General features: G+C 38.3%; 3 protein-coding genes across 5 annotated transcripts in view; 2 read left to right on the top strand and 1 right to left on the bottom strand.

Moving 5' to 3' along the window:
- LOC104916114 (interleukin-5 receptor subunit alpha-like) overlaps window positions 1–14758 on the bottom strand; it is a 26097-nt gene extending 11339 nt beyond the window's left edge. The window contains exons 1-8 of the mRNA XM_019622648.3: window positions 14628–14758; window positions 9757–9998; window positions 9274–9428; window positions 8993–9140; window positions 8344–8452; window positions 8024–8211; window positions 5046–5182; window positions 1503–1647 (exon numbers count right to left, since the gene is read on the bottom strand). Of these exons, the coding sequence (XP_019478193.2) occupies window positions 1503–1647; window positions 5046–5182; window positions 8024–8211; window positions 8344–8452; window positions 8993–9140; window positions 9274–9428; window positions 9757–9859 (985 nt within the window). The 5' untranslated portion in view covers window positions 9860–9998; window positions 14628–14758. The remainder of the gene's footprint in view (window positions 1–1502; window positions 1648–5045; window positions 5183–8023; window positions 8212–8343; window positions 8453–8992; window positions 9141–9273; window positions 9429–9756; window positions 9999–14627) is intronic.
- An 18859-nt stretch (window positions 14759–33617) lies between these two features.
- Window positions 33618–49832, top strand: LOC104916138 (granulocyte-macrophage colony-stimulating factor receptor subunit alpha-like). Of its 2 annotated transcripts, XM_085213212.1 has the most exons (10): window positions 33618–33748; window positions 37502–37726; window positions 38148–38277; window positions 38368–38546; window positions 39250–39389; window positions 42271–42309; window positions 42878–43016; window positions 43546–43633; window positions 44219–44300; window positions 45194–49832. In XM_085213212.1, exons 3-10 carry the CDS (start codon window positions 38150–38152, stop codon window positions 45257–45259), a joined length of 861 nt encoding a protein of 286 aa, XP_085069338.1. In that variant the 5' UTR covers window positions 33618–33748; window positions 37502–37726; window positions 38148–38149; the 3' UTR covers window positions 45260–49832. The 2 variants fall into 2 exon arrangements, with proteins under 2 accessions (XP_085069338.1, XP_085069343.1); XM_085213217.1 differs by lacking the exon at window positions 37502–37726 and having other exon boundaries at window positions 33637–33748; window positions 45194–48666.
- Window positions 49695–65801, top strand: LOC104916413 (granulocyte-macrophage colony-stimulating factor receptor subunit alpha-like). 2 transcript variants are annotated; one of them, XM_085213136.1, is made up of 13 exons: window positions 50248–50307; window positions 50422–50497; window positions 50594–50687; window positions 50852–50985; window positions 52984–53110; window positions 54144–54273; window positions 54393–54562; window positions 56743–56882; window positions 59983–60021; window positions 61050–61179; window positions 61625–61718; window positions 64002–64083; window positions 64917–65801. In XM_085213136.1, the coding sequence occupies exons 3-13, from the start codon at window positions 50603–50605 to the stop codon at window positions 64986–64988; spliced, it is 1203 nt and encodes a 400-aa protein (XP_085069262.1). In that variant the 5' UTR covers window positions 50248–50307; window positions 50422–50497; window positions 50594–50602; the 3' UTR covers window positions 64989–65801. The 2 variants fall into 2 exon arrangements, with proteins under 2 accessions (XP_010725758.2, XP_085069262.1); XM_010727456.4 differs by lacking the exons at window positions 50248–50307; window positions 50422–50497 and adding an exon at window positions 49695–49828.
- The last annotated feature ends 6288 nt before the right edge of the window (window positions 65802–72089 follow it).

Raw genomic sequence — 72089 nt, 5'->3', positions numbered from 1 at the left:
AGATGGTAGCTGAGAGGTGCCAACAGAACAGTGGGATGTGGTGAGGTATCTGACGGAGTAGGCAGGCAATATTCTATAAACTCTATTACTGAATTTACATTCAATCCATTGCAAAAATAGCAATGCCTGCCATTACATTTCCTGTCTCTTCAGATAAGCACATACCTGAATCTTAATGGATCAGAAAGGCATATTCCAAAATGCATAGTCTGTTGCATTAAATATTTATATTGTATTGTTTTATTAGCAATAGCATTGAACATTTTTGCGTGCTGTTGTTCAGGGACAAGTCTGTGCACCACTTTTTCTACCTAAATATTGAGTGTTATCCATCCAACTCTACTGCTTCCCTTTTACCCTACCTGACATCATGAAGCAACTGTACGTGGAGGCATTATTTTAACCATGGAAAGTACCAGTTTCCCTTGTTAGCATACAAATTAAAATCTAGTCATAGGAGGTGAAGGAAAAAACATGGCTATTGTTTAATTTATACTAAAGCAAACGGTGGGAGTCAGAGCACATGTACTTGAATTAGAGCTTAACCACTTCTTATCTCTGTCAGATGAGAAATTAGTCACAGAATCACAGAATGTCAGGAAATGGACAGAACCTTGAAAGATCATCTGGTCCAATCCCCCTGCCAGAGCAGGAACACCTAGATCAGGTCACACAAGAAAGCATCCAGGGGGGTTTTGGATGGTTCCAGAGAAGGAGGCCCCACAACCTCTCTGGGCAGCCCATTCCAGTGTTCTGTTATCCTCACCATGAAGAAGTTTTTTCTCATATTTATATGGAACCTTCTGTTTTCCAGCTTGCACCCATTGCCCCTTAGCCTACCACTGGATGTCACTGAGAAAAGCCTGGCTCCATCCTCCTGACATCCCCATCCTTTACATATTTTTATAAACATTAATGAGGTCACCCCTTAGTCTCCTCCAAGCTAAAGAGACCCAGCTCCCTCAGCCTTTCTTCGTAAGGGAGATGATCCACTCCTTTAATCATCTTTGCGGCTCTGTGCTGGACTCTCTCCTGCAGTTTCCTGTCTTTGAACTGAGAGGCCCAGAACTGGACACAGTATTCCAGATTATATTCACTTGATACAGTAATAAAAATGTTAGATTTAGTTCCTAAGGACTGTGATTTAATGAATATTATGACATTCATGAGTTTCCTGGCTTACAAACTCCAGCTGAAATCATTTGTAAAGATGTCCATTGCAGAAAAGGCAGGAAGGTGTTGTGTGCCATTTTTGCCTTCTAGAGGTACCTTAAGAGATCTGCCCTGTGCTAAACTAAGGACCAAGGAAATACAACCCGTTAATTCAAGGACTCTGTTTCCCCACAGCATGTAGAGCTGCAAGACCTGGTGCATGGCATGGATCTCTTTGTACTGCTACAGTACAGTGATGCAGCAAAGAGGAGAACAGAAATTATATATGCTGAGTGATACTAACATATATGGTGACAGAAGTTACAAATGGTAAATATAGGATAACTTACCACCATAAATAATCACTGGTTCACTCCAATCACTCCAAATTTTGTTTGTTATGCATACCTCTTTCTTGGCCCTCACTTGTGCGGTACATTTTTTTGCCGGTCTAAGAAGCAGATACTCATATTTCTCTTCAGTGACATCTACAATCTATGAAGATAGTTTTCAGGGGTTACTTTTTGTGATTTCATTTTGCAGTTAAAACAGATACGAGTCTAGGAATGTCAAATACTATTATTTATATCTCAAATCGAGTGGAAAAAGATTTTCAGAAAAAATGTTTATACTCAGGCACAATCTGTCTTTTTGATAGCATGTATTAAAACTTAGAAAATCAAGAAGAGGCTGGAACTGATAAGATGGAAGAATGTATCAGCTTTGGTCAAATGGTAAGTATCTGAAATCACTGATTCTCCTTTAATTTTTTTCTTGCTCCAAGTGTAGGGTGAATACAATAACAATGAAACTATAAGTTCTAAGGTTTTTGTGGGGGTAGTATGTTGCTTTTGGTTTTCTGGTAGAAAAAAACAGTTTTCAGATGTCTAATGCTAAAGATTGTCTATTACTTTAGTGACTATCTTGAAACATCTTTAACTGTGCCTACAAATCAAAGTATGCCACTTCAAAAGATAAAAAATACTCAAGATGTGTTCATAACAGTTCAGACCATCTACAAAACCCTACAAAAACTGGAGTCAAACTTAGTATCTAAAAGAATGAGTCACAATCTACGTCTTACATATGACATGCCTGTCATATGCACTTTAACAGCTTTTGACCTTTATGTAACAACATGGAATTATTGACTCAGTTTGTGGCTCACTGTAATCCACAGACCTTTTTTCTTCTGCATTTCTGCTTACGCATCAATTCCTCATTTGGATTTTGCATACTTGACCTTTACTTCCTAACAATAGTATTTTCCTTATTGCTGAATTTTGACTTGTTGATTTCAGATTTCATCATTTCAAATTCAAATCTTGTTTTCTGTACTACTTGCATATATCTGTAGACTTTACTCCCTAATTTTAAGCTTTGTCTCTTTGTATTACAGTATTATTAATATAAGTATTCACAGTAACTTCCTTTGGTATTCATAATAAATACAGACTTGTATATTTTGATCATCCTCTTAAGTGTCTGTCAACAAATATCCATAACCCTGCTTGTAGAAACCCTAATAACAATTAACACAGAACCTCAATCATGCTCCATTCCCCTCCCTCCTATTCCGCCTGTAACAACACTGTTTTTTTCCTTACCTTTGTCTTCTCATTTTGTACCCCTTGGCTACATAACTGCTCTTTTAATTGTTACTAGCTTTGATGCTGATTCTCCTCAAACATACCTTAAGCCCAGGCATGTTAGCAAAGATACAGGTGTTTCGAGGAAAACACAGCTCACAAGAGAGCTTGAACAAAAACACCAAAGGCTCCAAAAATTCACATTCAAATACACATCTGAACTTCTCAGTGTCATATGTTCAGTTAAGTGCTTTCTACTCTTTGTGAGTGTAAATAAGAAGCTGTGTGAAAACATTTCAACTCTTACTGCTCTATAATTTTAAACTGCCAGCTGGTACTGCCACCATACTTGTACCATGCTCCATAAGCTAAGCTACAACACTGTTCTATTTTTTACTGTTAAAAGAAGCTGCTGATACACGATTAAATATATATAATATATGCAAATAACAGGAATGATTATTTTAGTTCTGTATGTAGATATAACAATATTGACATGTAAATTGTAACCACAATCCTGCAAGGATTCACATGCATTTCACATGAATTATTCACTGAATAAGGCATGAATTAAGTATGAGAGGAAATCTTTGCAAGGCTAAAGCCTGATTGCAAATTTCAGGAACAAATTAATATTGCAATCTAAATTAGCAAATATATTTTAGTTTTGAGGAGTACATTGAGAGATGACATAGTTCTATTTCTATGGTAGAAAATCACATGCTTTAATCAATACTGTCTTTCTACAATTTATTAATTTCCTGCTAAAATGCAGGGTTATGCAGCTACATTTCAAATCAAGCTTTTTTAAAGTTTCTGTCTAAAAAAGAGAATGCTTTAATATATCTACAAGCATTTTTCTAACAAGCTGCTTTTACATGTTATCTCAAAATTCATGTGGGACATCAAGAAGGAAGAGATGCTATTCAGACAAAAATAGATTCAAAATGTTCTGTGTACTATAGAATCATATTCACATTCAGCTGAAAAAAAAAAAAAAAAAAAAAGTAATTTCAAAGAGTCTCAGGATGGCTGAGGCAGGCAGGGCCCTGTGGGTCCTTCAGGCCCAGCCCCTGCTCCACCATGGCCACCCAGAGCAGGGTGCCCTGAACCATGTCCAGGCGGCTGCTGGAGCTCCCCAAGGAGGAGACCCCACAGCCTCTGGGCAACCTGTGCTGCTGCTCCGTCACCTGCACAGCACAGGAGAGCTCCTGACATTCAGAGGGAGCTCCTGTGTGCCAGTTTGTGCCCAACGCCTCTTGTCCTGGCACTAGGCATCACAGAGAACAGCCTGGATGTGTCCTCTTTGCACCATCCCTTCAGGTATTTATGTACCCTGATGAGACCTCCCTCAGCCTCCTCATCTCCAGGAGGAAAAGTTCCAGCTCTCTGAGCTGTACCTCATAAGTTAGGTGCTCCAATCCATCCCTAATCACCATCTTTAATTCATGTAAATATTTTTACTTTTAATGTCTTTTGGTTTCAATCAGTACATGCTTTAGATTTAATTTTTTTTGTTTCATAGAATCATCTCAGGAAACACTTAGCAAAAGAAATATCTTCTTTAGTTGGAATAATGCTCTTCATCAAACAAATACTGCAGGTATAATAACATTTTAAAATCTTTAACTTCCTTCTGAACAACTCTGAAAAGATCTGAGCATATTTATATAAGGAAAAGTGTAAATAAATCTCTATATTATTTCTGGAGAGAATAAGATAACTTCAATTCCAGATCAAACATGGTAAGCTGGAATCTGCCCAGTATGTATTGGCCAGCATCTTTCTGGCAAAACACATAGTATCTTTACAGTCCAACAGTAATGATCCATTTTTTTCCTGAAGGGGAAAAAAAAAATTAAACATTAAAGTCCTATCTTTGGACAGAAAAGATACAGAAAAAATGAACTTGAACACTTTTTAATATTCTTCAGGTTGAACATTACCTCTCTTAAAAAAAAAAAGATTTCTACCATTACTTTTATTTCTCAGTATTCACAAGTTAGCATGTTTTATTAATAATAAAAGGTCAGAAATCTAAGTGATGTTAATGTAACAGTCAAATTAATGAAAAACAAAGCAAACAAAAAAGCTCACTTGAATGCAAGCATAAATCTGAAAAAGTCATAAAATATGTTGTTTTTCTCTTTTGTTGAGAAAGACAAAAAATTTTGGATTATTTATGAAAGACCTTGGGATTTCTTCAAAGTTTGTTTGAATTTTAATTTCTTTAAACACAAGGGATGCCTATTTTTATAGAAATTATGCTATGTGGAGTAAGTGTATTACCAAAAATATGATTACCTTACTGTCTGTTATTTTCACTTGATACTTAAAGCACTTTTTTTCTCCTGAACCAATGGTAGGCGGGGGTTTCCAGTGAAGTTTAACACTTCTGTTTTCAAGGGAAACGGAGACGTTGATCGGTGGGTTCAGTTTCTCTGAAAATGAGTACAGAGAGGTTTGTGCACTTTGTGTTGTTTCTCATATTTAGGTGCATCAGCCCTTGAAACACACAATTGACTATTATGGAGTTACCACTTGCAAAGAAAATACTCAGTGGATGAGACATTTTCTTTAAAAGTGTCACTCACTGAACAGCATTCATTTCTGCCTCAAAATAAAGGGAAAGATTTTTTTCTTCTCAGTATTTCCACTGTGTCTCGTGGGATACCCCAAGTCTGTCTATGAGCCCAGTGATATAATGTTGAAAATTATTATAAAATTATAATGGAGTTAGAGCTCTCATTGATGGGACACTGAAGGGATGGCAACTAGTGGCAGGTCTTATTCACATTGTCAGGTTTGTTACACATGCCTATAATATCTATTTCTTCTTGCAAATGAGCAGAAGAAAACTTGCTATAGAGGAATGTTTTCCCTTTGGAGCAATGCAAGCTTAGGAGATGAAAAAGGGACATGACCTCTTGGAATGTATCCAGAGGAGTACCACAAAAATGATCCAAGGAATGGAACACTTCCCTTATGAGGACAGGCTATGAGAGTGGAGGCTGTTCAGCCTAGAGAAAAGGAGGGTATGGGGACACCTGAGAATGGCCTTTCAATATCTAAAGGGGGGCTGTAAGAAAAAGGGACAGACTCTTTAGCAGGCTGTGTTGTGACAGGACAAAGAGAATGGTTTCAAACTAAAAGAGGAGAAAATGGTACTAAATATAAGGAAGAAGTTTTTATAATAAGTGTGGTGAGGCACTAGCACAGGTTGCCAGGAGAGGTGGTAGATGCCCCATCCCTGGGGTCATTCAAGATTAGGCTGGATAGGGCTTTGAGCACCCTGATACAGCTGTTTCCCTGTTCATTACAGGAGGGTCGGACTAGGTGACATATAAGAGTCCCTTCCAACTCAAACAATTCCACCACCACCTCCGTGTCCCCATCACAAAGTGCAAGCTGTACAGTAGCCATGTGTTTTTTTTGGAGAGGGAAGGTGAACTGGTTTAGAAGCAAGAGACATTTTTGCATTTTTAGGTTCTAGCATTTGTTGTAGATAAGCAAGTCCACAGCCACTTTCTATCATGGAGTCCACTGAGGCACTGATCTGGGTACAGGTGTGTGCAGGGTGTTCAGGCAGCAGGAACCCCTCTCAGCTGATGTTGCATTGCCACAAAGGGACAAACCACAGTTGCAGTTCTCTAATCAGCCCTACCAGCAGAGATGTGTTCACCACAAAGCTGTGGGACTGGGCTAGTTGCACGGCTGCAGTGTGGTGCTGAGTTTTCCTGCAGCTGTGGCTACATTGCCCTGTCTTGCTCTACAGGAAGGTATGTCATGCTGAGGTTCCCTTTTTGGCTTTTATTTTGCTTTTCCCATCTACAGGAGTCTTATTTTGGAGCAATGAGAGTTCTCCATAAAGTCAACAAAAGCATTTATACCAACTTGTATAGTCTTGTAAAGTTGTTCTGTTCTGCCTGCCCCCAAATCTGACCCTACTGGCAGTGACCAGAATTCACCTTAGGGATCAAGGTGCACCACAAGCCATGAAAGGTGAGGAAGGTAAGCAACATCATCTCTGTGTTCAACCTCCAAAGTGATAAAGACATATTTTTCACCTCTGAGATATTTTTCCCAGAGGATATCATCCTGTTGTGAGTGCACAAAGGTTTGGACAAGATGATCTGAGAGGTCTTTTCCAACCTTAAACACTCTATGATTCAGACATTTAGACAGCTAGGACCAAGTTGCCCTGTAAGCTGAGGGTAAGTTTGCTGCAGGCCATGAAACTTTTGCAATGTATTTTAGAAGTAAGATGGGTTCCTGCTTGGCACTGGGACTGCTGCTGGCTTAACCAGGTAGGCTATGAAACATAGCAGTCCTCCCGCAGATTTGTTCTTCCCTCCTCAATTTTTTTTTTTTTTCCCTGAAAAAAAGATTTTCATGAAGATATTTTAATTTGCTAAAACACAACATACTGCTTTTAACTACTTTTGACTGCAGTGTAAATACTAAGGTAAAGCCAGTAATTCTAATGTATAAAAACACAGTAAATCAAATCTAGCTCAGAAGACATTTTGATAAATTTGACTGAGTTTTTGCTTTCACCTGAGTTATCCTGATTCCTGTTTTACAAGTCTGGAATATGATCAATACATTCATAATTTGAAACATATTTGATTCTGCAATCTGTGCTAAAGCTCAGGAGAATTTCTTACTAACGAGATTAATTCAAGCATCACAGAGAAGTTAGGAAAAATAAATGCATATAATCATTCTGCTGTCAGTAGTTAAAAATCACTGTCAAAATATTTTTAACTGAAAATGGCTTCATAAATAAATAGAGATGTTTTTAATGTTTCATAACACATTCTCAAACACATTCTCAAACACATATTCTCAAATACAGTTATTAATGATGGATGTGTGTTTAGACTCCACGTTAACTTGTTTTCCTCAGGACAATAAGAGAAAGAAATGATAGCAAAAGGAAAAACTGGAGGAAAGAATTGTATAATGCTTTTCAAATTACATGGAATTAAATCTTTAAAACATTTTCTCACAATATCCTGTTATTTTCTAAAGGGCAATTATAGATAAACAATGATATTACTTCAAAGAATAAATCTAAAGGCATTTGAGTCACAATCTCTCTTTTTTTTTTTTTTAGTCTTTGTGTAAAATTCCCAGGGATATAAATGTATAGCAAGTTGGAAATAATATTCTAATTTTGTCACACTTCTCTCTTTCTCTCTTTTGTTTCCTTGATTCCAGATCAGTGAAATAACCAATAAACAAGTTTTTCATAATAGGCAGTAATAGACAATACTTACCTATTTTCTGAGGTGTAAAACCTTTATAATAAGACAGTCTTCTTGAATTATTTCTCAGATCTACTACAGATATGTTTAAAATTATTTTCCTTAGTGGTTGGAAAGATACATCTTTCATGTGGCATCCAATATTTTTATTCCTTGCATTTTTTATATATTGCTGGCATTCAAAATATTCTTCTGTCTGTCTGTGGGAAGGAAATATGAGTCTTTTAGATCAAGATATAATAGATTTTAGACAAGGTATGACAGATTTAGTGTTCTAAAAGAAACAAACAATAGTTTCATACTAATTTACTAATTTTGCACAAGATCCTTACCTGTATGAAAAAAAATACTGGACATCTGCAGGATCTTCTGCTTTAATATGCCAGGTGCAATTGAAAAAAGAAATATTATATATGATGCATGAAAGATTCTGAATATATACTGCAACAAAGAAAGGAGAAAAAAGAAAGTGTGCCGTTTCTGTTACTTAGATTTTCTGGAACACAATGGATGCCTTTAAAACCTGTCTTGTATCCTTATCTTTAGAGGGGCGGATAAGTACTGGGTGAAGCAAATGGACTTTTAGGGCAATAATAACTGAGAAGCACTTCTGACACTACAACCAAAAGCCTTACTAATACAGTTGAAGAGAAAAAAAATGTCTGGAATGCTAGCTGAAGAATTCTTCTACTTTTCTAATATTTCCTGGAACCAGATAATACAAAAGGCAATCTTCAACAGAGTTAGCAGTTAGGGAAGATGGAGACTTGGAATAACATTCTGATATCTCACTCAGCTGAGGTGAACCTGAACATGTCTTAAATAATTACTGGTATTCTAAGATGCTATATGTTGTTCTCTTAAATGGATATTTTAAAAATATGGTATAAGATAATAATTAGCTTTTAGAAACTATCCAAATAAGACAGAACATTACAAGGAATGCTTATATGTCTTAATGACATGCAGGAAATAGCTGACCTGGAGGAGACCTGTATGTACATTCTGTCCACCCGCTCTCCTTAATTAGGTCTTCTGTTTCTTTCACAAAAACTTGTGTTTTAACTTTAGCTTTAAAACCAGTATGTAGCTCAAGACGTATCCTTTTTTTATTTTCCTGTAGTCTTTCCTAAAAAGAGGAAGAAGGAATTACATTAAGACAGACAGTAGCAATGACTGAAAGGCAAATTATGCAAATTTATCTACCAAATGAAGTAATGTGTGATTTCTCTGAAACTACATGTAACCATTGAACAACTTACTTTCCTTTCCTGAAATGTATCAAAGAATGTGTAACTCAGAATATACTTCACACTGTACTTCTCTGTCTCTTCTTTTGTCAGGTTGTTGTTCCAGCACAGAATAACTTGTGACTCTTTCTTGATAACCTGCAGCTCATTATGTAGCCGAAGTTCATCTGCAATTAGAATGACATTACTGAGAGGAAAAGTGATCCCTTGCTGCATACACAAAGAATTTGTCTCCCAGTAAGGCCTGCACACTCATCAGCTCCCCCTGGGAGCTCTGTTCTCACATAGAATAGGTGGCCACATTCAATAATATGAGTGACTTTAATAGTGAGATTCATGTTTACCCATCTACATCTCCCAAAATGTTAGGTAATTCACTCTTACCTGCCTTGGACAATTTTCCTATTGGTTGTAGAAAGAAACTTGACAAGAAGATCTGATCAGATAACTGGGATTGCTAGCATGGGATGAAACATTACCTAATTTTTTACTTACCCACTACATCTGGTTGTCTTCTTGCCAAACCAGTGGAAAACAGTGTCTTATGTTGGAAAAAGCTTAGCATCAACACAACAGGTACATATATAACACGTGTCATATTAAGTGCTTAGGGTCACAGACTTGTAGAAACGGAGAATTTAGTTCCAAGTTTGGCTCACTTAGAACACGATGTTTTCATTTTTCATCTGTGAAATAATATGACACCGTCACTTAGCCACTGAAGTGATGTCAGAAGTCTAGGAAATAAGCATGAAATGAAACATAGTTAATGAGTCTTGTTGGTCACTGCCTACTATTGATAGTGCCTGATAGTTTGAGTGGGAATCACCTGACATAACTTTGGATAGGTACAAAACCAGAAGCTCTATTTGTGTGTGACCTAGCCTCTAATAGCAACAAGCCAACTGTCACTTCTGGGTTGTAATTCATGCTACCTGTTCCAAGCAACTGCAACTATCTGAGGAGAGGAGAGATTAATCATTACATTCTTAAAAGTGAATATTGGGAAGATTGTTTTTGCTAAGTTTGGGATACAGTAAGCAGATTGTGCATTGGTGAAAGTTGATTTTAGAAAGATATATAAATTGCTCAGACAGCTAAATATTTATTGAAAGGCTTGATGTAAGATGACTTTGCAGACAGTTCTCTACAGAATGAACAAGTCTCTATGATCAGAGTCTTTCATTCACCAACTAACTCATTTATCTTGAGTTTTATGTTTTTCAGTACTAAAAACATACAGCGGAAGGCCTTCTAGCAACTGTCTATCACAGTGTTCTTGATAAATTGACTAAAAGGAGGTAAGGCTGTGTAGAGGAAAATGTGTGAATGTTTAGCACACTCCAAAAAAGTTTATATGTTCACACAGTGAAGTTACCTGGAAATGTATACATACACATATACACATACATATGCACATATAGGTACATTTATAATGCTATTTTGGTACAATGTGGTAAACAACAAGTAATTCAATGAATCGTATTGTTCTCAGGTTCTCACTTTTGTTTACAACCAAACTCACACTAAAGCAATCAAAAGTATTCCTAGGAACATTTATGTACTTTAGTCAGTAGAAAGAGGAAAATGGGGTGAAAAACACTAAAAAGTTACATCTGAAATATTTGTAGCTGTGAGTATCATGACAGTTGTGGAAAATATAAGTGAAAAGACTTAAAATAGGAAAAGGAACAAAATAAATCTTAAATAAGGAAATGTTGTCAGTGTTAGGAACAAAAATAGAAATAATCTGTGAGGCAATATAACTGACTGAACTCAGAGAGATAGAGGAAACAGTGGCAGAGAAGGAAGGTTTCTAAGCCTGAATGATTATTTAAAAGGCAACTATCAGTTTGAGTCAAAAAAGGGCATTTCAGGAAAAAGCACTGCTGTTTCCCAGAGATCAACTTGCTCCTAGGAGTTCCTTTTGTACAACATTGAAGGCACTGAAGGCAATCCTCTGCTCAGAGCACAGTGAACTCTGGCAATCTGCTGCCACGGGAGGTGTAATGGAAGACAGTATCAGAAGGCTGAGAACAAGGCAAAGTAAACTCGTGGAGTGCAGGTCTGTGGAAAGGGACTAAAAAGCTTGATAGGAAGAAATGCTATAACATCTCTAATACAGCAACTGTAGATGCAGGAGTTGGCCAAAGTTGTGGATTATATGACCCCACAGGTCATGTCTTATGTTTATGCACAATCAAAGTATCATAGCATGGCTTAGGTTTGAGGGGACCTTAAAGATCATCAAGCTCCAACCCCCTGCCATTGACAGGGTTGCCAACCAGCAGATCAAGTTGCCCAGGATCTCAACCAGTTTGGCTTGAATGCCTCCAGAGATGAGGCATCCACTACCTCTCTGGACAACCTGTTCCAGTGCCTCACTACCCTCTGAGCAAAAAATTTCTTCCAAACATCCAATCTGAATTTCCCCTCTCTTAGTTTAAAACCATTCCTCCTTGTTCCATCACTATCAGACTGTGTAAGAAGTTGGTCCCCCTGGCTTGTAAGCTATCTTCATGTACCAGAAGGCCACAATGAGGTCTCATGGGAGCCTTCTCCAGGCTAAATAAGCCCTGTTCCCTAAACCTTGCTTCATATAAGAGGTGCTCCAGCCCTTTGATCATCTCTTCATGGCCCTCATCTGGACCTCCTTCAACAGCTCTACATCCTTCCTGTACTTGCGGCTCCCAGGTTTGGACACATTATTCCAGATAGGGCCTCACAAGGACAGAATAGAGGGGAAAAATCCCCTCCCTCTCCCTGTTGGCTGATCTTCTTTTGATGCAGCCCAGGATACTGTTGGTCTTTCAGGCTGCAAGCACGCAATGCTGGCTCACGTCCAGCTTTTTGTCCCCTTTTTGACCAAGATTCCCAAGTCCTTCTCCACAGAGCTGCTTTCAATGAGTTCTTTCCCGAGTCTGTACTCACATCTGGAACTTTCTCAACCCAAGTGCAACACCTTACAATTGTCCTTGTTAAACCTCCTTATGTTCTTTTGTGCCCACTTCATGAGTATGTCCAGGTCCCTCTGGACAGTATTACTCCCTTCTATATCTGTCAATTGCACCACTCAGTTTGCTGTGATTAGTAAACTTGCTGAGGTTGCACTCAATCCCACCATCTATGCTGTTGATAAAAATGTTGAAGAGCACTGGTCCCAAGACGAATCCCTGGGGAATACCACTTGTGACCAGCCCCCACTTGGACATAGTGCCATTGACCAAAATCTTCTAGCTGTGACCATCCAATCAATTCTTTGTCTAGTAGTCCAGCCTTCAAATTCATATGTCTCTAATTTAGATATATGGATGAGGTGCACAAATCCAGGTAGATAATGTCCTTTGTCCACCGATACCATCATTCCATCATTGAAGGCTATCAGATAGATCTGGCACGATCTACCCTTGGTAAAGCCATATTAGCTGTTTCAGATCACCTCACACATGCCTTAACATCTCTTCCAGAAGAATCGGCTCCATGATCTTCCCAGGCACAGAGGTGAGGCTCACAGGCCTGAGTTTCTTCCTCAGGTTTTCCTTTCTCCCTTCTTTGAATATGAGATTAGTATTTCCTTTTTTTCCGGTCACCAGGAACTTTGCCTGACAGCCACAATTTTTCAAATACAATGGAGAGCAGCTTGGCAGCCAGGTCAGCCAGCTCCTTCACGATCCTGAGATGCATGCTGTATGGCTCCATAGACGTATATGCACTCATTTTCATGAAATAGTCAATGAATTGGTCCCCAGAATACAGCAGAGGGAAAACACTACAGGTGATCAAAATGGAATTAAAAGGCATCCAAAGATAAAAGGCTTTTAGATCCACTACTTGTCAAAGCAAGCATGTTTTCATTAATGTCCATTCAGATGAGCAGGATCACAGAATATTTTTTCTCAAACATAAACAGAGAAAACAGTGTCCTTCTAGTGTTGTTTTAATTACAAACAGCTTTATGTCAGCATATGGTGCCAAAATTCAGTCCAGGAGATGCAAAATAAAATTCACAGCCTGACTTTTTGTATTTTAAAGGCTCACTCTGGAGAAATAGATACTAGGCAAATATAATAACACAGTTCAGCTGTTTTAATAGGATAGAAACTACGTGAGTAATGTAAATTATATAAAAAATAACCAAAAATCAACAAAGTCAGATTGTTTTCTAAATAGTTATCTGTCAAAAAATCCCACAACAAACCTCTTTTATTATCACAGAATCATAGAATGATAGAATCACAAGGTTGGAAAGGACCTACAAGATCATCTAGTCCAACCATCCTCCCATTGCCATTACTACCACAAGCTACTAAACCATATCTCGCAGCTCCTCATCCAGACGCCTCTTGAACACTGCCAGGGACAGCGACTCCACCACCTCCCTGGCAGGCCATTCCAGTGCCTGACCACTCTCTGACAGAAAAAGTTTTTCTTATGTCTAATCTAAATCTCCTCTCCTGCAACTTTGACTGTTTCCTCGGTCCTGTTTGTTGCCTGGGAGATGAAAGTATCCTTAATAATTAAAAAAAAATACTACTCTTATAACTAGCACCTTTTGTTGTTACTCTCTTTTGCTTAACTACTTTTTTTTGTTTTGTTGGATTCCAGGTATCACCAACGCCAGATGGTTACTGCCAAGCAATGTCTTTGTTCTACAATAGTGGGTTACTAGAGTTATGTACAGGGGAAGTAACGCATGGCAATCTACCTGCCACACACCAGAACAGCTGCAGAGACTGTAGAAAATGTGCAAAACACATTTGGTGAATCTGGAAAGTAGACAGGACAAGAAAATGGAAGTAGCAAAACCCATCTGAGCAAAACTTAGCCTACAGATGTATGGAAAAATAGATAATTTTAAAAGTTCAAGAGAATGGAGAATTTCCTGAAGTATAGAGGTTTGCTCTGGCTATGCATTTGAAGAAATAAATTTTTGAAACACTTGTGGGTCTGATTATTTGACTACTTCTAAAATAAAAATAAGATCTAAGTAAGAACTTTTTTTTTATATTTTCTTTGAAAAAAAATGTTAAATCAACCAAAAAGGCAATCTCGGGTATTCCTGAAATATACATTGTGCAGAATTTAGAGGACAAATTCAATCATTAAGAAATAAAATGTTCATTTTTAAGCTGAAATTCAAATTAAAAAGCATCACAAGAACTAGTTGAATCATGAAGAAATATCTGACAGTTACACATAGTTTAAGGCTACAGATTCATATTTTCTGAAGTCCCCATATGTGATAGTACATAATGTTGGCATTGACTAAGGAACAATGAAATAAAAAAACATAGGTCAAATAAATACATTTTAAATGTATACAGTTAAAATAGCAGACTATTCATCTTTGTTTTTTCAAATCTTACCTTCCCTTTAATGCATGTTAATTGCATGCAGCATCATTTGGGCTGAGAAGCTGTAGAGATAAGCACAGGAGAATGTCTCAAAGACTATAGCAAGAAATTATTCAGGAGACTTCCCTTTTTCTCAAGATACCATCTCAGGAAAGCCCACTGCTGCTGTCACTTCCTCCTGCGGGAGGAAAACACACCATGAACATCAGCTGGAACATTTGTCAAATTCTTCAGAACACCTTGAAAAGGGACACACCTTAATGACTGACCCAGTGGACATCATGTTAATATTTTCTCTCTTTTCATATGGAGAAGAAAGATTTCCAGACATTTTACATGCTGCAATGAGTTTTTACCTTTCAAGAAAAAGTCATATTTCAGAATAAATTAAACTATGTAGTGCAAGTGACAGATATGAAATTAAAATCCAAGAAAGATCATGAATGCATGTTAGCAATTGCAGCACATTTCCTCCTACATTAATGAAATACTGCCATTGCTGACTTCAGAGAAAATCCATTCATTACCTAGTAGTATGTTATCTGGAATTTTCTTATAATTTCAAGTAATTAAAGATGAAATGGAAGAAAATTACATTGCGGGGATTTTCCTTTTTTTAATACTCACACACATTTTTAACCCTATTCAGAAAAGTACGAATGACAGGAGTTCAGCACTTCTTTCCATTAGTAGTAGACTCTTACACCAAGCTAAGCGGAGGTTCTTCATTGCAACTGCATGTGGACTCGGGTTGATGAAAACAGCATGTTTTATAATTAAAAATATCCATTAAAGCAATGCACTTAGCATTACTTCACCCAGAGTTTATCTGCCTGTGAAAGGGAACTACTGATAACTTTCCAGAAATCCAGTGACCTATGCAAAATTCAGAACTTAGCAATCTTTTTTTTTTTGGTTGTCATCTAAGCACTGTGCTAAAATAGCTAAAATACAGTTCCAGTGAAGACTCATGCATGTGGCTACATAACATGGATTTTCCCTTTTCTCATTCCCCTGAATTGTTTTGTGTTGAGTTAGAGCAACTAGTGCTTGTAACCATGTGCTGGTGGCATTTGGCTTGCTCTTTAATTCCACTTCTGTTTACGTCAACAGAGGAAGAAATGAAGATCTCATTTTCTGCTCTGCAGTGAAGTAAAGATGGTATTTCAAAGATACTGGCCATCCCCACTGCAGAGGAACAGTGAGGCAAAATGAAAAGACATCAGTAAGGTAAAGGGAGTGACCTGAAATCATATGTTCTTGTTAGCAGAAAGGAATTCTGGCATCACAGTTTTCTACTTCAGTGACTAATCTACTACCATTTGGGTCTTTTAATTCTGTTTTGAAGCTGAACTTAACATTTTTGTTTCACATTAATAGTGATGGTAGCTGCCTACATGTCCTTCTACTCTGAATCTACAGTCTCAAAACGTAACATTTATTTTGTTATGGATAACTTTGCTAGTGTTTTTCAAACTGGATAGATGCACATGTATGTATAGCAAAACAAGGTTAGCCAGAGAAAGTCATTTCTTGGAGAGATGCTTTTTGTTGTTCTTTTCTTTCCGAAAATTGTCAACTACAGCAAATAGCCATCAGTTGACCATACAAGTTAACTTTGGAATGCTTTTGTTTCTCTGTTTTTCTAAACCTGCAAAATTACACTCAAAACCTACTTGTAAAGGTTCATCAAAGACCAGTGTGCAAGTTTGAGGAACAATCTAGGATAAAGTGACTGCATTGAGGTGGGAAAGAGCCCTATAAAACACTGCAATATTCTATAGACATGCCTGTTCTTAGCTAACTACAAAGAATCAATGGAAGATTTGAATTAGAAGACAACGCTGATAGTACTGACAGTATTGTCATTATAGATGCATTAGAATAAACTGGACCCACTTTGTACCTACAATAGAATATTCACAACTTAGCACGGGGACAGATAAGGGAGAGAAAAATGGAAAAAAACAGAGCTCCAATCTTTTCTGAGTGAGGATTGAGGCTTTTTTCCCTTTCAGATTTGGCTGCATAACAGACACTGACATTCTTGTCCTCAGAGATTATCACCTGCACACACACACTGTCTATGTTAGCTGACCAAAGAGAGCCACAGGTTAGCACCAGCTTACTCCTTATTGAAAACTGGTTTCTGAGTTGAAGCAATTAGTTGAAGGACACAGGAGTCTTCACTTTATAAAATCTTCAGGAATCCAAATAGGAAGCAGTTTGAAACAACAATCTGTAAATCAACTGAAGCTCTGCAGGAGACCATCTGAAATATTAAAACTTGAAGTCTAAAGATATTATAAGAACAAAGATTGTTTCTGAGCATCTGAAGCATTTTCTGCAGGTTGACTGGGGAGGAAAATAGAATGAACCATTGCAAAGAACATTCTTAAACTTAACGTGTAAAGAAGCATGGAGAAATATTAAGAGTGCTCCATTAAAGGAATGAAACAAAATGTTCTTTATGTAGAATCTTTTTTTTCTCAATCTGACAGTTTTTAAAAGGTTTTTCTCTATGGGAGGGGGAGGGAAGGGGCGGGAGTGACTGTGTAGTAACTGCAGGGGTTTGAAATTCAATCATAATGAGCAGTGATCTGGTCAAATAAAAGTATGATTCATGTGATAGACTGCATGAGTTGACCTTAAGGTGAGATGAATCTCTATCTTATTTGATTTCACAAGTTTATAGCTGTTAAAGTAAATATAGTATATAAGATGTTAATATATACATATACAGTGTATATATAGTACAATTTCTGTTGTCAGTGCTTGAATATCTGTTCAGGAATTGTAATAGCAATTAGTAATCACTTGCCAATTATAAGGAATATGTAATATACTCTCAAGAATCTAAGGATTTTCTCCGATTTCCTTGAAAGCCGAATAACAGTAATGAAAAATAGCTTATCTCAGCAGTCTTTCTTCCTAGAAATATTCAAGATGTATATCTGCTGTTTTCACACTGAAGGATATCTATTTCAAGCCTTAGTCTCACATGCTGCTAGTCACCACTGTGATTCATCACTGACCTGATCACCATCCCAGGGAGAAATTGTATGTGTGATAAGACATCAGACTCTGATCAATACTTTGAAATTTTCTATGCAGTCCAGAACATTTAAAAGGGAATTATTATTTTTGGAAGGTCTTTCTCATCCTCATGGCACTCCTTCTCCACCAAACCCTACCTGCCCAAGATCAAAATAGTAGCTACAGAAGAATAACTTTTTTCACTTACTTGAAAGAAAACTGACTTGTTGCCAAGAAAGCTGATGATATGAAATTCACCAACCCACCAATCGCAAGCAAATAAATTATTTCTTGGTGAAACAGACTTGATAATTGCATTTCCAAAATAGTCAACTTCTTTGCAACTGTACAGACTGATAAAATCATCAGCATTGACTTCACCTAGGCAGATTTTTAAAAACTAATTCTGTATTATAGAAAGATAGGTTCCTAGATCACCTGTCCATACTCTTATGTACTGTTCAATATTGATGTTCTGCTTCTTTAAACTCTTATCTCTTTATTAATCGCCTGGAGCTCATAAACAAAAAAATATTCCTCTAAATTCTTGTGGACTTTCAATCTCCTTTGAGTGAGAATATGAGAAGCAGAGAAATCACACTGAAAGTCAGCAAGCTGTATTCATCAGTCATAATACTTCAGATGCTTTGAAGCAACCAAGCATAGGTTTGGATGAACTATTCTATGTGCTCTTTGAAGCAATTCTATTCTCAATCAAAAGATTGACCTATGGGCACTGATATTTGCCACAAGTTTATATATATATATATATATATATATATATATATATTCCTGATAAAACTTAATATGTTAGACTTTCAGCAAAACAGATTAATTCTAAATTTTTGAAGAATATGGAAGAAGAGCCTTCTAAAATCTACACATTTGCTTTGAAAACAATCATGATTTGTTTAGATGTTTATTTCCTTGTAGGGATTTGTTTTGAGTCAGGGGGAGAAAAGTTTGCAGTTTCCCAGTGGATGATACTTGTATACTTTATTTCTCAGATTAAATATTAAAGTTTTTTACTCAAGTATCATTGGATAAAAAATAAATTAATTAATAAATAAATAAGGTTGCAAGGAAAAGTTACGTTGGAGGAAGGCTGCTCTAGCACAGTTCTGACTTCCTCAGCAGAGGAGAAGAGAGCTTTGGCTTCAAGGAAGAATTTGAAAGAGAAGAATGATCCTTGCCTGAAGTTTTGAAAAGTAATGTTAGCCCTTCCCTTTCGCAGACCTTCGCAGCTGTTGCAGTCCACGCACGATTCACTCCTTCAGTCTTAAAATGAGGACACACAAGCTTCTTATAGAGAAGACAAAATGTATGCCTTTCTATAATGCTGTTTACAAGCTTTGGTAATTCCCCATATAGCGTGTTGGAGATTCCCAATGAGACATGTTTAAGTTTCTGCTTCTACATATTTGGTAAAGCTGTAGCTTCCACTGTCATAGAATCATAGAATCATAAAGCCCATGGCTTGGGCTGGAAGGGACTACCACTGCCTGTACATGTCTCTCTTGTCCCTCAGTTAGAAGAGCATGTCCTTGCTCAGTCAGTTTCCTACCTCCGCTGCTTGATTTCTTCTGCTGGGGGATGGGATCTCTTGTGCTCTCAGAAAGGTGTCCTTAAGAACTGACAGCTCTGCTCCGTTCCTATGTCTCTAAGGACATTTTCCCAGGGAGAGCTCATCCAGTATTTCATTATTTCCAAACCCTTTCCTGCACTCAGTCCAGTGTTACTTTCCCTCTCACTACAGATCAGTTAGTTTACTTCTCTTTGTGCGACCAAATAAGTTATCTCTTAAAAAAGAATCAAATCCCTGAACTGGACACTATTTCCTTTTTCAACTCTTTCTATTGCACTTGATCACGCAAGCAGTATCAATTCTCTTGACTCAAGAAAACCCAGATGAGTCAGGGATGTCTTCACTCTTAAGCAACTCCCTGCTTTCAGATGAGTCATATTCATCAGCTATTTCCATTTTCTTTATCCGACAGAAGTACATGGCTAAGCATTTTTTCTTCCTTTTAAGCAGCTGTTCATTATTTTGACAGAAGTTCCAATATCTGAAAATAAATACATAAATAAATAAGTAAATAGAGAAGATATAGAAAACACTGTGCAAATAAAATTGAATTAGATAATACTTGTAGAAGGTAACCTCACCACTGAAACCACCAGACTTGTCTCAGATGAGGAGACATTTGTGGCATTGTGCAGAGATCTCCACATGAGGATGAGAAATTAACCATTATTTAGGTGTCTATCTAAGATTCCAAAGTCTGAGCTAGTAAGCAGGGAGAGGAGAGGTGTTGTTCTAATGTTTGCCTTTTTCTTCTCACAACCCAGAAGTATTTTAATTCGCTATAAGTTAATTTTCCCAAAGTTTGGTCTCTTTTGTCCAAAATGTTAACTAGGAACTTTCAGCTCTGTTGTACAAGTATTATAGTCAGATACAACTTCTGTAGTGACCCTTTTCCAATAGAGGTCAGAATGGCTAGACTTGACAAAGACAGTCCAGGCTTTTTCAGTTTGTCTTTGAATGTGATTTAAACTAAATGACTTTTATCACCACAGCACATCTGTATGGTAAGAGCATTGTCAGAGCTGGAAGCACAGGAGAGTCAAAGCAATTACCTCCTGAGAAGCCATAGAGGTTCCCAGGCGCTACCAGCTATAGCATCATCAACATATCAACATGTATCATCTCAGAGATGATTACATATTACGCTACAAAAAGAGGTCTCAACAGCTCTCCAAGTTGAAGTTCCATAGAAACAAATAAGATCTCTTTCAAATACTCACTCTTTGCACTATACCCATTTCTGCCTTATTGAAATAGCATGTCACTGCTGATACAGTAAAGTGCATATAAGAGGGACTGTGGCACTCTCACATCTCACGGATAAACAGATCAGCGTGTGATTGTCAACAGTTTACAGGCTGGTTCAGCCCAGTTCTGTGACTAGTGGGGCAGGGGGACCCACAGATCCATGCCCAGGAAAAGGGAAAAAGGGGAAAGGGTAGGGAGATGGGCCTAAAAACAAAACAGCAGCAGAGAACTAAGGGGAAATAAATTAATTTACTAAATAAGATATCAGAATGCAATAAAACACGCTATAATACACTATAGTACAATATAATTAGAATCGAAGATAATAAATCAAATAAAATGAGAGAGAGCATCTGAAAACAGAAGGTCTTACTGTAATGTGGAAGCAAGTGAGACATCTAGCTGGGCTGAGCAGAAGAGTAAAGTGGGGAGAACAGCTTGTGAGATGAGAAAAATTTTATGTTTCCCTCTGTGAAGAAACGGTAACAGAACACTGAGCAGATCTCTAGGGGATGTATATATAGTTCTCTTCTGGGACAGGTACCTGGAACTGGAGCATTAACTCTCAGCGCAGTACATGATGTTATGATGTGGAATACCAATAACAGAAAATCATAAAACCATGACAGTGGTGCTTTACAGGCAAGAACAGAATTGCTGAGAGACTACCTCTGCATAGGTGGAAAGGGTCCTAATGAGTATTTGATATTTAGGGATTAAAAAGTGCTGCATCTTTTCTGAATATTGCTGGCAAAAACTGAACCGTGTTGAAAATGAGAGTAAGTAGTGGTTAAAAAGTCTTGACGAAAGAAAAGCAGGACTGGTTTGCATAGTAGATGTCATGAACTTTAGCAACAGAACAACAAATGAACGAATGAAAAATTCTGCTGTAATGAGAACCTCAGTAGAAAGTATTGATCAGAACACGATAAGCCCAAGTTTACTAAGAAACTCAGAAAGGCAGAGGAAGAAAGTTATCAATTTACTTCCTCAATATTTTAAGTATTTTAAGTATTCAGAAACTGGAGATGACCAAGGAACCTAACCACAGCTGGCAGTACACAGGATATAAATGAAAATCCTTACACTACTACTGTGTTACCACAACAACAGACTGGTGTTTATAGCCTTACTGGTAATATTCATGATTGTCATTGCAACATCAAAGACAAATTAATTTTTAAATGACGAGGTTTTTTTGCAAATCATGTCCTGTTATCGTCATTGCCAATGAAAAAACTACTCTGGCAAGAGAACTTTCCCCTCACCTAGTTCATTTTCATCCTGAAATTATCCAAAAGTGTAACTAAGATGTGGATGGCAACAATATGTAGCTTTAATCTATAATTCAGAAATTAATCCCTTTTCTATTGCACTTTATAACTTCCACTGTACGAATGAAGTGCAAAATGACTGTAATCAAAAGCATGGTTTTCTCTTGTCAGTCAGCCTGCCTGCAAATGCAGCATTATGCAGCATTAGTCTGCTCATCAGCAGTATACAAAATCTGCTAGAAGAACTTTTCTTTTGATTTATTTTTGTCTAAAACCTCTAATTTTGCTTAAAATAAAATTGTATAACATACAAAGTGAATAATGTAAAATAAATAACATCTAGTAACAGGAGTCAACAATGTCTGTAGCTAATAATCTTCATCTAAAATATATCCAATTTTCCACTTTTTAAGCAATTTGGTGTATATGGGTAAAAAGACATAAGGTAAATTAACCACATTAAACATTTAATTTGGGTTATTTCCTGAACAAGAGATTCAGCAAAGGGTCCTGGATAATTCTGCAATAAATATATTGAGAATATATATATTTTAAATAATAATTGCACTGTAACATGGAGAAGCATTAGTGCAGTAAAACAGTTTTTATTTGATACAAGGTTCTGGTCCAAAATATAGGCTTGCACTGCACTAGAAGAACTCTGTTCCTCTTTATAACAGCAGCAAAGCAGCACCATTAGGTGTTTCCGTTGCTTTGCTTTGATTTACAGCCTGAAATAATAGGTCAGATGCCTGAACTTTGGAGCATTCTGGCTAGATTTCAGACCTACGGGCACATTTACATGGGGATGAAGCTCTGAGCATGATGTGCATGAGCAGAAACAATCAACACAAATGAACCTAATGTTTCAGAGTTTAGTGGCTAGAGTGGCCCATAGCTGCTGTTCACAGGAAAAATTGCATCTTTGTCTTCCAAAATGAAGGTATGACCTGTTAGTGTTTCGTGAGGGGAGAATTAGAGCAGAACAAAACATACACGAACCAACATGCAGAGTGGCTAAGAAATAATGGATTGAAATTAAGAAGCAAAATTAAGCCCTCTGAAAGCCGCCTGCAGACTCAATCTGGCACACAGGCAGCGCCTAGATGTTTTGCAGGCTGAGTAATCAGCCTTCGTTTATGTTACTCGGGAAGATTCTCAAAATGGCCACATGATGGTAGCCTAGCATCAGAGACATGCAGGCATCAACCACTGCTGTCACATAGGGAAAGGAAAGAGGGTGAATAATTTCTTCGATTAAACAGAAATCAAAGGAAACCTTGGAACCTGTCACTGCCACATGGGCGTCTAAGCTCAGTTTTGTCTTCCAAGGAGTATAATTTCCACGATAGGGCTCTAGTGTACCTAGTGGTTAGCCTTACATCTAGATAACTGTACTATTACAGACAAATTCATACCCAGTCCTTACACTTCCCTTACACGTGAGATCAGCATACCACCAGCTGCAGCCAACTGCAGTTTCCTCTTTGAAAGTACAAAACAGGACTAAAAAAGTTTAAACAAGCTCCTTGCTGTGCTCTCAGTGTCTTGCTCACTTTAGAAAAATCTTTAGCTGTATATATGACATGAAGGAAAAAGAGGATTTTTTTGACAGAATCCCCTTTGCAGACTGGAGAGACCTAACAGCATCTGCATATTTGAACTGAATTCAGATAATAACATTTTTTAAAAGATATGGACTTCTAAGCTTTTAAGATTTCTAGCTTAGGTAGTTTGTGTAAAAAGATGAAGTCAGTTTGTACTCAACAGCAATTTTCAGTGGCCCTGAAGTCAGATTGGGGATTGGGCAATTCTTTTGCACAGACATCTATATTTGTTTATGAAACTGAGTGATAATAATAATTAGGAAGTAAAAAAAAATTAAGCTCGAGTTCTAAACCGTACCCAAAGGTGTTGTGTTGTCCCAGGTATATATATAGACGAGGGGAAGATATCCTTGAAAGCAGCCCTGCAGAGAAGAACTTGGGGGTCCTGGTGGACGAGAAGCTGGACATGAGCCAGCAGTGTGCGCTTGCAGCCCAAAAGGCCAACTGTGTTCTGGGTTGCATTAAAAAAGGGGTGGCCAGCAGGGAGAGGGAGGTGATTGTCCCCCTCTGCTCACCTGTTGTGAGGCCCCATCTGGAGTACTGTGTCCAGGCCTGGGGCTCCCAGCACAAGAAAGACGTGGATCTCTTGGGATGGGTCCAGAAGAGGGCCATTATGATGATGATCAGAGGGCTGGAGCACCTCTCCCATGAAGAAAGGTTGAGGAAACTGGGCTTATTTAGCTTGGAGAGGAGAAGGCAATGAGGAAACCTCATTGCATCCTTCCAGTACTTGAAGGGAGCATATAAACAGGAGGGGGTTTACATGGGTGGACAGTGATAGGACAAGGGTGAATGGTTTTAAACTAAGACAGGGGAGATTCAGGTTAGATATTAGGAGGAAGTTTTTCACTCAGAGGGTGGTGACACACTGGAACAGGTTGCCCAAGGAGGTTGTGGATGCCCCATCCCTGAAGGCATTCAAGGCCAGACTGGATGTGGCTCTGGGCAGCCTGGTCTGGTGGTTGGTGACTCTGCACATAGCAGGGGGGTTGAAACTAGATGATCACTGTGGTCCTTTTCAACCCAGGCCATTCTATGATTCCAATATTGTTTTCTTTCCATTTCTTGGTCCTCCAATTTAAGGTGGAAAATTTAAAATACATTCAGAAAAAAAAAAAAAAAAACAGAAAAATTGTTTTTTGATTATCAACATCTTCCAGACAATAGCAGCAATACTCTTTCTTATACATGTAATTCTTTAAATTAAATTTTTATGCTTTAAATTAAAGTCATGTGAAGCCACTGCAATGGTTCTGATTTTTAGAATACATACTGACCCCAGTGAGTCTTTGGTATAACCTACAGGACTAGTAAGGTATGCTTATACACTATTCTGCCATGCAGCTCCCCTCCCTTCCATAAACAAATCAAATAATTCTCCAGGCTGACACAGCAGCTAAGGGGAAGTCCATTTTTAAGTTAACTGATTGAACAAAAACATCCATGTCTAGCTCAAGCACTGACTATGAGGCTGCCAATGACAAAACTGGGTTTCAAACACTCTGCAGAGTTGACTTTGTGCATTTTGTGTCTTTCTGTCAAGTTACACTTTCCAAATATCTATTTTAAATACCCATATTGACATTGATAGAGCATTGCTAACTCTAATTAATGAGGGTTTAAACTTTCCTAATCTTTAATCACTTTTTTCACAATTAAAGATGTTGACATGACAATAAATTAAGGCTTTTGTACCAGCCCAATATCTTGTATCCTAATTTGCTGTAACTGCTAAATTACATCACAACTTTCCCAGTGCAGGAACTTGACCTTGTTTCTGACAGTCTGCAGGGCTTGGTTTCAAGAATTACAGAAGCTGAGTAGACACAAGAGTCACAGGACAGTCTTTACCCTATAGTAGGAGTCTTTCGGTTCCTCTACAGAGCAGCAATCAGAAGAACTCAGTTCTGAACACATCAGTTACAGTTAGTTTTTTTCCTCTCTCATTTCCTTTTTTATAAGAGCAGTAGTACCAAATAAATGTGTTGGCCCATAATTCACAAGAACTCCCAACCTTACATACATTTATACAGCGAAATTTTTTAAAACAAACTTCTGGAATAATTGTAGCCTTATACCTAGCATATATCTATGGACATGCCTGATGCAAATATTCATGTGAGAACTGTAAGTATCTGCACAAGGTAGCCCCTCTCAGTTCAGCACCACTCACTGTTCTCCACTCTGGCAGGTGTGTGCTTCTGTCCCTCACTTCTTCAGGAATATGTTTCCCTTGTTGAGAAGACTTCAGCACTAAGTATGATCAGGTTGGGAAGAATAAGCAAATTCGGTGTGTTTTTGCTGGCAATTCTTGGCTTCCTTATCCATGACGTGCCTAGTTTGCTCACACCAGGTTCTAAGAATCTTTTGATTTCTCTGTGAAACCACAAAAGGAAAAGTATTAAAATATAAGTCAATTATGTAATTGCTCTGTGACTGCATTACAATAGCCACTGATTATACAATTTACTCCATATCCTTATATTCCACTTTCTATTCTAAATTTTGTGATCTGATTAGTCAACCAAGTAGTTTCTATGAGCTTCTATACAGTGCAACTTTATAATGAATTTTCATCTTTATACTATTCATTATTGCAGTGAAAGTACTCCATCAAGAGCAAATTTACAATCAATGGACAACAGAAAAGTATGTTTTAGAATATTTTCACTCCTTGGAAGTGTGCCAAGGAAAGAATTCCAATAATTGCAAACCTAGATGGAGCTTGAAAACTGGTTCTTTTCTGAGGTAAGCAAATAGCCTTTACAGAATCACAGAATGTCAGGGATTGAAAGGGACCTCAATCCCCCTGCCAGAGCAGGAACACCTAGATCAGGTCACACAAGAAAGCATCCAGGGGGGTTTTGGATGGTTCCAGAGAAGGAGGCCCCACAACATCTCTGGGCATTCCAGTGTTCTGTTACCCATGAAGAAGTTTTTTCTCATATTTATATGGAACCTCCTGTGTCCCATCTTGCACCTATTGTCCATTATCCTACCACTGGATGTCACTGAGAAGAACCTGGCTCCATCCTTCAGACACTCACGCTTTACATATTTTTATAAACATTAATGAGGTCACCCCTCAGTTTCCTCCAAGCTAAAGAGACCCAGCTCCCTCAGCCTTTCTTCGTAAGGGAGATGATCCACTCCTTTAATCATCTTTGCGGCTCTGTGCTGGACTCTCTCCAGCAGTTCCCTGCCCTTCTTGATCTGAGAGGCCCAGAACTGGACACAGTATTCCAGCTGCTGTCTCACCAAGGCAGAGTAGAGGGGAAGCAGAGCCTCTCTCAACCTACTAATCACATCCCTTCTAACACACCCCAGGCTGCCATTGGCATTCTTGGCCACAAGGGCACAGAGCTGGCTCATGGTCATCTTGCTGTCCACCAGCACCCCCAGTTCTTTTCCCCTACGTTTCTCTCCAACAGGTCAGTCCCCTACCTATACTGGTACCCAGGCTTTTTATTGCCCAGATGCAAGACTCTACACTTGCCCTTGTTATATTTCATTAAATTTCTCCCCACTGGATTCTTTAGCCTGTCTAGGTCTCTCTGAATGTCAGCACAGCCTTCTGGCATATCAGAAACTGTTCCATCACCTTTCCAGGGATGGAGGCGAGGCTTCTTCCCCTTTTTTTTTAAAGACTGGAATGACATTTGCTTTCCTCCAGCCCTCAGGCACCTCTCCCATTCCCCACAACCTACCAAAGATAATGGAGAGAGGCATAGCAATGACTTCTACCAGCTCCTTCAGCACCTCTGGGTGCATTCCATCAGGACCCGTGGATTTATGGATGTCCACATTTCTTAATTGGTCCTTAACCCAGTCCTCACGAACTGAAGCAAACTCCTCCTTTATCCTGACTTCCTCTGGGGCCTCAGGGGTATGGGGCTCCAGAGGACAGCCCCCAGCAGTATAGACAGAAGAAAAGAAGGCATTTAGTAACTCCACCTTCTCTGTATCTTCTGTCACCAGGGCACCACCTCATTCATCAGTGGGCCTACATTGCCTCTAGTGCTAGTTCTATCTACAGTGTATTTGAAGAAGCCCTTTCTGTTGTCCTTGACCTCCCTTGCAAGGTTTAATTCTCACCTGGTTGTCTCCCTGCATCCTTTGACAACAGTCTTATATTCCTCCCATATGGCCAGCCAAACGGCTCCTCCTTCCCTGATCCATACACTCTCCTCTTCCACTTAAGTTTGCCCAGCAGTTCCCTGTTTAACCATGCAGGCCTTCTGTCTCCTTTTCTTGACTTCCTATCTGTTGGGAAGCTCCTGATGTTGAACTTGGAAGAAGTGGTTCTTGAGCCAGCAATGTGCACTTGCAGCCCAGAAGGCAAACTGTATCCTGGATTGCATCAAGAGAAGTGTGACCAGCAGGTCGAGGGAGGTGATTCTGCCCCTCTGCTCTGCTATTGTGAGACCCCACCTGGAGTGCTGCATCCAGTTCTGGGATCCTCAACACAAGGAGGACATTGAATGTTGGAGCAGGTCCAGAGGAGGGCCACAAAGATGATCAGAGGGCTGAAGCACCTCCCCAACGAGGGCAGACTGAGAGAACTGGGGCTCTTCAGTCTGAAGAAGAGAAGGCTCCAAGGAGGCCTTATAGTAGCCTTCCAGTACCTGAAGAGGAACTACAGGAAAGCTGGTGTGGAACTTTTTATAAGAGCAGGTAGTGACAGGATGAGGGGAAGTGGTTTTAAACTGGATGAGGGCCAAATTCTTTCCTGTGAAAGTGGTGAGACACTGGAATGGGTTGCCCAGTGAGGCTGTGGATGTCCCCTCCTTGGAAGCACTCAAGGCCAGGCTGAATAGGGCTGTGAGCAACCTGGTCTAGAGGGAGGTGTCCCTGCCTGTAGCAGGGGATTGGAACTAGATGATCTTAAAGGTCCATTCCAACCCAAAGCATTCTGTGATTCTATAAATAGAGAAATACTTGAAATCCAATCTGATGTAATCTCAATCAGAAGAAATAATAAAATGAAAAAAAGAAAAATCCATTTCTGGGCTAAATTTATGCAGTTCTCAACCAACTATAGTTCTCAAACAACTATACAACTTTTGAAATTGATCTGATTGAAAACTTTCAGGCACATAATTTGTTCAGCATAAAATACTGTTTTGGACCAAAACAGACCATCATACTAAATGAATTCATCAATTCCAGTCAAATCTGATAAATTGTTTGCATTTTTAAAGGGAGAGTGAAACGGAGAATTTAAAAATAAAGATATTTTATTATTTTGTATATGTCATGCATGCTTTTATTGATCATTACATTTTAATTTCAGTTTTCCACAATAAAAAATAATATTCATAGAGGGTCAGAAAAAAATTGAAGGCCTGAAAAAAAGGACAACTTTCATCCAATTCTGAGCACTCTTCAGTATTAATGGAGGAGTAGGTAGCCTCTGACAGCCTATGACTAGGCTGGTATGTGCAGACTGGCTGGTGCTGAATTAGGACATGAAATCACCCTGCTAGGCAAACTTTAACTCTTGCACAATGAGTTCCTTTCTTTCACAGGCATTGCAAAGTAAAGGTTTGATTTTAAGTCTTAACACTGAAAATACACTCTGGACAGGAAAGACTAGACCTATGAAATAAATGAGAAACAAATATTTTTAAAAATGCTGTTGAGCTTTGATAACTTGTTTTTAGATTATATCTTACAAGTTTGTGGAGCTCCTGTTGTATTTTTACTTCTTGTCTACTCCTTTCATTGACTGTGCATTACAATCAGAGACACAAAAACTAGGACTTCATGATAGGCACATTTTCCTGTGCCTGACAAACTACTCAAATGTTCAAGTACTTGAGGTGGACTAAGGAGCTCTCATTTGCCTACTCCTTTATTTTGCATTTGTGTGAAATCAGTAAATCCTGGAAAAAGCAGCTTTCACATTCAAAAAGATTTGCACTCATAGTGTGGGCAGCTCTAGTGGCTGAGACTAGTTTAATTTCATCAGATCTTGCTGCATATATAAGTCCCAAATCCTTGAAATTTTCATAGGATGCCAAATGTCAGAAGTCCCAAATGTCCAGCCATGAATCTTTCTAACATCTACCTGAAAATATACCTGAATCACTGCAAGGAGATTTATGATGAGTAAACTCCTTACATTTATGCGAATAAATTACTCAGCATTATCTTAACGAAGAAAATCTAAGCGATCCAGTGTCATCCCAAACGATTATATGATGTGGAAGCATCATGTACATGAGCAAGCATGTCCGTATCTCAAAAGTTACATAAATCTTCCCTTTAAAAACTCACACATGCATTTATGAACTAAAGAATTGCAGTAGTTTACCATATCACAAAATAAATTGTCCATTAACCATGTGACAGCATAGAAGAACCATAAATATTTTAGAAAACACAACTTAAATAAAGGGAAGTATAGGAAGATTATCCATCCTCATTTACATTTGTTTATACAACCCTATTTCTTTTAGAATGTGTGCCTATGTGTTGTGATACAGTTTTCAATTACATTAATTACATCCATTCAACAGAAGTCCTGTTTCATGCTGCAAAATTTGCAGATGAATATGAAAGTCAATTGTTTAATTTCCAGCCTTCCCAGCACTATTATCACCTATCTGGAAGAGTTATACATACTCTACTGAAAATGAAATTTCAGGCTTGCTGATAAAAATTGATCCTGAAACCACACACACTCAAGTTTTAAAATGTGTGTACAAGAGAAAGTGAGAAAGAGAACAGAAGGTCTTACTTCTGCAGCTCCTGAAATGAAGTGCAGGCAACAGCCCATTGTCTGCTCTCTGATCTATGAACAAAATTGGGGAATTGAAACCTCAGGAAGATGAAACATCTTCTCAAGTAACTCCCAATTCCTCCTCTGATCAGGAGAAAAAAAGGGGAAAAAAAAACAACAACAAAAGAGGCTGATAGGAGAGAAGTGTTCAGTATACAAGAAAACAGTCAGGACAAATCTGAAATTATTTGCAATCTCTTCAGAGAAATGTAACAGATATGTGTAGCAAGACTGGTACACTCACAGAACATTGTAAGTCATGAGTGCTGTTTAAAAACTTTATGTACAAGTAATTAAATGATAAGAAAGGTAGAGAGATCTGTAAACATACAGTCATAAAATCATGAAATAATAGAATGGTTTGGGTTGGAAGGGACCTTAAAGCCCATGCAATTCCGAGCCCCCCACTAGCTGAGGCAGCCTAGGACCCCATCCAACCTGGCCTTGAGCACCTCCAGGGATGGGGCACCACAGCTGGGCAGCCTCTTTCTGTGCATCACCACCCTCATAGTAAATAATCTCTTTCTAATATCTAATCTAAATCTACTCTAATTCAGTTTAAAGATATTACTTTTTGTCCCATATCACGCCCTGCTAAAGAGTCTCTCTCTGTCTTTCCTTTTAGCTCTCTTTAGATTCTGGAAAGCTGCTATAATATCTTCTCAGAAAGAAACTTCTCTTTTCTAAACTAAACAACTCCAACACTTGACCTCTCTTCTTAGGATAGGTGCTCCAACCCAACTTATTTACTTTGTGGCCATCCTGTGGACCTGCTCTAACAAATCCTTTTCTTTCTTGAGCAGAGCTGAATGCATTTTTCCAGGTGGGGTCTCAAAAGAGCAGAGTAGAGAGGAGAACTGCCTCCCTCATCCTGCTGTCCACTATACTGTACTTTTCAAGCAGCCCAGGACACAATTGGCTTTCAGGGCTGCAAGTCACAGAATCACAAGGGTTGGAAGGGACCTCAAGAGATCACTGAGTCCAACCCTCCTGCCAAAGCAGGTTCCCTACAATAGGTCACACAGGTAGGCATCCAGATGGGTCTTGAATGTCTCCATAGAAGGAGACTCCATAGAAGGAAACTCCACAGCCATTCCGGGCAGCCCATTCTCGTGCTCCATCACCTTTACCATAAAGAAATTCTTCTGCACATTATTACAGAACCTCCTCTGTTCAAGTTTTAGGTCATTACTCCTTGTACTTATGCACATTGTCATCCTATATTCAGTTTTTCATCCAATACATACCTCTAAGTCCATCTCTACAGAGATGTTCTCAGTCCACTCATCATCCAGTCTATATTCGTGTTTGAGATTGCCACAACTGAGGTGCGGGTCCTTGTACCTGGTCTTGTTGAAATCCATGTTGTTCACAAAGGCCACCTCTAAAACCTGCCGAAGTTCCTCTAGCACATGTCAGTCACATCACTCAGCTTGATGTAGTCCACAGACTTGCTGAGGGTGCATTCAGTTCCACTGTCCATATAATTGACAAAGATGTTAAAAAGTATCAGCCCCAGTACAAACTTCTGAAGGACACAACCACTGCTAGTATCCACCTGGATACTGAGCAATTTACTGCAACATTTTCAGTGCATCCATCCTACCAATTCCTTATCCACCATTAGTGGTCCATCTACCAAATCCAGATCTCTCCAATTTTGAGATAAAGTTGTTGAGTGGGACAGCATCAAATGCTCTATACAAGTCCTGGTAGATAATGTCAGTTGTTCTTCACCTATTCACGAACACTGCAACCACATTGCAAAATTCCATCAAATTTGTCAGGCACAATTTGCCTTTAGAGAATACATGATTGTTGTCATCACCTCTCAGTTTTCCATGTGTCCTACCATAGTTTCCAGGAAGATCTGTTCAGTGATCTTGTCAGGCACAGATGGGAGACTAACTGGCTTGTAGTTCTCCAGACCTCTTTTTTTCTCTTTTTAATGTAGTCTTTTTCCTTTAAAAGCAGAGGTTGTGTTTCCCTGTTTCCAGCCACAGGGAAATTCACGAGGCTGACAGACATCCATATATGATGGATCTCAATATGGTCCCATGGATTTGTGCACATTCAGATTCCTCAAATAGTCTCAAATGTGATCTTCTCTGGCAGTGGGAAGTTCTTCATTCTCCCAGTCCTTTGCATTCTGTGAATTGGACAGTGTGACTAGAATATTTTCATTTCACTCATCAGGGACAGTACCACTTCTTTTATCTTTCTTTGTTGTTCTAGGTGTTTTAATAAGTCCTTCTTGTTATTTTTTTTAATCTCTAGCAAACCTCAGGCCTAGCTTTGCCTTGAATTTCACGATTTCCTAGACCACATTCCTCAATTCCCAGAATTTGTATTCCTGCCTCCACTGCCTATGCATTTTGGTTTTGTACCTTACTTTGGTTAAGAGGTCTTGACTTAGCCAACCTCATTCCCTGGTTCATTTGACTGGCCTTTTGCATGTCAGGTTTGAGAGCTCTTATTCCCAAATAAAAAAGTCTTTACATATCTCTCATCTCTCATTTGTTCTTGTACCTCTGAGGGCATTTTCACAAGAAATCCAAAGCATTAGTGCCCTAAGCAGTCAAAAATGTGCCTTTCAGGTACTATGAAGTACATGGAAAGGCAGATGCTATGTTTCTCAGTTTACAGAAAGCTGCTTTGCTGGGTAAGTGTCTTCTTGAATCCAGGCACATTCTTTGGTCTCAGAATCAGTCAAGATGGCAAAAGGCCTTATGCTACTCACTTCAGGGCCCATTAATCTGGGCAGTTCCTTGTCTCCACTCGTGGGCAGTGTTTGATAGCTCATGTGTGTGCTCACATGAGCACACACTGTATGCATTTAGAATGAGGACACTGAAGTTCATGCCAGTGGTGCTGCACAGGTGCCATAGTGTTGCTTTGGTACCCTCAGGGCTTTTACATGCCAAAAGAAAATTTACCTTGACTATCCATTGAATGTACCCAGAAAAAAAGTGTGTACACAAGAAGGACATTACCCTTGTCAAGTGGAAGATTGGCAAAGGAGAAGTTATGGGAGCTGGAAACATTGGTTTGCTACTCTTCTATAGGAACTGCATTTGAGGTTGAATAGTGCAGAGCTGGAAACTGCTGTTACAAAGTCCACAGCATCAGGCATATTGCAGAGGTGACCCTCAGCAATAAGCAGAAAATAGTGGTGTGGTTTGAAACAATGGTGCTGACCTATATCTAACCCAGAAATTTATCTCACAGCTACATCTGCCACTGAGGCTGTGCTCTATACAGAAGCCCGTATGAAGCTCATGTAACAGGATAAAGAAGAAAATTATGTGAATGAAGTGGTGAAGAAGCTGTCACACCATTTTTATTTTTGCCTCCCTATATAGCAATACAGTGGCTGCTTTTGCCCGTTGCCTTACGGAAGCGCGGTGTAAGGGAAATGAGTAAGACATAGGCGTAGGCGGGATTTTTACACCCTCCTATATGAGGTTTAGAAAAACTTAATAATGAAATAACACTGTCAAGGCACACAAAAATATGCCACTGAGTTGTATTCACGGCTTCCGCTTTTTCTGTGCCCGACTGCTATAACTGCCACAGGGAAACAGGTTTGAAAGGAGAAGGTATGTTTGCTTTTGACTTTATCTGTTGTACAGTTTTACCACAAAGAAGGTAGGCAAAGAAATACTGCATTTATGTCACTTGTGTTAATTTAAATGTTCTTAAAATAATTCTTTGAGGGATGGATAGATACTATCTCCAAAATGCATGCTTTTGTCTCCAAAGACAGATATAGCCAAAATTTTGATGGCATATTAGTATATTTTTTCTATAGTTTATTTATTATATAAAATTATTTTAAAATGAAGACTGACCATATTCCCAGTATTACTGGGCTCTTCCAAGTATGCTCTTGAAGAAAGCCAGGTCTGACTGGAAATGTTCAGATTTTTGCATTCATAGAGTAAAATCACTGTAACAGTGAGTTCCTTTTAGGAGTACTGCATTTAGGCACCAGTTAAATGAAACTATTTAAGTGTCTTTTCTCTTATTCCAGTGTTAATACTGAAGTAGAATATTCCACATATGCAGAGTTCTCTGAAAATGACAAAAGAACAGAGGCATAAATTGAATATGCCTAAAAGTCATAGTAAGGCATAAAGTTAAATAAATAAATAAATAAATAAATAATTTTTTTTTTTTTTTTCCCAATAACATCTTCCTTTCCTTTGTTTATAAAAGTCATTGTAGTATCTGACATGATATAAGCTCTGATAAGCTAAAATAATCTACAGGGTCAGATATTGCTTATAACCAGGATGTTATTAGGCAGTTCTTTCTCATCTAATAAGAATTAATCAGTCTGAAGAATAGATAATGTAGCAGGATTTCAACATAGCTGATATTTCCAAATTTCTAAAATGAACATCTCCTGTGGACACGTGTCAGGGCTGAGCATTTTCATAGAAGAAATGAAGGGTGGGTTGTTCTGCAACACAAAGCCTAGCTGTAGCCCATTTTCTCAGAAAGTTTATAAGCAACAGTGCACAATGAATACAGAATGGAAACAGCTTTGCATGGAAATACTTCATGTTTCTTTAAGATTTTGGTCAATAATCTGCACAGCAATTGTATGAGTTGTAAAAGAAAGCTCTTCCCACCTCTGAGGAGAAAACGTACTGTTCTTCTACTGTAACTGTTTTTCTAAAGAGAAGAAATATGTAAGACCACAGGTATAAGAAAGAGGAGGAAAAGATCATTTCAAAAATAAATTTGCAGATTTCACAGAAAAAGAAGATAGGAAGCATTTCTGTTCATTGACTACATGCAGGTTCCAGATGATGTAAGAGGCAGAATGAATTAAATCTCCTGTATTCAAGGCAGAAAATTTTGTTATATAGAGATACGTCTGGGCTGATCACTCTAACTTACACCTTTTCAGGCAGGAAACACAGTAAAGACTTCATTTATCTCATCCTAGACTAGTTTGAATTAACTGTGTCTTCAGTACTGTTGCTTTCCAGCCACTACAAAGGCAGCACAGAATTACTGCCTCCCTTGAGAGCACATTTATACTGCACCTGTATGCTGTTAAGACAAATTGCACCCCACGGTCTGATGCCATCTTCAGAGTTAAATGTTGAATGTTGAAAGTAATTTATTTGTATTCATTTCCAAAAACAAATCATGTTCTTTTAATTCTAAAATATGCTATTTGCAACCCTCTACAAATTATCTGATCTATTGTGTCCAAGAGATGAAAGATGTTTTTACGTTTTCTATTCAAGAACTACCGAATAAAATGTGAAATTGGTCTTGGCCCATCAGTGAGATCCAGTCCTTCCTTGTTAGTAATCCCAATTACCACAAAGAACGCAGAACAAAATTTTATTATCTCTGATGATATTTTTTGCAGATAAAACATTATTTTTCCCAGCACAGCTCAGAGGAAAGAATCATGGCAGTACGGTCCTAGCTATTTTTAAGGAAATAATGATAAAGAAATGATGAATAAAGTGTTTTTAAAAGAGGAATTGTAGAGCAAGAAACCGCTAAGAAAATTTGTCAAGCTCTCAAGTATAAACTGGAGGGAGAAAAAATTAAATATCTCATTGAAATGATGGAAGATAGTGGGAGAAATATCTAAGGAACTTAGCTGTTATTAAAAAATGAAGGCAAAACTGTAACACTATAGTGAATAGGATAGACTCAAAAATAAACAGCTCCCTAAAGGAAAGGTAGTCAAAATTTTACACACCGTGGAAAGGTGAATAAAGAAGAAATTAAAAATAAATTCCCAGAGTTTGGAATGAAATTCCTATCCATAAAGGGAATAAAGTGACTCACACATAATTCTGCAGCTGATCATGGCTGTTTGTAGGCATAGTAACATCGTGACTGCAGAACACAGGCTTGTAAGTTTAAAGAACATTTGGGTGTTTCTATATGCTTCTCTTAGTTATATAAAGCTGAAGTTACAACTGAAGAGGGCAAGGAACTGATTTCATTTGCCTTTTCTTCAACCACAATGCCACAATGCCATCTTAGGAGTTCCCTTTACCCTATTATGTCCTCAGTCAACCTAGCTGTTTGTTGGGCCATACCTGAACCAGTTTTTTTTTTTTTAATTTGACACCAAAATAACCCTTTTTCCTTTTGATTTACAGCATTACCAAAGGCTTTATAAACCCTAAACTTCTAAGATCCTTGCACAGTGCCTATGATCATACTTCAGACTGTCACACATTTTTTATGGGAAGAACACTTCCCTATTTCCAATCCAGAAGCATTTCTCTTTTGTAAATGGGGAAATGAAGTGCATAGATTTGATTGATCCTGGGTCATCAGGTGAATCTGGAAATATCTCTGAAATAACAGAGAAATGAGTGATGGTCTTGGTCATCTTAGTATCATGATTTACTCATTGGACTCTAAAGAGTGTACTGTAATACATTTGTATAAACACATATCACAGAATCACAGAATTGTAGGGGTTGGAAGGGACCTCTAGAGATCATCGAGATCAACCCCATATATATATAAGTCAGATATTAACAACTCTATAGTGAATGCTTACGCATCTCTAGCAACAGGAGTATTTTGGCAATTTTTTTTGTCTCTTGAATTAATCCTCTTTAATTTCAGATGTTTACAAAATCAGATAGCTGCTACTCTTGGGTCTCCATTGAAATATCTTGTCCCTAATAAAAATTTCCCTAGTGCATCCTGATTACCAGTGTGCTGAGTGTGAAGAGGATGTTTCCCTTGGTGTTCTGAGTGATGGGAAGTTATTCATTTATATGTATTTGTAGCTAAGGTATATAACATTGTATTAGTTCTCCTAGATATCAGCCTTTGCCTCCGTAAATTTTGAGTCAGGCCACATATATTTAGTTCTTGCATCCCCAATATGTTCAAATGAAATAAACTTTCTGTAAAGAAGTTCCAAATACCTTCATACAGCAGAGCAACTGCCTGGAACCACTAAAATATGTATACATATATATCTATATTAGGTACAAGAATACATTTAAGCTCCTTTTATTCTGGAGAATTATTTTTTCATACAGCACTGTTGAGGGGAGAAAAGGATTCAGAAGGACGATACACTTTTCAGCATTAATAACACGGGTATTATCAAAGTTATGTGCAAACAGAATTCCACAAACTGTTGAATCCAGTATGTATCAGTCTTGAATAGGTTAGCAATGGCTCTAAATTAAAGATCCAAAATACACTTTTCTCTCCTCAAAATCACAACAATTCTGTAGGGCCTAGTTTCAGAACACAGACTTAGGGTTAGGTTGTGGTCACCTAGTTTTAACACAGAAAAAAAAGTAATGGACAGCTTATCTTAAATTTTTTGTCCTTTGTAGGTCTACTCTCGTAAGATTAGAGCACTTAACACAAACACAAGAGAGAAAACTTCCCTGGCTCATAGTTGCAGAATTTATATTCCACTGTAGACTGGACCTTTGATAAACTGAAGATGTAAGCAAAGGACACATCACAGAATCACAGAATCAGAAAATCATAGAGGTTGGAAGGGCCCTGAAGAGAACAAGTCCAAATCCCCTGCTAAAGAAGGCACCCTACAACAGGTAGGCATCCAGCTGGGTCTTGAGTATCTCCATCAAAGGAGGCTCTGCAACCTCTCTGGCAGCCTGCTCCAGATCCAATCAGATCAGATCCAATGTTCATAGGTATGTAAAGGGAGGTGGGAGTCACACCAGTGACTGAATTTGTTAGTAGTCTCCACTATGTAACTGTGCCTGAACAGATTAAATTATAGCCACATCTTCAGCATCTGTAACAATGGTAGACAATCTTCAAACTCAACAGAGATAAAATCATTGCTATATTGATGCAAATGTACAACTGAAAGACCCGAACAGTATGCAACTGAGTTTGCTAATCAGGTGCCTAAAAATCATTAAATGTGCATGCAGAGTTCTATATGATTTAAGAAGTTGTACAGTCTTTCCATAGAGGGGATATGAAATATTCTTCGTATGTTTTCAGGCATGAATGTCACAGCCATTGAAAATTTTGTCTGTGTGATATATAATATTTCCTTCATGAACTGCACTTGGCATGTGGACAGGAATGCTTCAGGAGATGCTCAGTATTTCTTGTACTGGAAGACCTCAAGGTGAGTAGGTCTTCTTGGCTTGGAAAATTTGAATTCTCATCTGGCATGCAACATTATCAATATTAAACTGAAGAAATTTATCATATAAAGGAATGAAGATTTCGTCAGATGCCAGAATTACATCACAGATAATTGTGGAAGACACACAGGATGTAGATTCCAAAATGTGTCAATAAAAGAGAATAGGAAAGCTTATTTCCTGGTGAATGAATCTAGAAATGGACAAAACATGTTGCCCTACAGAGAGACAATTTATCTGTATGAAATTGGTAAGGACTATTATTTTTTTTAATTTTATTTCCAGCATTGTGAGAAAAAATAGAGGAATTCAACCCTGGGGGAAGGGGGAGGGAGGGGGGGGAGAAGAAGCATAAGTTTTTGAAATGCTGTTCCTCAGACTTCTTATTCTTTTTTCCCAGCCTTTGTGACTGAAAAGTCAAAATTATAAGAAAAAAAATTGGAATGCAGAGTCAACCTGTCAACCTGAAATTATAGATTGGAGAATTTTGAACATTCCCATCACATATATATTCTATGAAAGAACAAAGTCATATTTTGGGATTAAGTAGCTATGGATGCCTGAGTGGAAGTATCTAGATGTTGGGTTTGTGTCTTTATCTCATGATTCTGAATTCTGTTGAAACACAGAAAAAAAAGATCCTCAAAATACCAAATGTCTTAAAACAGTGAGCAAAAACTATAACAAAACAAAACAAATGCACAGATTATATTTCAGAATTCAGTAAAATATAGCAATAGTTTGTTCTGTTTTGTTTTAGTTTAACCTACAGTAGCATCTGATACTCCACACTCCTCAACTGAAATATTAAATCAGGAAGTCTTACTTCTGAATATGGGTGAATCTGGTAATTCTCATCAAGATGCAGTTTTTTAATAAGACAGAGCAAAGAGACTAGATTTTTAATCTGCCATATTCCTATAATAATTGTATTTCTAATTAAATTATTTCAGAGAAGCTCACCCCTCCATTAAATGTCACTGTGAACTGTACAGGAGTTTCTCACAGTTGTGAAATTCAGTGGCAACGACCTCATACAAGTCATGTGGACAGAGACATTTGTTTCAAATATGAAATTATCATAGAAAAAAAGGTAAGGAGAATGAATTATAACTCCTAACATTATTTCATACACCTGCGTTTCAACCTGCGCTATCATACAACAAATGCCCTGTTCTCTCTCTTCTTGAGTTACCTCTCTGTTTTTCTATGTGGTACCCTTGCATGTGAGCTGAGAACAGCTGCCACTTACAGATAAATACAGCCATTTGCAGGAATACTTTCAGTCCAACATATGGCTGATCATTAAAGGAACTGGTCAAGGATTCTCCATACCAAGGGTGAACAGTTATTCTAGCACAAACATAGAATCATAGAATCATAGAATTACTCAGGTTGGAAGGGACCTCAAGGATCATCAAATCCAACTGCAGCCTAACCATAGTACCCTAACTCTAACAATCCTCTGCTAAATCATATCTCCGAGCACCACATCCAAACGGCTCTTAAACACATCCAGGGATGGTGACTCAACCACCTCTCTGGGGAGCCTATTCCAATGTTTAACCACCCTTTCTGTGTTTCCTAACGTCCAACCTAAACTTATCTTGGCGCAACTTGAGGCCATTTCCCCTCGTCCTGTCACCTGTCACCAGTGAGAAGAGACCTACCTTGCTCTCACTGTAAGCACCTTTCAGGTACTGGAAGAGAGCAATAAGGTCTCCCCTCAGCCACCTCTTCCCCAGACTAAATAGCCCCAGCTCCCTCAGCCTCTCCTGATAGGGCTGATTTTCCAAGCCCTTCACTAGCATCGTTACCCTTCTCTGGAGCTGCTCCAGTACCTCCACGTCCTTTCTGTACTGAGGTGCCCAAAACTGAACACGGTACTCGAGGTGAGGCCTCACCAATGCTGGGCAGTACAGGGGCAGGATGACTTCCCTAGTCCTGCTCACCGCACCATTCCTGATACAAGCCAGGATGCCATTGGCCTTCTTGGCCACCAGGGCACACTGCTGGCTCATGTTCAGCCAACTGTCCATCAGAACACCAAGGTCCCTTTCCATCAGGCAGGTTTTCCAGCCACACCTCCCCAAGCCTGTAGGGTTGCCTGGGGTTGTTGTGACCAAAATGCAGGACCTGACACTTCGCCCTATTGCAACTCATGCCGTTAACCTTGGCCCATCGATCCAGTCTATCCAGATCCTTCTGCAGTGCCCTTCTCCCTTCTGGCAGATCAACACTCCCTCCCAACTTGGTGTCATCTGCAAACTTACTGAGGGTGCACTCAATCCCCTCATCAAGATCATCAATGAAGATGTTAAACAGAAGCGGCCCCAGTACTGAGCCTTAGGGGACACCGCTCATGACCAGCCGCCAACTAGATCCAACTCCATTGACCACGACTCTTTGGGCCCAGCCATCCAGACAGTGTTTCACCCAGCGGAGCGTACACCCATTCAGACCATGGGCAGCCAGCTTCTCCACAAGTGGGGGACAGTGTCAAAGGCCTTACTGAAGTCCAGGTAGACCACATTGACAGCCTGACCCTCATCCACTAAGCAGGTCACCTTGTCATAGAATGAACATAACTTTCCCCCTCACCACTGTCCACTCTTCCAAAAGATACATTAGTTTAGCCTTCTTGAGTTTGCTACATATGGAAGTTGACTGACTGAATAACAGTGAAAGTATTTCTGTTACAGAATAAAGTTGGGCAATAGCATGATTTAGATTGCAAATTCATTGTGTAACTGGAATTCTTGGATTGCTGTGAATGCTCAAAATTACCAAAAGGTTGAATTTCAATGTAGCTACCTGGTTTAAGGACTGGAAATATATGAAGTTAAACTCATTTGCAGAGCACCAGAGGAAGTGAATGATTCAAAGAAAAGTAGATGGCTTACACAGATAATGCAGACAGCGTTAATTAGCACACTCATAGCACTGCCTGTGCAAAGTACTTCCTAGATTTTTTTTTTTTGTTTGTTTCTTTGTTCTGTGTTTCTAGTTTTGCTGTTAACTGGAGCTGTGTATTTCTTTTGGATGCAGTTTTTGTATAAGCAAACATCTCTGCCAGATTGCACTAACCATTTGATTGACCTTGAAGTTTGTATCTCATCCAATTCCAAGGCTTAGCTAAAGTAAGTCTGCACCTTATATACAGTCAGGATTGTGAATTGTGCTGCAGATGTCACAAACGTTTCTTTGTGGTAGCAATACACATCAATTCTTTTTATTGTTGCCTTTTTAAAATGTGCGTGGTTTTGTCTTTGTTTTCCTTAAGTTCATTGTCCTTTCTTTTTAATTTCAAGTGGAAATTGCCAGCTATGTTTTTGAATAAAATGAAATATTCTATCATATCACTGAAACAGAATATCCAGGTTTTCTAGATCTTAACGTGAAATGATTGTTATTTTACATTTCATTAACTGCAACTATTTTGAAGATTTGGATGAATAAGGTCAGTAGTATATTACCCATCAAGAATACTGCTTGAAATATTTGTGGAAGTAGTCATGAGTTCTTTGTTCCAACAGCAAATAAATAAATAAATAACTAGGGGGACATAACAAAGCTGAATTAAATGACTATGAACGCAAAAGTTATACATACACAGTTTTAAGGGGGAAAAAAAATTGTCACAGTTTGCTAGTATTTTTCAAGGTTTTTTTTAGTACAAGTATGACATACATCTTTCACACATAGGGCATGTGAAAAAAAGCTTTTGTTACTGCTTTTTACTTCTTTGATTCTCAGTTCTGCAATCACATTTAAAGGGTTCATTATTTCAGAGCACAGGTGATGAGAAAAAATGCTTCTGTGGAAGAACAGCTTAATTTCACAGTGTATAAAGAAAAGCATTTAAAATATGAAATATACTCTTTTTAAAAACCAACCATTTATAAGTTAGGACATCTTATTAAATAGTAACAAAAGGAACAATCATAAAAATTGAAGTTCTTTGTTGTTGCTAGGCTGATCCTGAGGAAAGAATCAAAAACACATCTAGAACGGTAAGTCTGTTACTACATTAATCTAAAGTTTACGTTGGGTTGAAAAGCCAACTGTATAAGAACATCCTGCAATCAAATTGCTTTCTCTTCAAGATACCAGTGTATAATATAGTATGTCTGCTTATTATTAACAAATTTCCTCAAGTAGAGTTTTTTATATTTTTGTTTATAAGACATGGTACAAACAATACTTGCATACATGGAACTTACGTGTATGCAAGTCACACATCCTCCATTTTTCAGCTCATTGTACTTCCTAGCAAATTCATGCATATGTATAAATATTATCATAATTTCACATTATGATTGGAGACACAAAATTCAGATAACTGTGAAGAATTTTACTTCATAAATGGTCTCAGGATGGGGTTGGGATGAAGGAAACAGAAAAATACCACCTGAAAGATTAAGTCAGTATAAAGGAGGAAGAAAAATATCACTCATCCGTCAGAATTATGTAAAAATTTTATTCTGTAATTGTTTACATCATTAAATGAAGCAGATACCTATATTAACATCTGTACATCTAGTGAAGGCAAAGCTCTCAGCCTAGTTGTTTTATATTTAGGAAAGAATCATCACAGGAAATTCCTATATATTTGACAGCTTCAATGCAAATGAAAGGTACAGCGTCAAAATCAGAGCTACTAACAATGACTGCTTAGTGAGCGAAAACTGGGGGGAATGGAGTACACCTGTAGAGTTTGGTAAGAATGAAAATCATTTTCTTGACATAATTTTCTCTTAATTACTATTTGTCTGCCTCGCTTATTACTTCCCAGGTAGAAACACTGTAAATTTGCACATCTCTTCTAAGATGAAAAAGAGCAACGAACTGGCATATCTCTCAATATGAGGGAGTTTCCAATCGTTCTGCTGTGACAGTCAGTACTTCTTGCAAGAAGATAGCAGATAAAACACATCTTTTTCAAGTCTCTGCTGCCATCTGTTTTCCTTCTGTTTTCACAGACCCATCATTTCACCTGTTCTCTGTCACCTTGGATTTTGAAATAATATGTAGACCTCTGTTCCTCACAAAATGTTTGGTACAGCGTCAAGTTGCTGTCTGCCATCCCATTCCTTCACATATTACAAGGCAATGAGAAGCTAAGCCAAGGAAGAAGTGATGGCATGATGCTGTGAAATGCCATCATGCATCAGAGAAGATGCTTTATATAGTTGTGCATTCGTTCCTATTTTGTGATACTAAACACTCTGATGATTATTGTCTTTCAGGAAGAGAACAACTGACATCTATTTCATCATACACATTACTTCTGATATCAGCAATAGCAGCAAGTCTCGTACTTTTCTTCTGCATCATGTAAGTCTTATTTCTTGTGCAAAACTTGTATTCTGGATTCTAATGTGAAATAACTCTTCTTTTTTTCCCAGCAGAAATGTTCTGATATCTCTTAAGTAGAGGAGACAGAGGGAAAGGTGATACTGAATTATAGCAGATATCATGACCTCCTGGCCATAGAGCATCAAGTGGGCTCTGTATTTCTGATTCCCAATGTTTTTTAACTACTTGATCAATATAGCACAACTCCTTCCAACAGAGATATGAGGTCTCAGCTCAGTTCCTCTTCAGTTTCTGCCTTTAGGCACTGCATTATAGAGAGTGGCAAGTAAAATCATTTCCTTGGTTTAAGGATATTTCTGTTTCAGAGATTAAAGAAAAGCAACTTCCTATAAGTCTTTAACAAGTCATAAAATAAACTGCAAAAATCCAAATTCTGAACAATGAACTGATGCCACTGGTTTTGACTCATGTAATTTTTAGATACTTTTTCATTATTTTTGTCCCAGAGAAAGAAAATAAGCCCTCAGTGTTATAATAATAGAATACGTTTTCATAAGTTTGTATATTGAGTCTTTTCTTCTCTACCTTTTTTTGACCCTGTAGAACCATTTATTTGAAAACAGTACCTGCTATTGTACTACAGCCAAAAGACCTGTTCCATGATATCTCTCCAGTGAATTTCCAGGTATGTTTTCTTTCCATTTCTCTGAAATTTTTTGTAAAGAAGGATCCACTGCAGTCTCAACCATATGAACTAAGCGTTAGAGAAATGTGTATAAGCACAAAATATATTTCTTTCTTTTTCTTCTGTTGGGGTATCAAAAGATGAGCTCCATTCACAAATAATTCTCCTTTTCCATTCAAAGATATTTGGTATTGGCTAAATAAACAATTTCTCCCAGCTCTTCATAGCCTAAGCTTCTCAGCACAATAATAGTATAGATCAAGACCCCTGGTAGCTATGCAGAAAGAGACACAGAGAAATTTACTTCTGGTTAAAAATACTTCTCTCATAGCAGATGTTGAGACCATGTTAGTATTTGGCAATGCTACTGAAGGAGGAGAATTTTCCAGGATATGGCAAGCAAGAAAGTACAGCAGAAAGCTGAGAGGTTTTGATCTGTTCAGAGTGCTTGAGAGCCTTATGAGAACAAGGAAAATATCACAAGTAAAAATGGGAGAACTGCCAGTCTGGAAAGCATTGTGCAAAATGCTTTGTTGCCACAATTCAAACAGTATTTTAGCTGGCAATGAGCAGGTCTGGAAGCAAGAACATGCCTACAAGGACATACTGGAAGCTTCTATAAATCCTACTTTCGTTTCCTTGGTCACATGAACTTTCCCTTGTTAGATCCAGAGTTGCTTTTGTAAAAGTTCTTTGGTCCTTTCTGGGGAGCTCATCATGAAGGGAAGATATATACTCATCTACTCCAGTCTTCTCATTGCCAGAGTCCCACTACATCTTCTATATAATACGTAAATAATAACAATTTGAATAATACAAGTTTCAAAATTACAAACTAGTGATCAATCTCATCCATAAAATTTTAATGAAATATCTTATTTTTCTTTTAATAGACAGAGAATCAATTCATAAAGCATGAAACTGAAGAAATAATAACAATTATTGAAGAAGCAGCATAATGGCATGCAAGAGAAGAGAGTTTTCTTTTTTCATGCAAATGATTATATATGTACTTGTTGGCATTAATTTACAGGTTTTTTATATCCTCCCTCTTGTAAGCAGATGTACCAGCATTGCCTGATCAGGCCAGTCTTCCATAATCTGTCATTAAAAAAACTCTGTATTATTTGTTTGGAAATAATATATAATTTCTGTAAGTATTTTGAGTTATACACTCCAGCTAGTGGAATACACTAACTAGTAAGGAGATGTCAAACAGAATCATTAATATGGAGTTTAATCATACATTGCACTTCAATAGATGAATCATTTAGATTGGGAAAACCATGAGTTAGATGTCATTTATTACCATGGATTGCCCAGTGCCATGCCTACGTCCCATCTCTTATCTCCCCCATGCTCGTATACCTCATTGCCATATCCTGTGTCTCTCCTTCTGAAGACTTTGGCAGTCATCCAAGCTTATACTGCAATGGTACCTTGATGGTAGCACACAAAGGTAAATGTAAATCAAAAAAGCTACACACACTTGCTCAATGATCTATTACTAGTAATGGAAATACCATATTACTGAGCTACAGGGTTACAAGAGCCGAGCTACTTACACTTCTAAGTTATCTATTTTTCCTCATGTCAGCATTACTTGAAGTCTCCCTCAAGAATAAATACTGAAGAACTTCTATGCCTACTAAGCAATTCTGTTCAATTCTGATCCTGACTGGCTTTTCCAATGCCTTATGTGAAATTTCTAAAACAACTACTTCTGAAATGAATTTGATATTGTTGGAAATACCCAAATAATTTTATCAGGACGGTATCTCTGATAAAAGCAGATTTTATTCACGATTGCAATGGCGGGTGTCCTGCAAGCAGGTGCGCGCCTATGGACACAACATGACAGCCTTTATACCCTGTTTTCTCCCCCTTGCCTCCCCCCCCTCCCCTGTTTCCCCACTGGCTGGGTACTCCAAGTTCACAATCTTATCAGAGGATTTATATTTGTTATTTACTTGTTAATTTGTTTGTTATCTGGTGGCAGTCAGTCGCCATCCTGTTGTTTCCAAGATGTCTCAGTGCTCTTCTTGTCGTATTGACATGGTGATTTGCTTCCAAGTCTTCGTTAAACAAGGTTCACCAGGGCGGGGATGATGCCAGGCCTTCCGATGTCTCTTCAGGCATTTCCTCAGGCATGCCATGACTTGTTCTCTGGTTTGATCTCGTGCAGGATATTCTTGCAGTGTGTGTGACAAAATATACATATATACACCTATTTACACCTATATACAGAGCGTGCGTCGCTGGGAAGGGTTATCTAGACGATAAGTGACATAAACTATCAGAGATCTTCCCCAAGTTAAGCAGAAAGACTCCCAAAAAGAACTATGACAGAGGAGATCATGAAATAAAAATATATATATTATCCAATTCTAATGCAGAAACAACATTTGATTCCCACAATATGAAAAAGAAAAAGAAAAAAAAAAAAAAAAGGAAGCAAGCATGCAAACAAAAGAAAACACAACCATAAAATAAACCCTGGCACACTGGAATGTCTCAAATGATATGCGTGTTCAAATTGCATCCTTGTAAAACAGGAGAGGTGCTGACGAGGTTAAGAAAAAAATATGACAGATTCTAAAAAATGCTCAGTATGGATACATTTAACTGAAGAAGCATGAGTTTCTTTCCATTGAACTGGAGCTTCCAATGGGAATTTCACTTCTGCCCAGACCATAGCCATGGCTGGAGAGAAACATGCCTTGAGTCATGCCATAATGTAAACCAAGTTTGAGTACCTTCTGTATTTGGTCTGTCCAGCATCTGTGGATATAATTCCTGATGATCTCTCTAATTCTCTGTACCCTGCCATGTTGCCCTTCCAGCAGATTTCAGGATCGTTAAAGTCATTTCAGGCAGCTGAAATCCCATCTTAATAGACAAAATTCAGTGATAGTGATAAACATCCGCTAGCCCAACATGATCAAGATGTTTCCTTTGAAGCCAGATTTTTCTGATTCCATGTTTCTAAAAAAGTTTTTATGGACAATTTCTTTTGGATAACTTTAAAAATAGAAGTTGAAAAGGAGCATGCTCTTTAAATTATAACGTATTAACAGTAAGAACTTCTGCATCACAAATCTCCAACTGAAACCAAAACTTACTATGGAAGTCAAAACATATAAGGTCTACTAGATCCTCTCTATTCAGTTTCACAATCATGACTGTTAGTGAACTATTTACACCCTCTTTGCTTTCACTATGGAAGCTGTTGAGGCTGCAAAGCCCCTTCAGAAACCTGGGATTCACTTCTAATGTCCTGATGAGAACAACAGAAGTCCTATTCATGAGGAGGTGGGAGTAGCTGGGATTATAGCATCTCTTTCCTGTTCTTGGGCAAAGGCCCAAAGTAATGATCACTGGAAAAGGTTGGTCAGGATATGTAACCTTCTAACTACCTGATTCAGATGTTCACGCAGACAGATGTCTTGTATTCTGGTCCCCTGTTGCTATTCCTTTGTTCTGTGGAAAACATTTTCTGAAAAAAAGGAAGTAGTGCAACTACCAAGAAGAATGTTGCAATCTATACAAGAGCTGTAATACATTGACATAAAAAATGCTTAGACAGCTCTTGTGAGCACTCCTATTGCTGTCGGATGAATAAAATATTCTTCAAGCTTTGGGATTTTCTAGAAAAGTTGTTAATTCTGATCCAGCAGTGGCAGGATCATCATGGAACTCAAAGAACTGAGAAGCTGAATACACTCTCATTACCTCTGTAATTCTGAAAAGAGTTTATTCTTCACCTGTTGGGTGGTAAGGCCACTCCACACAGGTTTCTTGGACTTCAAGGCTTTGATAATATCATCAACATGCAACAGTTTTGCTTAGTGATTTTTTTTTTATTATTTGTTTATATTTTTTAAAATCTCAGGAAGGATTTGCCCTAAATATAGACAAGCAAAGAAATCCCCTGGGTAACAGAGTTCCTTTGTGGTGGTAACAGTACTGTCCTTGTGGGTTGTTTGGGTTGTTCTCCTACAATATATTCTAGTTAAAAAAAAAAAAAAAAAAAAAAGAGTATTCGCACCCCAAAACCTCAAAACCCCTACTTCCTCAATGTGTTGCTTAGATGCATAATCTCAGAAAGTACCAGAGAGTACTGCTCCTCTACTATTTGCTATGAGCTCGGGAGCTCTTCAGAGTGGGAACATAAGGCTCAAGTAACCACGTAGTGGAGTTGCACTGGAGAAAAGGAACCCAGCGCTGCATGCATGCGTTTCTCTTTGTTCACTCATTCTAAGACATGTAACTGGGAGGACTCGAAATCTGGAAGTTGACAGCACTTCCCAGAACCAAATTTAGGCACACAGAAAATGCAATTGTCCAGCATCCCACTGCATCTGCACCAGCGTGATGAGCAGCTGAGTCACATACAGGCACTGCATAGCCATCCAGCCACAGCCATATATGGGCTTGTGCTTCCACTGCTTCTCCCAGGAAATGTCTGTAGGCATGTGGAGATACAGCCCCCTTAGAGCATCAGCTGACCTTAAAAACCATCCTTAAAGTAGTGCAGGATCAACAAATGCAACTTTGGCAGAATTGATTCCAGCCTTCTTCCTTTCCAACCTAATCTCTGGGCTCACCTCAGCACCTTTCCTTCTCTTCTCCTGCAGTGTGAGGTGCCAGAGTGGGAGCAGAGCTCCTGTTTTGGAGTATCTCCTGCAGGAATGGGGCAGGAAATTGCTTAACAATCTGGGAACTGTGCTATTGGAAGAGGGAGACAAAGGATCTCTCTCAAGGAGAAAGGAGAGAGAGAGAGGCAGATGCACAGAAACTGTCTTCCTTCAATTTTCAAAACTCCATTAGATTCTCTCTGGTATTTGCTATGGCTCTAATTTTACTGTCCGAGGCCCCTTTCCATTCTCCTTAAAATATGATCCTAGGGCAACCAGCCCCTGCCACAGCAAGACTGCAGAATGGCCAAGCTCCAGCCCACTACAGCCCTGCCTGGCACTGACATGGCCCCTGCCCAGCTGGGCCCGCCATTGTGAGTGCCCCCACACCCCCAGCTGCCTGCTCCTGGTACTGCTCTTGGATGGGACCTGGCCTTGAGGGCCTGTCCTCAAGCACCAGCGGCAGCATGCTTGGCCCATGGAAGGATATGCTTTTTATTGAGTTATGCTTTGTACTACTAAGAATTATTTACAGCCAGAGATAAATATCTGTAAGAGGGAATGTTTTTACATATTCATTGGATTCCGAAGTATTAATGGATTCTATACAACAAAAAAGAAAATTTAACAACTAACTACTTGTTCATATTGCATGAAATGTGGGTTTTAAAATTGCCAAGACTCTTGATTTTGTAACAATCAGGAGGGAAGTGATGAACATCACATATTGCAACACTTCCGATAATATGAGTGTTCCCTAAAACGTAAAAGACAAGGAGGCAGCCCTATTTGTAGCTGTATAACCATTGCAATTGCAAGTCTTTCCATCTTCTCTGAGCCTCAAGACTACGATACAAAGATAAATGAGACAAAGAAGTTTTCAAATATAAGGTAGGTCTATCTTTGTCTTTCTGTTTTGTTTATGGGAGTATTTGGTAATGTTCTAAGATAGATACAGGAAGCCAGGGGCTGGAGAGACGATGATCCAGGCATAATCTCAGAAGCTGGCAGAGAAGTACATGGAGCTGAGTTGAATAAAGATTTTTGCAAGCAAGATATCTACTGCCTGCCAAGAAAGTTCCTTAGCCACATTTTTTTATTTTCTTTCTGGTTTTGGCACTGAATTTGTAATAAACTTAGATGCTGCTCCTAGATCTACTTTTATACAAAAAAAGACACTTGGAAGTACACTAACTGAGCTAACACCCTCACCAAAACTTAACATATTGATCACTGAGTATCTAGACCTAATCGATTTTGCTGTGACAAATTCTGGTATTTTCTATTTGCAGCTGTTTACCCACATGTTTGAGGTCTACTCATCCTGATAGATAATCTTTAGACCTTAAGACGGCAGTCATCAGGTGAATGTATGTAGAATTCCTAGAGCGGTTCCCAAATCAACAGCTTTAAAAATCATCACACAAATTATTTTGCTGCAGTGAAAAACAACTTTGTTGATCTTGTTACTATCCATTTTAAAGATTCTCTGGCTGCTTGAAACGTCCATATAATCTTTTCTTGCTCAAGAATTGAGATGGGCAGACAGTTTGGAAGCAGGTAAAATGAGCAGATATGACCAGACCAATTCAGAGGGCAGCAGTTTGCTCTGATATCTGTCATATTAGACAATTTTTGTTGCTTTCTGTCTCCAAGGAAGAAAAGATGCTTGCTTGTCTTGGACTCATCTTCATGACACAGTGGCTGCTGCTGGTTGCCCAGATGTATGATGATTGGCAGTGCACAAACTGTGAGTAGAACACTTCCTGCAGATATCCTCTTAGGTGAAGTGTAATATGCTTCTCTTTAGACATATTTGTCCCCCAGTTGCCTTTTGTCTTAGATCTGGTAAGTAGTAACCTCTATACCTCAAAAATCTGAACATAACCGATCCCTATTATGTGATAATTTCAGGGGAGATGTCAGATTCACCCATCCAAAATTTGATGCTGAATTGGTGGAAAACAGAACTGAGTTGGATCAGCACCATGAATTTCACTACATACAGCTGTTCTATGACAGTATATAATAATGTGGTCGAAATACAGGTAAATTTTCTATGTAAACTATCAACAGAGATAAATCACCACACTTTATTCTTTTTCTTTCATATTCTTAAATAACTGAAAAAAGATAATCTGTGTTTTAGCCATTCTTTTTAGTTTTTATTGAGGCCCATCTTGATACTGATATGTGTCTGTCCTCTGACAATTCTTGTGAAATTCTTGCCCTTTGAGGACTATTGCAGGACCAGGATCTTGATGAGACTGAAGCATAAGACTGCCTCTTTTCCTGGTTTCAAAGGAACTTCACTGAGAGGCATCTCATGCTGTATGGATGAGAATTGTCACATATAGAGGAGAAACTGAGTTAGACACGTGCTCTGACTTACTTTAAAAGTCTTCAGTGGCACTGGAGCTGTAGTGTAGCTCAGAACTGGGACTCACGTGACATAGAAGTTTGTGAAGGAACAGTGTTTCTGGAGTGGCTCCTGAGATCCAAGCTGGTTATTTCAAACATAGTAGGCACATTTGAATAAACTGAACCAAGACCTGAAAAAAAAAAAAAAGGGCCTGAGCAGCCAGCAGCTCTGTAGCTAGACATTCTTGGAAGGCATTCACTTTAGATCACTCTGCAGGACAGCATGTTCCAGATGCCCAACTTGTCCCAAGAAAACAGGAAACCCATATGCATAGCTAAAAAAGAGAAATAAGATATATATATATATATGTGTGTATATATATATATATATATGTGTGTATATATATGTATATATGTATGTTTGTTTGTTTGTTTTTTAATATGGCTCCAACATTTTAATAGCTGACAGGAGACATGGAACTCAGAATGGATTATTTGGACAGTGTTCTGACTTTATGGAAAGATAATTTCTTTGTCAGGTTTAGTCTGTTTTCAGCTCTTATGCAGAGAAGATGGCAAGCTAAACCTTTCCCTGTTTTGTAATTACTACATGTATTAACCAGAATAGGTTTTCTTTTGAAGACTGACAGGTTCTTCAAAGAAAGTCATGAACTCATGGAAATATTTTTTTCCTGAATACATACATTACTCCAACATTCACCAAATTCTCTTCCTGTAGACACCACAGCTGCAATAATGTCACAGTCTATTTGGTCAATATCTCTTGTGCATCAGACTGATTCGATTATCTCTAAAGTACAGTTCAGGAACAGGAACTGTATCAGAAAATATTGGTTTTGACATCCTTTTTTTGCACAAATAAAGAATAAGCATTTTATGCTATGCTGCTCTGTCAGTATGCAAAATATAAACCACATTTACTGTTTCTGTAAGCAGTTTTCAGAAGTCTAACTTCTGGGGAATCTTTTAATACTCCGTGTAGTTCTAGCATCTGCATCAATGATCACAGATTATAATAGTCATGTCACCCTCATTTCAACTATCTAAGCATGGAAACCTTAGTCTTCAAAACTCTGATAAAAGCCACTAGTGAGGTACAGGTCCTGCCTGGAGAAAATGTATCCATGCATCTTAGATGCAAACACCTGTGTCCTTTACCATTAAATAGAGGAGACACTTATATGATTTGTTCAAATTGGCTGCTAACATTAAGAAATCTAATATTTCTTATTAGAGATTAACCTCAAGCCATCTCCTTACCCAAACAGTCATTTGTGGGCTATCTCCTTTTGTCTTTGAAATGAGAATAAAGTACACTAAATCCATTTGTTGATTTTTATGAAAGAACACATGCTTCATTTTGAGGAGGTTCAAAAGATTTTTTATGCTGAAGGATGGATAGAGAGGAGGAGATCCTATTCTTCACACTACTCTGTCATGAGATTTTCTGATGGGAAGCATCAAAGTCTTCACCTTACGCTGATAAAGGCTCATTATCCAATGTTTCTAGGAAGAGAGCTCTTTGTCTCAGGGAGATATCAGTACTTACTTCACTCTAGTAGTGGACCCACTGTTACACAGAAAGCACAGGCTTTCTACAGGAGTGTTATATAAACCGTTAGTTGAAAAAGTTAAAAATTAACCACCTGAATGTCATTTTTCAGGAAAAGAATACAAACTGCATCTTTGGAAGAAATCTAGCGTATCCTCTGCACAACGGGGCAAACTTTTCAGTTAAAGCAGAGAGCACTAATAGTACATACTCAGTTACATGCAAGTATATTCCTCAAGGTAATGCATTAGACTTCGGGAAAGGATTTGCATACTTTTAATGGGCCTGAGTATAAAAAAAAAAAAAAAAAAAATGAAGTGCTTCCTTCTTTAGTTAGTTCTATTTCCTGGAAATGGATAGCTTCTTGTTCATATCCTTATGACAATGTGTGTTGGACAAGTAAAGTATTTTCCTACAACTTGTAGGAAACTCAGTAAATGTTTTGCCCTTGGTTAATGTCTCGCTTGGTGACATTTTCTGAATTGCAAATTCTCTTCTGAACGTTTTATTAGCTTCATTTTCCTGTATTATTCAAAATCAAGTTGAAATAGGTTTGTGGCTGTAGTTTTTAAATACTTCCTCAAGAACTGTGTGACATCTTGAATTCTGTAACAGCATAACTCATGGTGTCACTCTGTAATGTCCAATCTATGATAACAAAAAGTCTGACAGAATCTGCCCTTTTTAATATGAGAGGGATAACAGATATAAGAGTGTTAAGATAATGAGGTACAATATTTGCTCATTAAAGTAACATGGAATTGGAATATACACAATGACGCTACTTCCTGTCTCATTAAGCTCAAAGAAATTGCTGTTTCCTTATAAAAGGAGGGCTAAGTCATCCTTTCTTTTAAAAAGACACGTTTATTGTCCTTATTAGCCTTTGTTAGGGTTAGGAGTTAAACAGTAATTTGTAGTGTTTGTGATCTGGTGATGTTAATCTCAGGAATCAGAATAATTCAAGGAACAGAGGTGGCCACTTTAGGTGTCAGCCTGCATTATGGCAACCTAGTCTTCATGAAGGCTTATCCTGTCATATACAACTTCAATCATATCTTTGGAGGACATAGTTACATAAGATTCTTTACAAGATCTGTCAGTCTAAATATCTTCCAATGCAGCTATGTAAAATGATGCTTATCATTCCTAATCAAAACAATAATTGTCTAGAGTTGCATATATCTGCTGTATCTAAGCATGTGCCATGATTCTCCAGCATGGAGCAGTCTACACATTTTTTCTTCATAATGGACATTGCTGTGTTTGCAGGCATTAATGGGTCAGCCATTGAGAACTTCTCCTGTGTGATTTATGACATTTCCCTCATGAACTGCACTTGGCAGGCAGGCAGGAATGCTCCAGGAGATACCCAATATTTTCTCTACTGGCAGAACTCAAGGTGAGTAGGTCTTCTTGAGTCTTGAATTCTCACTTAACACATCACAGTACCCGTGTTTAACTAAGACTCCTTGATATATATATATGTGTGTGTGTGTGTGTGTGTTATGTTATCTATAGAGATGATGATGTAATGGAATGTGAGCTTTACATTGAAGATGAAAATGGTAGACATGTGGGATGTAGATTCAAAAACGTGAAGATAGAGAAATCTTATTTTTTGGTGAATGGGTCTAGCAAAAACTCCCTGATCCAGTTCTACGACACAGATATTGACCTATACACGATTGGTGAGTAAATTATTTATTTTGTTTTATTTCTGCTTTTGCATAAGGGTAATAGAGCATTTATCCTGTGACAGAGCCCACACTCAGACAGAATTGTCTCCCCACATGACAGTTTTTCCTGTTTTCTGAAAAGATTTGGTCTTATCCTTGATGCTGGAAAAAATATAGTACAAAAATGGACCACAAGAGGAAGTAGTAACATTCTGAAATAACTGTTAAGAGAAGTCTGACCATCCTAACAATTCTTACGTTGAGAGTGAGGATTTTCTGGCTTGAATGTCACATACCTAAAAACCGTGCAGGCATTCAAATCCATTGGATGTTAATACCAGAGTTCTTAAATTCTCACTGAAATCTCTAGTTCTGTCTTCACTTGTGCAACTAAGGTGAAATGTGTTGCCCAGTCTGTCAACTTATTTAGCTGATTATTATCCTAAAGATGGCGAACACTGATTTTGTAAATGCTTTCACACTTTTTTCTATTATGTTTAAAGTGGTTAAAAATTATCTTATTTCTGTGTTTAGTGTCTGGCTGCCGAATTTAACTTCAGTTTACTTCCCCATAGAATATGTAACTATTTTCATTTTATGGACTTTCTATATTTCAGTTCAAAATACATTTACTCATTTGCCACCATTGCTGGACATAACATTTTTTTCTTAAGAGTGGTATCTGTACAGGCAAGACCTGAAGTCTCTTTTCACCCATTATCCTTGCAATGACAAAAGGAGCAGTGTATGTCCTCCTTTTCTAATCGCTCTGAATAATTTATCCTGGCTGGTGTTTCTAGCTCCCTGGTCCTTTGAAAAATATTATATCATAACTATTATTTATTATTTTTTTTTCAATGACCTTCAGACTTCCTCCTTGTTTAACTTCTCAAAACGTTATTGCTTTGGAGCAAGGTTTTCTTTCTAGCTGCTGCTTTTCCATCCTTTCTTATATGGAATAACTCCATTACTTGACATGTATCATATCACATAATTATTGAGCTGGAAAAAATACATGGTATGCATGAGCAGTTCTTCCATTCAAGGTCAGTTCCTTTATCACCTGTAAAAGTACACTGTCTCACCTACATTCTTAGAGTCAAAATTGAGAGACTGAAAGACTGTGGTTTTTTCAAGAAAATCAACTACCCAAATGAAAGAGCCATGAAGACAATAAGCAGGGATTCTTCACAGCTGTAGCCCTTCTCAGCTGTTTTCAGCAATCTACTTGAATTACATATACATTGATGGAATTTTGGAGATGGCATTTCACACCACTAACTTTTTCAGTGATGGCCAAAGACATTTCAACTAAAGAGCCTATTTGAGCAATTAGTCCTCTGCATTACCAGTGGAGATAACCATACGTGGAAAACATACCCTTAACTAAAAAAATGAATACGTGTTCAAAATACCCCAAGTTTTCATATGCACTTTCACATACGGTGAAATTATTTTTACTATTGGCAAAGCTCCATTGCTTTGATATTGCCACCAAAAACAAACAAAGCTTCATTCTGTAAAGAAAAGGAGGTAAGCTGTACTATTACTCAGAGAGATTAAATAAGACTGCTTCTTGACCAAACAGCCTATCACAAACAGACCAGTCTTGTCTGTAAAGACTGATGCAAGATAGTCTAACTGAAACCATTCCCTCTATTATTGTTTTATCATTTCTTTAGTCATCAGTGTCTGCTTGTCTTTTGCTGTTACAATAGATATTAAGTCCTTGGGTATGATCAAAATACAAAAGTATTCATACTTTTACCCATATTTGTGAAAGTAGGGAAGATGTCTGAAGTTCTAGATTCTTAAAACTGAAGTGCCATTCTTAAACTTGTATGGTTATTTTTATAGGAGAAATAAGTTGCTTGGTTCATAATACCAAGCAAGCCATACCGTCAGGTCACAGAAGAGTCAAGTGAGAAAGGTTAAAGAATGAAATAACCTTCACAATTCTTACATTAGGATTAACATCAGATTGCTTTCCCTAAACCACATTCCTACTTCTTTTCCTGGAGACAGGATATAGAGAACTCTGGTCTTCTAACATAATGCTCAAGAAAAATAAATGTAAATAAATATATTTCTTCACAGAAATGTTACCTGCAATTCCTCTTTTTTTTTTTTTAATAAAATCAAAAACTATTAAGTGATTTTAAATATTTGAATTCTTGAATTTATCATTTCAGAAAAACTCATGCCTCCATCAAATGTCACTGTCAGTTGTGACAAAAATTCACGTTCTTGCACTATTCAATGGCAACAACCCCAAATAAATCACTCTAACAAAGACAGATGTTTTAAATATGAAGTTGAAATAACATCCAAGGTAAGAGGAATCTCTAGAGCTACATTAAACATCGATGCACATTTTTACATTTTCTAATATGCATGGGTAAAAAGAAAACCTCTCATATCATGTGGACTTCCTCATATGCAGTATTATTTCTCATTGTCATGCCTTTCGTGCACCCTTTAAAGCTGTACTGTCCCATTTTATCCCTCTTCTCCTGAGAAACATATTGCTGAAGATACAGTTAGTGTCTAGGAGTACGTGGGACTAAGAGAAGCATGGTTAATCACAACTTGAACATATTACAGATTTGGCTGTGACAAAACTAGAAAAAGTACTTTCTTTGCTGAGGTTTAGTTCTTTCCAGTGGTGACTGCATCTGGGCTGTAGATACAGCGTGAAGGAATGGTGATTTGGTTAAGCAGTATGAATGGATGGAAGAGGCTGAAATTTCTGTACATTCAAAATATAACTAGCTTACCAGATACCATAGCAGCTGGAGATGTATAATGTTAAGTAAAAGAAAAAAAGTGAGAGAGAAAGCAGAAAGACTTGACAAGCCTTTGGGAGCAAAAAGGAGTGAGGATGGAGTGACAGACTGAGGGGTCCAGCTGGAAGGAGAGTATGTGCACTACACCTCTGGCAGAACTTTGACATGCAACCAAGAGGTGCTGATGGCAACCGGGGAGGAACAGCCTGCCTGTAGTGCAGCCCAGCGGTCACCGGGTGGCTGGCGCTGTCCTTCTCTGGAGTTACTGTTCGGAGTTGGGTCTGGAGGCAGTTTGCTAATTCACAGATGATCCTGGATGATTGCTGCTATAAAACCTTATGGCTTCTTCCAATCCCTTTCCCTTTGTAGCACCTAAGTCTTTATACTGAGCTCTGTGTGACTTTGACATAAAGAGAAATCACATGCAGAATTCTTTATTTTTTAACATGATTAATACCAGGTTTCAAAGAATATTCAATTTATATGCTGTCTGAATTGCCTAGTATTTCCATAAGAAATTATCAGCAGTTTTCACGTTACTAATTTCATCAAAGTCCACCAAATACTGCATTGCAAAGGGTATTGCTTTCCAATTGTGAAGTATAAAGTGAGAGCAAGATTTTGCTTACATTGTTTTATAGAGAAATATTGCACTGCTAATATACTGCAACCAACATATATTTGTATTAAAATCAACTTTTAAACTTTATTTTACAACTGGAAATTACTTGCATTGAGAGAAAACAAAAAGGATAACACAATGACCATGAGCAGGCTGCCCTCAGGAGTTGTGGAGTCTCCTTTTCTGGAGATATTCAAAACCCACCTGGATGCCTACCTGTGTGACCTGATGTATGGAACCTGCTTAGCAGAGAGGTTGGACTGGACCTCCAGAGGTCTCTTCTAATCCCTATGGATCTTTAATTCTGTTACTGTCTTTCTTTCTCATACAGTCACATCAGTAAAAGCACTAAAGGGAGATTACATGATTCCATTTTCCCCCTCTGCTCAAGTTAGCTGCTTTAGGGATTCAAGGACCCACTCTCTTGTACAGCAGCATGCTGTGCAACATGTGCTCACATGCCACATGGGTACAGCATGTGTACAATTATTTTCTGAAGAAATATTTGATCTAATTTATTTTTGTTTTACAATGGAAAAAAACAAGACTGAAAGTAATTAAAAACAAACAAACAAAAAACCCCAAACCCACAGTCTAGTGGAGATGTTGATTTAGCCTGCCAATCATTAGTTGTGTGTGGTCAATATGCTGTATAGTAGACATAATACCTACACGGAAGAGATATGGGATTTTTTTTTCCTATCAGAAATGTAGATGGAGGGAATCCTGAAATATCTGTGAGTCCAAGTCACTTTGGAATGATTTCATCTGAGGGAGAAGAAACAGCACGTGCTTAGCATTTACAATTCAGCATAGTGTTTTGTGTTTTTATAAGATATAAACAATAGATTTAAAAAGAAAAACTTATCTCATGAAGTTCAACAAGGTGAAGTGCAATGTCCAGCAACTGAGTTGGGGCAATCCCAAACATAGATACAGGTTGAGTGGAGGATGGCTTGAGAACAGCCCTGTGGAGAAGGATTTGGCAGTGTCAGTTAATGAAAGATTTAATATGAGCTAGCAATGTGCGCTTGCAGCCCAGAAGGCCAACTTTATCCTGGGTTGCATCGAGAGAAGTGTGACCAGCAGGTCAGGGGGGTGATTCTGCCCTCTACTCTGCTATTGTGAGACCCCACCTGGAGTGCTGCATCCAGTTCTCAGGCCCCCAAAACAAGGAGGACATGGAGCTGTTGGAGTAGGTCCAGAGGAGAGCCACAGGGATTTGGGCTGGAGCCCTTATGGGGAGAGGCTGAGAGAGCTGGGGCTTTTCAGCATGGAGAAGACTCCAAGGAGACCTTATAGCAGCGTTCCGGTACCAGAAGATGACCTAGAGGAAAGTTGGGGAGGGAGTTTTTTTTAAGAGCATGTAGCAATAGGGAAAATGGCTTTAGCATGGCTTTAATGGCTTTAAACTGGAAGAGAGTAGATTTAGACTAGTTATTAAGAAGAAGTTATTTTCATGAAACTGGTGACACACTGGAACAGGTTGCCAGTGAGGTTGCCCCCTCCCTGGAAACATTAAAGGCCAGGCTGGATGGGGCTTTGAGCAACTTGGCCTACTGGGAGGTGTCCCTGCCTATAGTGAGGGTTTGGAACTAGATAATCTTAGGGGTCCCTTCCAACTGAAACCATTCTTTGATTCTGTGATCTTAAAGGCTTTTTCTGGTGTGTGTAAGAATAGAGTTACTGTTTGCATTCAGACAGGGTTTTTTTGTTTGTTTGTTTGTTTGTTTTTTTGGTTGTGTTTCAGTTTAAGCATCAATCTGAAATAAAATTTATTTCTCAGCTTTAATGGTAAGGAGTACAGATACTTTTCCATAGAAGAAATAGTTACTTTATAAACTTGGCATTGCAGTTGAATCGCATATCAGAAATAAAGTAGTAGGTAAATTACTAGTTTATCAAAACAAACTGTGAAGTAGATTAGATAGTAATGCAGAGAAAGGTGATAGATAGTTGGTTAAAATGGCTATCTTAACAAAAAAAAGCAATCATAAAAATAAAAGTTTTCTCTCGATTTACAGGGCAACTCTGCAGAGTGGACCAATCAAAGTTATACAAAAGTAAGTTTGCTTTTTCTATTTGTCAGCAGTGTATGTTAGTTTCGTAGTCAATTGTGAGTAGTAAATAGCATATAATTGCATTTAGCGTTAGTTCTATGCTTTACAATATTCTTATTTATGAGTTTCTGAAACGCGTCTAGCTGCTAAATAATTATGATATTTGTGTCACTTATCACACATTCCAAGGAATTTAAAAAAAAAAACAAAACAGAAAAGTTACTGTTCCATAACTATTTTGTAAAACCTTCTATTACACTATTCCTTCTTCCTCTCAAATGTTTGGGTCAGAATTTGAAGATACACATTAGTGACAGAAGGGAAAGGTGTCATTGAGAAAACTCCTCCTAGGAATTTAATTCAACTTATGTAAACCCAAAGACCAAAAAAAGCCCTTTGGAACAGGGCCTGTTTCTGCAGGTATGCTGCACCTTCTTCTACTCAATACAGCCTGCACATCCCACCCTTATTCTGAAAGTATCCAAAGAAAGAATATGTTGTGAGAAGTTCTGGTACAACTAAGTACTGCAGTCTTCTTATTTTACAAGGTTGTACTGGAACTTTTGTTTGTCCTAAGGAGCCCTATTACAAAGACAGGAACATGAGCTACATGCAGATGGTTTATTCTTTGTATTATAGAATTTTAGCAGCACTAATATGAGACAATTCAAGATACTTTTCTGCTTCTGTAAATGTAGCAAGGAAAATCATACATAAATCAGAATTAGTGATTATGTAATTTCATAAGAAATTACAGGTTAACAAGTAGAAGTTGAAAAGTTGAAAGTTCTAGACAGCAAAATTTATGGAGTGATAGGCTATACTTGAGAGGATACACACATAGATACATACATACTACATACTTTAAAAGCAAGCATATATTTTTTGCTCCAAAGCAGCAGTCTGATCTAACAAGCAATTCCCCTATACCTCGAAAACTCACACCGGTAAACGCAGCTTCTACATTGTCAACATCTAGGAATTCAGCAACGAAAAACTCAGTCTAAATGTGATTTTGTCTGTTTGTTTAGGAAATTATTACAAGCCACATAGTTCAAAATCCCAACATGGGAAAGAAGAACCTGGTGAAAATAAGAGCAGCTGGCCATACATGTAGAGTGAACAAAGACTGGGGGGAGTGGAGTGCAGCTGTTGAGTTTGGTAAGAATAAAAAATCCTTACCCTGACTTATCTTTCTCCCAGCTATGACCTATCTTCCTCACACATGGATGTGCACTTACAGACAAAGAAAAATATGAAGTATACGTAAGCATAAGCACTGTGTTTCATTCCACATTACTGAGAATGAGAGAGATGATTAGTTTATCTCTTAACATTCTAACTTTGGAAATCAATTAAAAAGTTGTATATTTGAAACTGTAGTACAACTGTAGTACATGCCTGCTTAGCACTGAGGATTAACAAACAGGTTTGGTGTTAATCTCTCCTGGAAAAATGTACAGCTAAAATGCTAAAAGAAAAAAAGAGTTGCATTTTGTTCCAGGAGAAACCTTTTGGACTGACATTCACCAGTCGGAGTATGTGCTTGACTGTGCATTTATTGCTTTTTGTTAACAATAATGATTCATGACTGTTGCTCTTTCAGGAAATGAAGAAATTTCTTCTTCAGTATGGATTTTACCTGTAGTGGCAGTTGCAACACTCTCAATAGCTATCTTTACAATTTTCTTCTGCAAAAGGTACATAGAATTTATACTTTTATTTCATTTTGTGTGAATGTGAGAAGTATCTGCAATTCTTAAACAAATAAATTATGCAGAGGTGCCTCAGAACACATTTTCACTCACAATCTAATGGAAGACAAATTAAAAAGGTGTTCTCAAGGCAAACATTATGATTGTGATACATAAAGTCTCTCTTTGGTTGACTCACAAACATTTTTTCAAGAGCCTCTACTGTTAACATGGCAAGAAGGTTAATTCTGTTTCCTCACTTACCACAGAATCATAGAATCATTAAGGTTGAGAAAAGATCTCTAAGATCATCTAGTCCAGCTGTCCATCTACCATCAATATTTCTCCACTAAACCAAGTCCCTTAGTACCACATCTACGCGTTTTTTGAACACCTCCAGGGACAGTGACTCAACCACCTCCCTGGGCAGCTCGTTCAAGCACCTGACCACTCTTTCAGAGAAGAAATGTTTCCCAGTATACAAGCTGAATCTCCCCTGGTGCAACTTGAAGCCATTCCCTCTTGTCTTATCAGTAGTTATGTGGAATAAGAGGTCTACTCCCACCTCTCTGCAAGCTCCTTTCACATTGTAGAGAGCAATAAGGTCTCCCCTGTGCCTCCTCTTCTTCAGACTGAATAATCTCAGTTCCCTCAGCTGCTCCTCATTAGACTTGTGCTTCAGACTCTTCAACATCTTTGTTGCCCTTCCACAGATACACTCCAGGTCCTCGATGTCTTTCTTGTAGTGAGGGGCCCCAGGATGAGCACAGTACTTGAGGTGTGGCCTCAACATGGCTGAGTACAGGAGGATAATCACTTCCCTGCTCCTGCTGGCAATGCTATTTCTGACAGAAGCCAGGATGCTGTTGGTCTTCTTAGCCACCTGGGCACACTGCTGGCTCATATTCAGCTGACTGTCGAAAAATAATCCCAGGTCTTTTTCATCCACACAGTATTCCAGCCACTCTGCCCCAAGCCTGCAGCATTTCCTGGGGTTGTTGTGGCTGACATGCAGGACCCAGCACTTGGTCTTGTTGAACTTCATCCCTCGGCCTCAGCCCAGCAATCCAGCCTGTCCAGATACGTCTGAAGGGCACATCAACACTTCCTGCCAACTTGGTGTCATCTGCAAACTTACTGAGGCTACGCTTAATCTCCTCATCCAAGTCATTAATAAAGATATTAAACAGGACAGGCGCCAATACCAACACCTAAAGAACACCACTCATTATTGGTTGCCAGGTGGATTTAACTTCATCCAGCATCATTCTCTGGGCCCAGCCATCCAGTTGGTTCTTTATCCAGTGAACTGCGTACCTGTCCAAGCCAGTGTCAAAGGCCTTGCTGAAGTCTAGGTAGACTATGTCAACAGCCTTTCTTTCATCCACCAAGCAGGTCACTCAGTCATAGAAGGAGATCAGGTTGGTCAAGCAGGACCTGCCTTTCCTGCCTTTTTAGCCATGCTGGATGGGCCTGATCTCCTGGTTGTCCTGCACATGTCCTGTGATCTCACTCAAGATGATCTGCTCTATAACAATCTTCTATAACAATCGGTTCTCAGGAGCAGAGCCTGGCACCTCCTTCTGCTTTCTCTCCTCAGGGTGCTGCGCAGAACAGACAGGTCACCTCTTAGCCTTCCCTGCAAATTAGACAACCTAAGTTTCCACAGTCTCTGTTGATACCAGCTTTAAAAAGCCATGCTTACCAACGTGTAGACTGTCTGCCAAAAGATGTGATTTTTTGAAATGCACTTATTGCAAACACACAGGTTGATTGTACTTATCAGTATAGATCTTCTAACATTCATTAGAATTGTCCTAGCAAGCTAAATTAATCTGAGAATGCATAAGAAATTTGCATTTCTTCCTGAAATAAACTATGCAAGAGAAATAGAAAGAAAAAGGATAGTCTACCTTATCATGGACTTTGTATAGAAATATACAGTAATTCAGAGAAGACTGTTCTTCCTATTTGTTTAAATGTTTATGTTCACTTTATACTGGTTCCAGTGACTTAAATATGATCACAGCAGTAAGTTCCTTTTTCTTTCAAAGAAGAAAACAAATATTTTGAATCTAACCAAAAAGAAAATTATTACCATCTAAATTCTTAATGTTTTCCTCATATGTATTCATTCTGTGCCATGATGATGTACAATTTTCATTTCTTTTCTGCGGAAGATTTCTTCCCCTGGAGGAGGAAGACAAGAGCAAGTTCAAGGGTGCAGTGGTTTTGAAACATGCTAGATACTTTATTTTTCTGTTTTGCTCTGTCCCATTTGAATTCCAGGACTGGTTATTGGAAAGCAGCATTTCCACAAGTTCCAAAGCCAAAAGATCCATTTCATGGACAGCCTGATATAAATCCACAGGTAGGCTTTCTTTCTATTTTATAAAATGCAAAAGAAGACTATACTCCAGGTTTAAAGGTAATTGTTTAAATGATAAGGAACTTAAAGGAAAGAATAACTCTTTCCTTTGCCGTATACTGAAGAACTACAAAAGAAAATCAGCAGGGAATTTGTTAAGGGAAGTCAAATGCAGTACTCTTCTCCCCCCAGGGGGTTTCTGCTGTTCCAGTTTGATGGGCACAGGAGTTAATGCTTCCATTTGTAGGTCCTATACAAGGCACACACATGTACCAACATGCAGAGAGGAGATTGAGACTGCCAGTCACTCAGAGCAGCATGGATGCTTTATCAGCATCACACTGTCACCAACATAATTATAAATATAAATAACACAGTGTCCCGTAAGCAGAGCCACAGACAGCCCAGTCTGGCTGCTTCTCTCCATCTGGGCAGGATGAACTTTGCCAGTGGGACATGCACACATCTGCACTCAAGAACTGTTCAGTTAACTAAGCTTCAGTCCAAAGTGTACTCACCTAGTTACGTACCTTAGTAAAGTTAATCCTTTTGTTCTAATTCCTTTAAAATTATCTGTAAACAGTGTGTTGGAGAAAAGCACACTTTCCCCCTACTCATTTTCAAACCAGGCTGAAAATCATGTTTCAGCATTACAGAGGTGTTGAACTTTCAGTATTTTGTCTTTAAAAGGAAAGCTTATCTGAGAAGAAAAAAAAAAAAAAAGTGAAATATTTCTTTAAAATATGCAAAAAAAGTTGAAATATTCTCAGAATTACACATACATAAGTTAAGTTAGTCACGTGTAAAACTAACAGAAGTTTTAATTTTCCTTTCAGATGATGGAGTGCAAAATGCAGTCAGTAACATCTGAAACTGAACAAATTATAGTAGTTGCTGAAGTAGAATAGTAAAAACAAATGAGGAACCTGAAAGTGTACTTTTTAGTTCAGGCAATTCAGCTCTGCAGAAAAAATGCATAAGTAGTGCAGCCAAGAGATAAGATTATTTATGTGTAAATTTTTGAAATGCCTTTGTATTTTCTTTTAATTTCATCTTACTTTAGCTGTCTGGGTAACTGTCCTTACTGGGAACTCTGTGAATATGATTTAAATATTTCAGTCAAAAGTTTCAGATACATTTCAATTTGTTAAAGAAAAATAATATATATATATATTTTTTATCATATTAAAAATACTAAGAGCCAGTATTCTGAGAGGGCAGACAGCTATTTAGAGGGACCTTGACATGCTGGAGAAATGGGTTGATGGAAACCTCATGAAGTTCAACAAATGCAAATACAAAGACCTGTACCTGGGACTACCTAAATCCATGTATCTTAGTGAGTGGATGACAGACAGGTTTGTAGACAAGGCTCTTTGGTCCTGGTGGACAGGGTAGACAAAAATCACCAGTGCGTCCTTATGTTTGATCAGGTGACAGGAGAGCACAAAGATCCCCCCTTCAGTTAAAGTCTAATTCCATACAAAACTCATTCTGGAACTGGAGTTATATCAGAATAGTCTTGTCATATGACTCCCCAATTTGGATGGTTGGAAAGTAAGCCATCCACCTGTTCCTACCTGAGGATGTTATGCTGGAAGCTCACCATGACTTCTAAGTTGATGTTAATACTCAAACAAAAAATGGTCAAGCATTTCACCCCTTAACAGAATTAGCCTTTGAGTACTGTCATTCACAATAAAAAGAACTTTATCCTCTGAGGTAGTCTCATTGATTTTGACAGCTCACATATCTTGCTGCTTCTTTTGGCCTTGGAGATTCAGGTTTTGAGGATGTCACAGTGTTCTTCATAAATAAGTTTGGAACCATGGATAGATCAAATTTATGCTTTAGTGTAAAACTACTTTTTATTTTGAGATAAAAGCTTGGACTACAATGTCAGGCATCCAAATATAGTTATTTGATTATTAGACTATTTTTTTTACAATGCTATATGTTTGATTATCAGATTAAATATTCCCAGGTCAGTTTTCTTGCACCAGGGCCAACTGCCATGTAATTTTGCCAGATGTGTTTTATTAAACCTTAAATTTAGGTGAACACGTGAAAACTGCCATTACATACTAGCCCCAGTCTGAGACAACCCCTGGACTATGCCCAGGATTTGTTCAGGACATTGCTTGCAAGTCCTGGCCAAGTCAGTGCTGAGAACAGTTGTTTCTGGACTCTTTCCAATGCTGGGGTGTCATTCAACCACCAGCACTGGCAGGAGCTATTCCCCACACTAACTTCTACTCTAGATAGGTGCAAACAGCTCTTGGTACAGCTACTGCTTTTGAAAAAATTAATGATTGCCACTGGGTCAAAGACTCAAAGACTCATCTGGGAAGATTTTTCCTTCAGATTAGAAGAACGGGGCCAATTTCTCAAGGAGAATGAGCTGAACATATGTACAAACAGCATTTGCACATACTTCTCCCAGTATGCAGCAATAGCCAGAATTGAAATGCCTGCAGTCACAAGCTAAAAGAGCAATGACATTGTGCTAGGCCACACTAATTTATACAACTTTTGATGATATCATTCCTGTTGGGCAAAAATGCCAAGGAGAAGCATATTTGATTGTAATCCACCATACCATCACTATGAACTAGGAAAAATTAATGGCTTGCTGTAGGGAACTGAACTGTATCTCTTAGGAGATCGTATTACAGTCTGGTTAGTAGATACAAAAGAAACACCTTATTTCCTGTTTTCTTTTGATAAGGAATAATATACTTTAGCTTATTCAGGGAAGGAGCTTGGGAAAAGCTGGCAGGTCATTTAGATCTACATTCTCTATGCAGAACAGTGAACCATTGTAACACTTAGGAAAACAAGCAGACATATTAGGAGACCAGCTTCCCAAATCAAAAGGGTGCAAGGAGGAAAGGAACAGATAACAGTGGGTGTCCAAAGAAGGGATTAAATGTGGAAATGCAAATCTATGCAGTTCTCACAAGAATCCAACTTAAGGGTGATAAGAACTGGCCAATCCATTCTGTATCATCTTCAAAAGGTTGTGGAGACCAAGGAGGTCTGCTGACTGGAGAAAGGCAAGTATTGCTCCCATTTTCAGAAAAAGTTATTAAGATTATCCCAGGGAACTGCAGGCCTGACAGCTTGGAATATCATGATGGGAGTCCTGTTGGAGCACATTTCTGGGCACGATAAGGAGGTTACTGGGAGTAGTCAGTATGGTTTTTAAAAGAGTAAATACCCGTGACAATTGGGGTACCAGAAGGTTCTATCCTTAAGTCTATCCTGTTTGACATCTTTGTTAGTGAGATCATGTTTGTAGATTACACCAGTTTGGGTGACCTATTCATTTGCTCGAAACAGAGGCCACACAGGCTGAAGGTGAAAAATCAAACAAAACCTGAATTCATCCTTTAATGACTTTTAATTTAAGTTGTCCAGAAAAGGAAAATTAGTGTGTGTGTTTTTTTTTTAATGTAATATTATCTTTTTCAAAATAAGTATTGTGAAAAAGTTTCCTGTGCTTTTCTTAAAACTCTATGAATTACACTAGTCACTGTTAGTCTGTTACAAAGGAGTTTCATACAGCATTGGGCAACTTGTTGAATTATCCATCTGTGATCTAATCCTTTTTTAATGAAAGGCTGGTGACATTTCTGAAACTTTTATCAGCCTAGTGGTTTTTTTTCCTCAGCAAATGCTAATGTTAAACCAAGGTATTATTGTAATTGATCTTCCAGACCATGTAGAGTGAATTTTTCTCTCTTATTTATGATAAGCTACTCATGAATTGGCTACTAATAGCTACACTATTAGTGTATTAGCACTATGGAACACCACCTGCAAGAGTCCAGAAGACCACCTGTGGACCAAGAGTACTGGTTCTGAAAGGGATTATCCTGGGGGAGCCGGAGAGGTCTTGGTCTACACCTCAGTGCTCCTGAGTCTTAGCTGCTCACATTGACAAAGCACAGAATAGCACATTGCACAATACCAAAACCATTTCTGGTTTATCATAAACACCAAGATAAGCAGTGTGTCAGTTCAGAAACAGTTGATCTGATGGTTCCCAGGAGAAGGTGGGGCACGTTGAAGGGAGACATAAAAGAGATCAGATGTCCCTAAAGGAAACTGGTTATCAGTGGAGTCAAAGTCATGGTCTTGTCCACACAAATAAACCAGGGCACTGTGAGGGCCATGTGTCCTCCTGGGAGGTACCCAGAACCTGAGGACAGCCATGGAGCCATCAGGCCATGACCTCTCTGGCCAGAACTATCCCAGAGCAGCCAGTGAGCAAGCACAGACAGCCATATCCCAAGGAGAGATAAGAGTGGTGCACACAGAGCCCCAGTTAATTCATCCAGACTAGAGCTTTGAAACGCTTTAGTCAAGATTAAAGGAGCTACTCTTTGAATAGTCTACTCTTTGAATAGTCTGAAAGTACTCTACTCTTTGAATAGTCTGAAAGTACTAATCAGATGAGACTGTTAGACAACCCTCAGGTTATTCACAATCTGACCAAACATGCCACCACTACAGGATGCAAATCCTTTTAACAAAATTGATTACCTTTCCAGAATAGCTCACAAGTGTAAAAGTGTTCAAAATTATCTCTGAATTCTTACTTGGTCATTTATCTCTTTCCTTCACCTGAAATTACTTGTCTTGTTACTCTCTTAGGTTCTGTCCTTCAGACCTTCCTCTTCCTCAACCCTTTCCAGTGCTTGTTCCTCTTCTCCTGTTCCTAGGTGAAATCCATCTATTGAAAGCACGTTTAGGCCCAAGTCCTCCCCAGCATCTCTCACAGGGCTGGTTCTCAATCAGCGGAAAACAGTAGACAATACTTGTCCTGAACGTGGGACAAGTTGGGAAGAAAGAAATTGAGCTATTTTAGCTCCCACTGTCAGAATAAACCCAGAACAGACAGGATGAGAAGCAAGTCCAGAGAGGATGGAAAAATTATTGCATATTGCTTTTGGCTGTAGTAGCACAAACTAGATATTCAGGCTGTTCCCAGGTTATGTTTGTTAAGAGAAGGAACTGAACATGTAAGTCAAGTATTATCTTTGACTGAGCTGAGAAAGTACCTGTCATCCTATATCATGTCATTATCAAATAAGAGAAGACAAGAACATTTAAGATTTTTTTGTTTGTTCAAAATGCTGATGTATCAGGTTATTTTCAAATAAGCTTCCTTAGCACTCTTTTTAGTTAGTTTTGATAGAGCATATTTGGGTTATGTACATTATCACCTAAAGCTACATAGATATCAAAGTGACTAACCACACATAGGACCCACCATTCTCTCTCAGCTTGCTAGTGGAAATAGTTACACTGGAGATACACACTATGATATTCTCAAAGGTTATTGTTACAACAGAAAAGTGACATCTGCTTTCACAGTGGAGGTCTAAATAGCACGAGACAACTTTTCTCTTTTTCTTCCACTGCACTCTATTTTCAGATTCATTTTAAACTTCGTGAATATGGTTCTTTCTCAGTCTAGTAGTATTTTACCTTAGTGTTTTGAGGGATTCGTTTAGAGGAATTTTGCTGAAAGCAGGTCTCTTTCCATCTTTGCAAACTTTCTTACCCAGAGAGACTATCTCCTGTTGTGGTGGGCCCCACAGTGGCTGCCATATCGTTATTTCCTGCTGTTGAAAAGAGGTAAGGGTGTTAACTAGGCTAAATGAAAAGTTCAGAAAAAGGTGAAAAGACTCTGAGTGAGTTGCACTGCTATCTTCTCATCAGCTTTTCTCTTTCCCCCAGTTCCTCCTATCAGGTAGGCATACTGACATCCAATTTCCATCACACATAACTGTGCCAAGGGTATTTGAATTGACCAAATCACTACATCACAAGTTGTAAAGGACATCTGAAGGTCATCTGGTCCAACCCCAAGCTCAAACGGTTAGGTGATAGTACCCAAGTATGTTTGACAAATAGGCAATTCCAGACTACACTGATGCATGCACTACCTACATACTTCTTAGACTATATTAAAAAAAAAATTGTTTTCTGAGCAGAAGACCTGGAACATGCCAATCCTCTTCCCAAGGTGCTGAAAAGATGACAAGGACTGAGTCAACACTAGGATTGTTGCTTGAGAGACCAGAATATTTAGCTGAAGCACGTACACTCTTCTCTCAGTATTCCTCACTTTATCTTAACATAGTTTTCTTTCAATCATAAAATCAGTATTTTAAAGTGGAAAATATTAACATACCCTTTTGGTAAGTATCCTTGGCTGATGTTGAGCAAGACAGAGCAGTATGGATTGAAAAACAAAACATTTAGAATTTGAAATATCTGTGAAGTAATTCGCTATTGGTGGATCTCATCACATACACAAGAAAATAATAATAAAGTGAGAGATTTTGGTTCAAGGAAAGCAGGGTTAGAAATAATTTTTCCTCTAGCAGACTAACTGCTAAGGACCCTACCCCTCTCCTAAGAAGCTCAGGGAATTCTCTTTTCTGTTCTTGTGCCTGTATTAGGAGTAAAAGGTAAAGAGTAATTCAAATCATTTTGTCTGTGGATACTTGAAAAGAAGAAATAAAAAGTCCTGCCTGAAGAACAGCGAGCTACTTCTATGTATATCACATATCATGTAAAATGGACTAGGAAGTGGCTAATGCTCAACGTGACCCAAAGCCACAGCTGAAGTTGTTGACAGCTGAAGCAAACATTATGATTTAGCTTTTCATATTTTTATGACTGCAAAGCCTTTTGCAAACTCAACATTCTATACAGCCAGTTGGGTCTTGATAAAATTAAATGGCCATGTTGTAAGAATTTCAAGCATTGACTGGTTGTATAAAATTGAAATCAGTGTAACATAACTGCAATTATTTATTTCCTAAACATATTATTTATGAAAATGTCTTTATTTGTAAGAGGGGTACTTCTATGAATATGTTCATGACCACTGTGTGTTTATGCATTGCTTTATAATGATTCTGCATACTGCGACTGTTTAGTTTATACAGCATAGCAGGAAGGAAGGATTAGTTGCGTGATCAGTTCATGTGAAATCATTAGCATCTACAAATTAGGAAATTTAAGGAAGTTCAAAATCTGTAGGGGAAATGATAATCTGAGTAACTTTCTGGTTTGCAGAATTTGCTATTAAGTAGTGGTGTACTGTAAAAAAAAAAACTGACAGATCAAAACACTTGTAAGCTTAAGTGCCTTTGCTACTCTGATCCAAAATCAAACAAATAGAGGAGGAGGGTTTTTCCACGAGGAGGTATGTGTCTTTGTGTCATCTATTGCTTTTTTCTTTTGCCACAAAATAAAAAATGTGCAGAATATAAACATTTGCTAAGGATTAAGCTAGATCCACTTATACTAGAACATCTATGAAATCTGGATTAGCTTCCTGCTTTAGAAAGCTCAGGCAAAATACTGGTACTTTCTCCAAGATTCAAAGTTTATGAAATGCCTATGATGTCTGTTGATCTATTTGATATTCATTATCTGACATTTATTTTGCAATAACTGAAAAAAAAAACAAACAACATTTTCTGCATCCTTGAGGATATTTGGATTTCTATTTCTTGTAAAAATGTTAATCATAAGATCATGGCATAGACAATGCTGAAAGGCATCTATGGAAGCTGGTGAATCCCACTGCCTGTCCAGAACTGTCAGCTACAGCAGGTTGCACAGGGCTGTGTCCTGACAAGTTTGGAGTATCTCCAAGACCGCAGATTCCACAACCTCTCTTAGTAGTTGCGACAGTGTGTATCTACCTTTGAAGAAAAAATTGTTTGCTTATCTTTTGATGGAATGTCCTTTCTTTCAGTTTGTGCCCATTGCCTTTTGCCCGGTCACCGGCACCACTGAGAAAAGTCTGGCTCCATCTTCCTTATTTTGCCCAAGTTACCTTATGCACATGCATAGGGTTCCCTTGACACTTCCTCTCTCCAAGCTGAGCCTCTCTCCAATTCTCTCCACCTCTCCTTTTTATGAAAGCTGTTGTACTCCTTTAACTGTTTTTGTGATCCTTTGCTTGACTCACTTTAGTG

The sequence above is a fragment of the Meleagris gallopavo genome, chromosome 1 (assembly GCF_905368555.1).
Source record: "Meleagris gallopavo chromosome 1, MGAL_WU_HG_1.1, whole genome shotgun sequence".
Classification (NCBI taxonomy): Eukaryota; Metazoa; Chordata; class Aves; order Galliformes; family Phasianidae; genus Meleagris; species Meleagris gallopavo.
Note: the sequence above shows the minus strand (reverse complement) of the source record. Positions and strands in the feature narration are given on the sequence as shown.

Bases quoted from the DNA above. Each gene is read 5' to 3' on its own strand.
- LOC104916138 (XM_085213212.1), top strand. From the start codon at position 38,150: ATGAATGTCACAGCCATTGAAAATTTTGTCTGTGTGATATATAATATT. The intron at 42,310-42,877 runs GTAAGTCTGTTA...TTTTATATTTAG, and splicing joins TCAAAAACACATCTAGAACG to GAAAGAATCATCACAGGAAA. The intron at 43,634-44,218 runs GTAAGTCTTATT...TTGACCCTGTAG, and splicing joins GTACTTTTCTTCTGCATCAT to AACCATTTATTTGAAAACAG.
- LOC104916413 (XM_010727456.4), top strand. From the start codon at position 50,603: ATGCTTGCTTGTCTTGGACTCATCTTCATGACACAGTGGCTGCTGCTG. The intron at 54,563-56,742 runs GTGAGTAAATTA...TTATCATTTCAG, and splicing joins TATTGACCTATACACGATTG to AAAAACTCATGCCTCCATCA. The intron at 60,022-61,049 runs GTAAGTTTGCTT...CTGTTTGTTTAG, and splicing joins CCAATCAAAGTTATACAAAA to GAAATTATTACAAGCCACAT.